At 46.8% G+C, this 72,089-nt stretch overlaps 1 protein-coding gene across 1 annotated transcript; it reads left to right on the top strand.

Moving 5' to 3' along the window:
* Positions 1-55,888: 55,888 nt before the first annotated feature.
* MAGEF1 (MAGE family member F1) lies at positions 55,889-57,554 on the top strand. Its single transcript, XM_063113643.1, has one exon. The coding sequence runs from the start codon at positions 56,110-56,112 to the stop codon at positions 57,061-57,063; it is 954 nt and encodes a 317-aa protein (XP_062969713.1). The 5' UTR covers positions 55,889-56,109; the 3' UTR covers positions 57,064-57,554.
* Positions 57,555-72,089: the final 14,535 nt, after the last annotated feature.

Below are 72,089 nucleotides of genomic sequence, written 5' to 3'. Positions count from 1 at the left end.
GAGAGGTGCATAATTGTCCAAACCCCCAACTTATCAACACTTTTGTGGCAGAGGTGGTCGACTCCCACCCACAACTTGCCTGGTGTATGTGGGCAGTCTGCTTCAGTTGGAAGTAGTTTGGGAACTGTAGTAATCAAATAGGAGCCAATTACCAGACTGTGACTTGGAGTGAATCACTTAGCTTCTTTGAACCTTAGTGTCCTCATCTCATGGGACTATTGGGAGAGAATAAACTAGGAAATGCAAGTGCAATGTTCAAGTAAAATGCAAACTCTTAGACAAAGGAATGTTAATTATTGATTGCTTATGCATAGCCTGGGAAGCATGTCAACCCACACCCCTTGAGAAGTCATCCTTAGGCTCCTTGTCTAGAAGCTGGAATGACACCCCCTCCCCTTTTTCTTTTTTTTAACTTCCACTGTACCCTAAGCTTACCTCTATAATAGCACTAATCAATCTGTACTGCAATTGACACTTTGCATATCAATCCCCTACAGTCAACTGACCTCTTCTTGGGAGTAAGAGATGTTCATTCATTTAATGAGAGTAAATCTTCCCTTCCTGGCCTACAGCAGGGGGCTCAGTACATATTTGATAAATGAATGGACTGAGGTGCTGGGGAGCTGAGGCTGGAGATGTCACATATGGCCACCAGGGGGCAATCAAGCCCTTCCTAAGCAGGTCGACTTGAGTCATTGCAGAAGCCCCTATCAGAGGAAGAGAGGGCTCTGCAAGATTTACTTACTCTCTGGTGGGTGAACCCCGGGGCCTAGGCCTGAGCTGCAAATTCTCTTTTTGTGTCTGGCACCAGCTCTGCGCAAAGGCAGGACCATGTACCATGGTGCCCTGAGTCCCCACATCTGCCTGAGTGCCCAAGATGACCCTGGAGGAAAGAACCAAGTTGTATTAGTGGGGAGTCCTGGTAAGGTCTGCTGATGGGGTCTTAGGGCCAGTGTACATGTTGTATGCACGTGTACATATGAATTCATGAATGCGCGTTGAATGCACATGTTTATTAGAGCTCTTGGACCCTTCCATGGAGATCTGGCCATTTGCCTACCCTCATAAGCAGAAGGGTGGAAAAGTGCCAGGTAACACTGAGGCCTGGCTGCAGGACTAGTTGACTCACCTACTGACCTGCTGTGTGACTTGGGCAAGCAGCTTCCCCTCTCTGGGCCTCTGTGTCCTATTCAGTAAAACGAGGGCATTGGGTTAGTTGGCTAACGGCCTTCCTAGCTCTGACATTGATTCTTTGTGTCTCCGAGGTATGGACTGATTCAACTTCAAAGGCTCTGTGTAATCTTGGGGATTCTCAGAATAGACTGGAACCTGGATCCTTAGGAGGATTGGATGCTACTTCTAGCTTCCTACCTGGGCAAAACCCAGCCCCACTTGGGTTGTCACCAGCCAGATGCTGCCCTGGGCTCAGAGAGGAAGGCTGTCACACAGCAGTGGGAACGCTGTCACCTGTCTTTCTGTCTGTGGATGTTTCTTAGGTACAGCCTCTGCAGCAGTTCTCTCCTTGCCCTATGCTTCCGCTTTCCTTTTATTCTCAAACTACCAAGGGTCTCTTCTGGCAATTGATGTTTCTGTCAGCTGGGAAGGTAAGAACCTGTAACAGATCCTCTGGTTTGGAACACTGGGAACAAGCAGAGCCTGGAGCCTCGGTCTTCTGGGGCCTCTGGGGACCCCACCCAGTCCCCTCCTTTCACCTCCAGGCAGGACAGGCCAGACAGATGAAAATCTACCCAAGCACAAGCTGATGTTAAAATTTAAGAGAGATGTTTTTTTATAATTTTCCCCTTGAAATAAACCCAGACTTAAAGAACAACAGAAACACTCAAAATGTGTTTTTAGTGGAACCCAGATGGAGGGCTGGAAGCCCAGCGGACTGTCTCCATAGAGGGTTCTTGTCTCTGGAATTCTATTCTCTCCTCCCCATCCCCCTCAGGCAAATCCCCTCCCAACCTCTGGGCTTGGGCTGTCTGGCCTGGGGTGGTCTCCCTCAAGCCATCTCCTTGACCTTGTTTCCAGGTAGGCAGAGTGCCCCCGACCCCCACCCTCTGGACACAAAGCTGAGTCTGGCATCTAACGAGATCTGTGGTTTCAGAGATTTGGGGGAGGGGAGTGGAGACCAGGACCAACTCAATCCAAACACCTGGATCTGCCAAAATACAACAAAGAGAGAGTGAATTAAGACATCTGAAAAAAATACTCCAAGGAATTCTGCTCACCCACATGGCCCACTGCTTCTTATTAAGTAGTTACAGTTTTCCATATTAACATATGCAAATACAGCCCTGTGAGGGGGGCAAGGGAGGGACTTCAGATACAAAGGCAAGTCCTAACAACCCCTTTCCCTTCTTCCCCAATTTGGTCAAAGGAGTTTCCTGTGGAATGAAGAACTCTCACGAGCTCCATTTTGGATTCTACTAAAACAGCAAAGGTCTTGAGAGTTGTAGCCTGGGATGTTCTTTCCCTGGGGGGAAATGGATGAAAGGAGCTTCAGGGAAAAATTAGGGAAACAGATCTATAGAGGCTGCTTCTTTTATTATGTGGTGCTGGTCATTTCTCAACAAACATTCCTGGGTGCATACCATATGCCAGGGGCTGAACTGGGGACTGAAGACACAGAGGTTACTGAGACATAGGGACTAGCCTCAGATTGCTCATGGTCTACTGGAGGAGAAGGAAATCAGAGATTATAACTAAATAGCTGACGGAATATACTGAGTTTGGTCATGGATGAGTTGCCTCTGGGACCTCCGGGTGAAGATATTGGATGTAGGGGGTCTGACACTCAAGAACGAAGTTTGGGCAAGAAATATAGATTTGGGAGCTATCAGTGTAGCTGCAGTAGACAAGTCGCTGGAGAGAAGAGTGGAGGACTGTGAGCCATGTCACAGGGGTGTTGGGGGGGGTCCTATTAAAGGAATGAAGGAAGAAAAAGAGAAACCATAAAGCAGACAGATGGACCGAGGTCAGAAAAGAGCAGGGAATGAGGGGAGAACAGTATCAGGGAAGGAGGGAGGTGCAAGAAGAAAGGAGGAGTCAATAGGGTCCAACATCACTCACAAGGCCTCAAACAAGTTTCCCGGAAGCTTCATCAGGAGACCACCCTTTGCCAGAGGGGCTTCAGTGGTGTAGCAGAGAAGGAAGCTGACCAAGGAGGTGCGAGGAGAGGGAGAGGGGTGAGGAAGCAGAGCTGCCTTCAAGAAGCCAAGCAGACGGCAGAGCCAGAGGGGGGTGTAGGAGCCACAGAAGAGATGGGAGGACGTGCGTGTGCCACCTCATCAGGGCATGGCGCAGAGCCTAGGGCATGGCAAGCCTTCGGGAGAGGGGCGTTTTTCCTCCCTCCCCATGCTCCTTCCAGAGGAGTCAAAGGCTAAAGAATGGTATGCCTCTTTTGGTTATTCAGTAGATATTCAGTAGCTATTTATTGAGCCAAACTCAAATACCAGGTGCTGAGAATACAGTAGAAGATGTGCCAGACTCAACACCAGGTGCTGAGGATACGTAGAGATCAAGAAGCGTGGTCCTGCCTTCCTCTGTGGGAAGGACTTCCATTCCACCCCCTTCTGAACGGTTGACCATGGCCACAGGATGCTCATGGCATGGCTCTCATGGGGGCAGAATCTAGGCAGAAGCGGGAAAGTGTGTGGCACTTACCTGTGTCCCCTAGGGGTCCCCTGGTCCCTGACTCCTGGTCTGGTATCTCAGGAGGGTGCATTTCTAGGAGGGACTTAGGATTTAGGGAGGGTGACAAGTTGCATTTTCAGAGGCAACTCTTAAAGAAGAAAAAGCTTTCCTGTCAGAATGACTCTGAAATGATAGCAGAATGTTAAGCAGCTTAAGAGAGTTGAGGATTTTTTTTTTTTTTTTTTTTTTTTTAGTAGTAGAGGGCAGAAGTGTCATCTGCACTCCCCAAATCATTCCGAGCTTATTTTTCTATCTCACTCCCCCTTACACTGAGGTGATCCTGCCTGCAGCCCTTCCTCCTGGCTGCCTTGCTCTCTCTCATTGGCCCTGTTGTGCCTTTTCCCCATTTGATGTCTACCCTCTGTGGGGTGGTCAGAGGTGAGCAGCAGCAGGGAGAGATGCCACAGGGACAGGGCAGGGTGGTCTGGTTCCCAGCTCCTGGCTCCCTCCCTCCTTAGCACATAGCGAGCCCTCCATATGGATCTGTCACCTGAAGAAGGAAGGAGGCAGGCTAGAGTTGCATTTTTCTCTCCCTTCAAGGCCTGTGCAAGGAGCCTCATTGCTGCTACAAAAAGGGAAGGGAGACCCGGAGAGTGAACCAGCAGAGGGCCCTGCCGAGGCACTGCGGGGGCCGAAGGCCGCTGGCTCCTGCCTGAGCTTCGCCTTCCACTTTCTGCCATGACACTTGGACGGAGCAAAGCTGTGTGCTGTCCCTGGGGGCCCTCAGCCCTGAGCCCTGTTCCATATGCATCGAGGAGTGGGGCCAAGAGTGGAAGGAAGTGCCCAGACAGAGGGGGACAGAATATTGAAATTCCACCGGCAATTCCATGAGAAGGAGTTTACGGTTCCTAACTGACCGTAAACCCTTTTTCCTGACAGGTCTTGGAATACATCACTCCGGCCTCTCCCTGAGCAGCTGACACATTGCAGTAACGCTTCTCCAGAAGTCAAGGTCTGCTGCTTCCAGCCGGGACGCGAAGGCAAGCCGGGAGCGACTGGAATGGCTCCTGTCCCCTCCGACTTCAGAGGCCGAGGGCTGGCGGCTGGCGCTGATGGGGCCCGTTGCAAGGGCTGTCAAGTGTAGCACTACGATTTCCAGCCCCAGCCGGAGAATGTGGTTGACTGTCTGCCTCTGAGTGGAATTCTATTAACCTAGTGGGAGAAACTCATTTTCTCTCCACTGAAAGCTCTGAGTGGCATGTTGCAAATGTCTTTTGTTAATAAAAATGAAAAAATGGAGTCATTATTACTGCATAATTGCAGTTCATTTGCTAGGCCAACTCTTTCAAAGCCTGGTGGCTGAAGGTGGGACAGGGGAGATAATAAAAGGGACCTCAAAATGAGCCACTTGGGAACCACCTGTGTAGGAGGCACCTCGGGAGTGACTCTTGAACAGCACAGGGCCCTACGAGAATCAGAGCAAGCGTGGGCAGGGAAACCTCTCTCAGAGGTAGCAGACTGCACCACAGCCCTGGCGCCAGCTCTAGGAATCAGGTGACCTTAAGCAAGGCCCTACCCTCCTGTAGGCTCTGTTTCTTTTTCTTTTCTTTTTTTTTTTTCTCCAGGAAATCAGAGCTCATATTCCTGCCCTGCTTGGCTCACAAGTTTGTTCTGAGAATCAACTGACATCAATCATGGATTCTTTCCTTCACTCATTCAACAATCATTTACCCAGGTTTGTTATGGGCCAGACATTGTGCTAGGTAATGAGATGCAAAAAGGAATAAAATTCAAACCTTGCCTTCAAGAAGCTCACAGTCTAGTAGGGGGCACACAGAAAAATAGATGGGAATAACACCACAATGTGGAAGGGGGGACCCTAGATACCCACCCTGCTTTGGAAAGCCAGAGGAAGGCATATACCCCACTCATCTGGTAGAGGTTATCAGACAGGGTCTCAGCATGGTGATGCCTAAGCTGACTTGCAAAGGTGAGAGGGAAAATGGGAAACATACCACACCATTTTCCAAATGTGGATATGATCATCATGTGTGTGACCTTGAGGGTGGACCTTGATGCTCCAAGTCTGAATAAAAGTATTGCTGTGTGCATTTTATGACCATGACTGTCCAGCGAGGCTGTAGAAGAAGGAGAGGATTGTGTTCAAGCGGACTTTGGCCAGGCTGCTTGGCCCCATGTGGAGGACAGCATCCCATCTGCCTCCTTAAGTCATATACGCTACCCCTAGTCTGCTGTGGATAAAGCCTGTTCCTCAGATCAGAACCTCAATGTGATCTTTCGGGCTGGTCAGAAAAGAGACCAAGATGGAAGATTGATGAGTTTTAAGATGACAGGAATTAAGACGGTGGCCCCACAGGAACACAGACAGGAGCTAAACCAAGCATTTACAAATGGCTTCAGCCCTTTAAGGAAAAGCAGAGTTAAGGTTAAAAAAAGACATCCATACTTTGGAAACATGCCCTCCTTATACTGTTGAAGTTTTCTGTAATTCTTTTCTTTTTGGCCTCCCTTAATATTAGGTAAGGTTACTTTTTAAGATGCCAACATATCTCAGCTCCAGAGGACTTGGACTAGAACTTTCAAGGAGTGATTGATCTTAAGCTCTTGGGAGCCAGCACGGGGTGACAACAATTAGAGGGAGAAAGCCCTCTTCCTATCCAGAGCAATATGGTGCTCAGGAGGCCCAAGTTCAGGCCACACTGTCAGCCACCCATCCCAGCGGGAGTTTCTCCTTTAAGTTTTCTTTTGGGTCAAAACTTTGAAGTGTTTCTGTGTTTCTGTGTGTTTCTTTTCATGGAGAAGACATTTCACTTATAATAACTGTAGGAAAATAGAACCAAGACCGATATAAGGAAACTCCCTCCTCCAAGATGAGGAAGAAGTTCCAGGAAAATGGGCCGGGACCTTCTTAACCTGTTCTATGGGTGCTGGCCCCTGTTTATTGGTCTGTCTGCCAGCACTGCCAGGGACTCACACAAGATGGGGTCTGTTTCCTGCTGAACTAGGGAGAAATGTTTATCCCTCACCTCTGGGCCTCTAATGAATTCTGATTCAAGCCACATAGGCCTAGGAATCGATAGTTTTAATCATTTCAAAAACTAGCCCCACTCTGGGTAAAATTACAATGCGCAAGAAGCTCAATGGAGCTTAAAGGCCACAACCTCATTATCATTTCATTAGACTCACATTTCAGCGAGATGGAAAGAAATGTTCTCACACACCGCCCCTCCCAGGGCTCCGTCTCCTCTTGGCCCGGAGAAACAACTCAGACGACAGCGATGGCTCACAGCAGCTGCCGCCCGCCAGGAGAGCCGCCGGCCGCTCCCATCACGCAGTCTGCCCAGGAGGAAGCGCGGTCGCTGGAGACCCCGGCGCAAATCAGCGCCAATGCCTCCCAAATCAAGTTTGCGGTCCTGGGAAGTTTAGTAAAAACAACCCTGCTGTCAGTTTGGCTTCTCACAGCTGGAGGGGTCAAGTCATCAACACAGTATAAACCCAGGCCAGCAGAACCTTGTCCTGCCCAGGGCCCCAGACGCCCTCTGGGAAGCCAAGGGTTTGAAAATGTCTTAAACTTTTCCAGTTTGTTTATTTTCCAATGTTTAATGATATTGTCCATGCAAGGAGCAGAACCCCGGCTCCTGCTAACAATTAAAGAGGTTTTCTAATTTAGGAGAAAATGTGATTTTAAAAAAAGAACGAGAACTTGCACAGGAAGTAAAGCAATTCACGTTGAGAATATGCATGCAGAAAAGCCTTGAGTTGAGAAGACCCTGATTGCATGGTGAACATACGGAAGGAAAACTGTTCAGTGGGGCTAGCCCAGCGAGGGGGCAATTTCAGAGAAGGCTGGCCAATGTCTGCTGGTATATCTCTCTCCACTTCCCTTTCCTTCCTCCCAGTGCCAATAGGTGCCTCCACATATCTCCAAATCTATCAGACCCATCTGAATCCCAGCACTAACAAATGATTCAGGCTGAAGTTGAGATTCCTCCTCCCTGTCCTCATTTAAATTTCCCTAGGCAATTCCAATGTGCAGCCAAGGTCGAGAACCACTGCCTTAGAGGAAGGAAAAAAGGAAGGGATGAAGTAAGGAAGTCATGGTGGTAGGGAGGGCAAGGCCAGAACTGGGAGCTCTTTCCCTGTGATAGAGGGAACTGAAGCAAGCTGGACTTGGTGCCGCATGCCGCACCCCGGGACACACACCAAGAAAACCCAATGATTCTTCTGCCAAACCTGCCAGTGACTTGTGCTGCTGTTGTCAGTATCTCTTTCAACTGAGTCAACGTATAGGGAGAGTCAAGAAGACAAGTGCAAGAGGACTCGTCACTGGTGACTTTCCAGGTCAGACCTGGTGGCATCTGAGATGCCTGAAGGGAGGAGACCTCATCGGTGGCAGTAGCAGTGGCGGACACAGACAGAATCCTCCGATTGACAGGACATCAAGAGAGCATCTGATCTAGCCGTGTGTAAATTTCCAAACTACCCAGGACAGCTGGCCATCTGCTCCAAGAATAGATGTGACCAGGGACTGGCCTATGTTAGCTAGGTGCACAAAGAGTTCATTCATTCATTCATTCACTCACATCTGAGCATGTCAGAGCTGTGTGAAAGAAACCTTGGAATATCATATGCAGCTCGGTGGTTCCCAAGCTTTGTTTTTAGCTGAGGAATGCTGGGTTTAAGTGAAACCGTATGGAGGCATAAACAAATACAAGGGGAGCTGCTCTAGCTAAAGTAGGGGAGGAGGTCCTGGGCCCGGCCCACTCACCTCCCTTCCCCTAAGGGGACTTCACCAGATTCTCCTGTTTCAAGGAGAAACAAGATTTGGAAACCTCTCATTTTATAAGTGAGGACACCGAGGCACAGAGCAGGGTGGTTGGTACCTTGCCCAGAATCATACAAATTTCACATAAATTTTACTCGCTAGGCATGGGGGAATACAGAGCAGACTGGGACACCATCCGTGCAGTAGGGAGAAGCTCACAGCGTAGATCAATACCACCATCTTGCTACAGAACCCAACGTCCAGTTTAATCAGGAGACCTGCCTGTCTCAGCTTTGCTTACTGAAGAGAGTTCTTCCTGGATTCTTCCTCAGCCCATGGCATTCAGGGGAAACTGCAGCCTGGTTGTTAGGGCCCACCAGGTCCACCATGCCACTGGGATGCTCTGGCGCACCACACTGTAGCATCCACTCTGGTGTCCTGAGTGTTTACCTGGCTGTTAAATAGTTTGAATATCACATCTAGATCCCGCCATCCAAGTTTCTAAAGTGTGACCAGAAACCAGACAGTAACAGAAAATATCAGCAACTAGAGAATACATACCTACCTTCTCACAGATATCTTTTGACATCCAGATCTCCCCGAGATCTTCCAGAAAAAGAGACCGTTCTTTTCACAGGATCTTTCTAAGTGTTGACCAAAATTAAGACTGTTGAGGCAGAAATAATTTTGTAAAGTTTATCGGGAACCAAATGAGGATAGACCTGGGAAACACCATCTGACAGAGTCAGAGAAGTGCTCCAAAGTTTATTACAAATAACAAAGGCTTTATAGACAGAAAAGGCTGAAAAAAGCAAAAACAAAGAACAAAAAGTGGATTTGGTCATTTCAAAGTTACTTTCCCGGTAAGGTGGGGACAGGGAGACAGAATAGAAAAATAACTGATTAGTTAACATCATGTTACTTCAGGCTATCTATTTTGTGTGAGGATTAAAGCAGAGGGAACTTCATTATCATATCTATTGAAGATTTAAAATGGCCTGTTCAGGAAATTGGCTGTTATCTTTTTTCTCCTGACTTCTGGGAAGGTCAGACCACCTAAGTGACGTGAAACTTAGCAAGGGTGACTCCGTTTTGATTTGTAGTCTGGTCTTTTGGGGCCCAGTGTGCAGGAACTTAGTCCAAAACAGTGGTCTCCGACAATTTTTATTTAACGTGGTCATGGTCTTCCATTCCATACCGGACAACGCATCTTGGACTCAGGGTGACCATACTGACTTCTGAGATGGCTCCTGTTGGCTTTGGAGCCAGGCAGGCCGAGTTCACTCTCCAACCCTTCCACTTGCCAGCAGTGCTCTGATACACAGTGTATTTGTAGTGGATGCTGTACCTTGCCAGGAACTGCCCTCGGCTAAAGGGAGTCATCTTGCCCAAATTATGCTCCCTTCCCAGGGGGTACAAGGACCCAGGCTCATCACCTCAATGGGGGAATATCTTTGAAGGGCCATAGAAGCTTCAGCACACCCCATGGGAGATGCCAAGGCCTCATGGCAGCCTCATCACGGCCAATGTCTCCTTTCACCCTATCCTGTTTTGTGGCTCCATGACAGGGGTTGCTACCTGTGAGCCCTTACCAGTTAACCTGCACACAGGTCTTCCTCTCTGAGTCTGCCTCCTGAGAACCTGACCCTCAACACAGTACTCATCCACAAAGTGGGGGCAATAACTTCCTCTCAGAGCAGTTGTGAGGATTAAGTGAGCACGTTATTCACGTGGAATTTCCTCTCTAACAGTGCAATCTTTGTAGCTTTACAAACATCCAGAGCTTTACACCATCACCATGACACACAGAATTGCTTTTGTAGAGACCTGTACGCCAGGTGCTGTGAGACATCTCAGCAGGGAGAGATCATTTCCCGGTGGTGGAACCAAGGAGGGCTTCATGAAGGAGGTCAAGGTTGTCACAGGCTTTGAAGGATGGATAGAAATCCAGCAGGCAGAGAGGGTGGGAGTGACTTTCCAGGCCCAGGGAACTGTGCAGTTGGGAAAACATGAAGCATGTCTAGGCAAGTGTTCATCTGGTTGAAGACAGGTTTTCACGGAGGAAAAGGAGGAGGAGCCAAGTGGGGAAGGTAGTTTGGGACCAGATTGGGTGGGGCCTTGAATGCCAAGCTGAGGCTGGAAGTAATGGGGTTCCACTGACCGTTTCTGAGAGCGGGTAGGAGAGCTTTAGGAAGATCAGTCAAGGGGAGGATGGAATGGGAAAGATACTGAGGTCTGGAAATGGTGAGGAGGCTGTGGCAACAGACAGGGCTGGAGGGGACCCCATGCCTGGCTGGGGGGTTGGTGGACCGGGAGGACAGGAGTCCCAGGATAGGAGCACTGACCTCTTTTTCACACCACCACTGCTAGTAAAACCATCAGGGGCAACTGTGCAAATACCCTCAGCTCCTGATCTGAGCATGGGTGACAAGTGAGCTCGTTCCCCAACAATTGTTTGGGGAAGTGAAAGAGGAAACTGACCTCGAAATAAGGGTGCCTGACTCACTGTCTCTGAGGGACCTTGTGCAGGAAAATTCTCTGAGCCTGCTGCCAGCCACCTCCTCTGTCCACACCTTACCTCACAAGAATGTAGACATCAAGAGGGAGTTCCACACATGAAACATCTAGAGACTTCAAGAAACACGACAGACCCAGCCCTACTTCCCGACTCCCTTGCTTTAAGGCCTAGGGCAAATCACTTATAACTTTCTGGACCTCAGTTTTCTCATCTATAAAATGGTAATAATAACCATCACCACCCATCTGTGGGACTTTTATGAGATCAAATAGCCTAATAAACTTGAAAATGCTTAAAGCTCTTTGGAAGCGGATGTTACAGACATGCAAGGTGTAATTGTTGATGCTTTATAATTGGGTATTGCAATTGCCACCACCACTGTACACTTGCTTATCTCTTTTCTCAGAAGGAGTCAATCGCTGTTCATGGTGTCTTTCTTTTATGAATAACTCCCAGATGCCTCCTCTGTTTAGATGTGGACCTATGCCAGAAGGTTCCACAGATAGTGCCTACCTGAAACGGACCTTGAGTCAGATCCTACAAAAGCCAGGAGGAGCACCTGACTGAGAGTTCCTTGGGGTGGCAGCAAAGGGAGGTGATTCAACATGGCTCAGTGGTAAAGGTGCTGGTGTCTCAGGCAGGGAAAGGCAGGTGACTCAAGGTGGGACTTTCTGGGCACAGGGGAACTGTGATCACTCATCCAATTCCTCCAACTCCTAGGCCACATCAACCCAGCTCCTGCCCCCTCCCCATCCCTGTCACAAATCTAACAGTGCAGCTAATGTGACTCATCAACCATGCAACTTGGAAAAGTCACTAAGCTTTTCTTATTTTCCTCATCTGTAAAATGAGTCTAATAATATCTGAGCTGCCTGCCTTACAGGGCTGGTGTGAGCAGGAGGACCCCATGGGCTAAGGATGTGAGAAGGTATTGTTCCAAGGTAAAGGGTTGTTTGAGGGAATGTTTTAAGATGCTTCCTGCCTGGGGGTGGTGGTGGTAGTGGCTGGAGGCTGCTCTCCAGTGGCTGTGAGAGAAGACGTAGGGAGATCCCAGGAAGCCAGACCTGAAGTTCCAAGGCTGGGTAGAAAGTGTCTCTTGAAAATGGGTTTGGTGTATCTCTTAGTGTTCTGATACAAAGTTCTTCCCCACAACCCCTCAAAAAAACCAACCAGGAGACGAGGACAATGTGTGAGAGTCACCCCCTCCAGCAGCCCACAGCTTGGCTGTTGTACTCTTCCCAAGTGTCTCTGGACTTTCCGGACAGAGGCACGGGGACCACCCTGGGACAGTTACACATATCCACCAAGACAACCAGAGGAGCATGGCTGGGAGAAGACAGACTCCCCCTAATTAGGGAGAAGTCAGAGCTAAGCTACCAAAAGGCTGCAAGTTCCCTTCCCAGGGGAGCCTGACCTGAATAGAGAAAGACAGGAGGCCACAGATGGGAACCACTCAGACGGGGACTGTGCCCAGTTCCCCAGGGCAGCAGGCATGAGGCAGGAACAAGCACAAGATAATGGGTAGGGCCGTGCTCACCATCTGTCCTGGATGCCCTGCTCACAGTGAGGTGGGAGAGGAAACAGGTCAGGGTTATCCGGAGGAAGTAGCCTGGGAACGACCCACATGGTCATGACCCTTTGGAGCTTCCCTCAGAGACCACAACTCTCTCATGGGGCTGGGACAGTGTTGATGGATTGGTGAACCCTGAAGCAAAGACAAGTTCTCCACATGCATGAAGGAGGTTTAGGGATCAGGGGCTGCTTGCTCTTTCCCTGCCCCCCACTTTTAAGTGTTCCCCAGCCTCCAATGATTTCTAATTCATCAGCCTGGGGTTTAAATCTTTCCTTTAACTTAGCCCCTCCTATCCCTCCAACCAGAACCCAATCACACTCCCAAACTCAAGGCTGGCAGGGGGATTTATGTCGGCCTCTACATGTTGGGGGCCCTCCACAGCCATACCTTCCCTCCTTGGTGTAGTGACTACAAGCACAGACTCTGGAACTGGCCTGTCTGAGTTCAAACCCCAGGTTGACCACTTGGGCTGGTTATTTAATGTTTCTGGGCCTGTACTTCCCCATGTGTATTTGTGGATGATAGTAGGACCCAGCCCATAGCCTTGTTTTAAGAATTAAATATATTAACAAAGTGCGTAGCACAGTGTTTGCCACGCAATCACCATATCTGTGTTGGCTCTTTTTGAAAATTCCACTCCCTGCCAAGACTGGGCTGAAGATCTGTTTCTGAGAGGCTTTCCTCAATGCTCTCTCTCTGCTGCCTTCCTCCACAATTGCGTTGTCATGTTGGGTTTCCCGTGCCTCCTGCTCACACAGAAGCTTAGGTAAGCTCACAGAACCAGAGGAAGAGTTCATCCTTCCTGAGGACCCTCAGTCCTCTCCACCTGCCTGGTCTTGCGATCCTTCTCTACAAAGTCGCGTTCCTCTCATGTTTCAACACTCTGCTCAGAATCCACATTCTTCATGAAACACGGTGCAGTGGGAGAAGCAAAAGCTCTGGGATCAGGCAGTCCTGTGTTTGAATCCCAGCTTAACCTATCCCAGCTGTGTGAACTTTGGCAAGTCACTTAACCTCTCCTAGTCTCAATTTTCTTACCTGTAAAATGAGGTAAGTTTCCCTCCCTTGCAGGATGAAGGTGAGGGTACAATGGAGCAAAAACCCCAGATGCCTGGGGCAGTGTTGGGGAAAATGCTTGCACCCAGTAGGTGCTCAATAAAGGTTTCTCTTCCCTCCTCTCAACCTTGCTCTGATTGCACAGTCTCTTCTCTGCACTCTGGCCTTTAATCTTTTACAGCCACAATTAGCTTACTCTATATATGTTCTCAGATATTTGTCATGCATTGGTTCTTCTTTCATTCATCCAGCATTTATTGGGCACTTACTATTTGTCTGCTGTGCTAGGCCCTGGGGATGACTGAGACAGAATCCTTGCCCTGAGGAACTCATGGAAAATTGAGAGGATCAAATATATGTGCAGATAATGTTAGAGACTTGTGGTAAGTGTCATAGTGGTGGTGTGTAAACAAGGTGCTTCAGATCACAGTATATGGAGTGACAAACACCACATTTGGCAACCAAGGGCCATCAGTTCAATTCAGCGAGCACTGATTGAGCCCCTGCTGTGTGCCAGGCACTGTACTAGGCACCGGGGATTCAGGATGAGGAAAACAGTGCCTCCATCCTCAAGGAGTGTAGGGTCCAGGGGGGAAGACAGACAAGAGGATGTAAGGATTACACCATGTGGACAATGCCCCTGTGCCCAGGTGCTATTGTGCAAGAGGGGGACAGTTAAGTATGAAGGGTAAGAAAGACTCCCTGGAGGAGGTAGCATTTGAAGCTTGAAAGACAAGTAGGAATTAGCTAACCAAAGGAGGCACAGAAGGTCTCTCCAGGAGGAGGGAGATAGCCTGTGCAAAGTCTGGGAAGAGTAAGGCTGGGTGTAGGGCTCAGGGAACTACAAATAGTTCTCTATTGTTGGATGCATGCACAGGAAGCTAAGAGCCTCCAGCAAGCTCTTCTTTACTTCTCTTTATCCTCCCAATACTTTCCTGGGTCAGACCCCTCAGCTCCAGCTCCTAGAGGTCCCCCTTTCCCAGAGGCTTCAGCCCCTCTGATGGCGAAAACTTTTGCTAGCTTGGGAGCTATGCAGCCAAGCTCTTCCTGAGGGACAGGGAGGCTGTGGAAGGAAAATGCAGAGAGGAGACCCTGTGTGAGTGCTTAGCCTTGGCAGGAAAAAGGAAAAGCCTCCTTTCCCCATGCCAGAACACTGACCAATATCCAGAGTTAGCCTTGGATACTAGAGGTAACAGCTGCTAGGCATCATCAGGAAAGAACCTGCTTCCTTAGCTAAAACTTCCCTACCCCCCAGCTCCTGCCAAATCAGTTCTCACTAATTCAGTCAAAGTGAAGTTCCCCTCTCCTTCCTAGAGTTCTTCTGTACAGCCAGTAGGCCACAAAACTCTCAGTACACCCCGCATTTGCTGAGGGACATGTGTGTGCAGTCACACACTCATGTACACGAACAAGCATACCCCTATCTACACTCTAGTTCACAGTACCCACACTCACACACACACTCACACTACTTGCCCACATATTTGTTTAGAGACACACACACTCAGCTGCCAGAAAGGTCCAGGCTACCTCTGCTCCATAAGTTCCCTTTGGGGAGAAGCAGCCCCTTGGAAGGTTCTGGGCCTCCAGCCCAGGGATGACAAGAGAACCCCGTATCTCTCACTGAGAGGCTACCAAAGGGTTAAGAGAGAACATTTCCAGGGAGTTTGCCTCTTAATCAACACAGTTAATTCTTTTCCTTTTACAAACATAAATTCTTGGCAGTCAGTAACCAAGAAAGAAAGGAGTAAGAAAAAAACCTTAACCCAACGTTAGTCAAATCTTTGCCTCTTCCTATTTTTTTTTTTTTTCAAGTTAAGACCCAGGGGAATTCAAAGCAATGAGAGAAATCCCAGCCCAGATGGAATGTTTTTGCTAATATACGTCTGCAAGTTATTTAAATGTATGTTTAAGAGTGTGTGTGTGAGAGAGAAAGAGGGAGGGAGGATGAGAGCGAGCAAGCGTGGCTGAGTGCGGCGGGTGCGCGCGTGTGACTCGACCACACGGCAGGGTGGAGGAGCCACCAGGATCTCTGCTTGAACCCCAGCTGTCCTCCAGCCCGAGTTCTCCTCTTTAGACCTGAAGCAGGACAAGGTCATTAACCTGGACTGTCCTGGTCCTTCAACCTAGGGTCGCCTGGGACAATAGCCCCTGTCCCTCAGCCCCAGGATGGCCTCGGTGACACATTCTGCTAATGATAACCCTTCTACCATACACGTTTCTTGCCCTTCTTTCCCGCTTAGCCAGAAGGTTTGCGGCTGGAGTTTCCAGGCCTTGAGGAGAGGGATAGTGAGAGGACAAAGCCCCACCCCACAGAGCCACTCCCCATCCTCCACCCCCAGGAATGGCTCTGCCTGGATTTGAAATCCCGGCTTAGACTCTTTTCCTGGTCTCTTGCTATCTCTTCTCAGAGCTCCCTCAAGATCTTCAGACCCTGTAGTATTCCCTCTCACCCCCACAGAATCCCCCCTAGATGACAGGCCTGACCCTCACCCATGGACTCTACCTCAGCAAGGCTCCCCACTCTCCACCCCTAGAAGTACCCCCAGCCAAGCTCAGTGTGCAGAGGCCTTGCGGACAACCCCTCAGCTCCCCACCTGCCCTTAACTCCCTCTCATCTGCTCCTTCTGAGCTGATTTTAATTCTTTTAATCTTTCCTCTGAAATCACTCCTCTGGCCTCTTAATCAGCTGTGTGGGTTCCAACTTCCTGATTTCCAGGGGGAGATTAAGCAGCTTTCTCCATCCAAGCACTTTGGATGTCTAGGCCACCCCCTGGGCTGGCTGGACCCCTCTCTGACAAGGGGGCTGTTCTCAGTCTTCTGAGCCTTGGCCCACCCTGAGTCCCGGCCCTTCCACATGGAACTTCCCATGCCCCTACCCTGCCCTGGCCCCCCAGAGTCCAGCCCTCCCACCATCCCCCTTCACACAAGGCCTCTCAGTGTCTCCAGCCAGGCCCAGAGCCTGGAGTCCACATTTCCGCTCTCCCCAGCTCCTGGGAAAGACGTTGGGGTGGGTTGGGGGCAGGGCAGTGCTCAGGGTCGGGGATCTGCAGAGAGAACCCAGTTGTTCGCTCTCCACCCCTGCGCCTGCTTCTCCTCTGGCTTCTCTGCTCCTTCCACTCACTCTTGCCCTCAGAGGCCTTTTTCTGAGTGTGTGGCCATCCACAGTCTCCCCTGACTGACGAGGGGACAAGACTTAAAGCTTTCAGCACCCTGAGAGTCTGTCATCCACTCTGCTCATCTTCTGCTGCCACCTCAGGACCTGCTGCTCAGCTCGCCCTGGCTTGAGTTAGAGCAGAATGGGGTCAGGGTTTGGGGACAGAGTGGGAGGGGTATTGAGGAGGGGGACAGAGAGAGCTTCCAAGGGAAAATAGAAATTAGTTTTGGATTACGTGTCATTGGAGCTTGCTGTCTGCATATGTAGTGAGGGGATAGTGGTACCTTAGATCTGACTTTCAACATGGAAGAAGTAGCTGCTTAGAAAGGAATCTCTGAGGCAGAAAAAGGGAAAGAACACATTTTGTGGGAAGTGTCCTGAAATGCCACTTTGTCAGGCCTACAGCTTGCCTCTGAAATGGGCGGTGTCTGGGACACCAGCTTCCCAAGGTCTAACATGCCAAAAGGACTCTTGGGTCTGTCTTGGACTGAGGGCTTCAGGGGATCCTATGAATCTCCTGACATCGTGAGTAGAATATTGTGGGTATGGGCATTATTTCAGGGAAAACCTCCATGGACTTAATCATGTTCTCAAAAGGGTCTTTCTCTGGCTGGCTGGTTAGCTCAGTTGGTTAGAGCACAGCCTTATAATACCAAAATCACAGGTTCAGATTCCCAAACCAGCCAGCCACCAAACAAACAAACAAACAAACAAAAACAATCATAGGGTCATTTACACTAAGAAGTTAAAAACCACTAGACTAGAGCTTAACATGAAGGTGACCCTTGAGGCTGGTCAGAGTGATCCAAAGGACTGGGCCAGAGTGGAGCCAGATGACCTTGGGCTGAAACAGATGGACTGGGTCAGGCTCAGGCAGTAAAGGGAGTGTGAGGAGTGGACCCTCACTCTAGATGTGTGTGTGTGTGCATGTGTGTGTGTGTGTATGTGTGTGAAAGCGGGGTACTAGAGATGACCTGGGTCCCTGGAGATGACCTGGGTCCCTGGAGACCACGTCTTAAAGCAGATCCCTGCCAGGTAGAATCCTGGTGCTCACATGACCCACCCTCTCTGGGCCTGACCTGTTTGTTGGCTCCATCTGCTGGAATACTGGCAGGTACTGGTGGGTGAGATAGCAAAAGGTGACCCAAGTTGAGCCCTGGGTCTTCTTCGGGCATCAATGAAAAAAACTGCACAGAAAGGTCTGGGCCTATAACTTTTGCGATGTGTACAAAGGTCATCTGTCTCAGAGTAAAAATAGCACCCACTCTTCAAGGGGCTGTGTGCCCAGCACTGATGTGGGCAGCTCAGGGGCATCACAGAACCAAAGGAAGGAAGGTCATCTATGTTGAGGAGGGCAATTTGGAGGAAAGCAGAGTTGCTTAGTGAAAAGCCCATTAGCCCACCTCTGTGCTCAGCTTTCTGGGTCACACTTCCCTCTCTCAGGAAAGGGTGAAGTTAGGCTGGCGGGGGGTGGGTGGTCTCAGAGCTCCTTCAGTGCTGCCACCTCTGGTTTTAAGAAGAGCCCCCTCCTGTCCCCTCCCTGGATCTCTGGTGTGGGGGAAGTGCAGATTACCCAAAAGCCACAGGGAGCTTTCCCAGCCCTCTCCCCTTTACCCTCCAAGACCACCCAGCCAGGGCCTACCCTGGGTTCCCTCCTCCCAGAAAGTCAATTTCCCTACAAAAGAGGCTGTAGGAGAGGGTTTCCGCCTTCTCTTTGGCTTGTTTGCTTGCTTGCTTTCATGCTCAAATTGAGCGCATTCAGAGCACTAACTTGTGCTCTGTGTTCCTGTAGGATGGAGAGTGGGGAGCCTGGCTCAGACAGGAGCATCCTGGCACTGAGGGCGTTGGTGCTCAAACTGACCATGGGGGGCGGTAGGAGTGGGTGGGGGATGCACAGTCCTCTGAGCCCTCCGAGGCAGAGGCCAGTCTCCTCTGTTCAGGGACGGACACGCTGCACTACTGGATAACCCCTCAAGCTTGCTTTCTAGAGCCTGATGGCCCTAGAATGTTTCCTTCTACCCAACTCGTGCCTGAGTGGTTTATATATGTGTGTGTGTGTCTATAGATATGTGTGTGTATAAATATAGATAGACGGATATAAATCAAGGGTTTGCGAAGTGGGCGGCGTTGCTGCCTGCCTGACACCAGCATTGCTGGTGCTTGCAAGAGGGCAGCTTGGGTGTCTCTCCCTACAGATCTCACCCGCCCGTCACTTCCGCAGGTGACTCTTTACCAACTCCCCAGCATCAAGCTGTCATCTTCACCAACTCCTCCCTCACTTTTCCTCCCCACAGCCAGGCTGTTGCTATATCCTCACTTCTTCCTCCGCAGCAACTCTGAAATCTGTTCCTTTCTTGGTCTCCACCCCCTCCATCAGCATCCCCCTCCTTGTGTCGCCATCTCTCTTTCCGTGTCTCCTTGTCTCTTGATCTGTTTCTCTTTGCATTTCCCTCTCTCAGACTCAGCTTTGTCCATTTCCCTGACCCGTTCGTGTGTACTTGTTTTCTATATAGACTGGTCTCCAGGTTCCCCCTGAATCCCTGTCTTCCTCTCTCACTCTGCCTCTCTCTCTGTTTTGTGTCTGTCTGTCTCTCTATCTCTCCATTCATCTCTGTGTCTCTCTTGACAAGTAAAACAGCCAGGAAGTCTCCTTGGGGAAGGAGCGTCTCTAACCTCCTTGTTTTTTCTAACCTCACTGTCAAGTGTGCCTCTCACCTGCCTGGGCTCTGAGCAGACAGGCAGGAGGCAGCACAGGGAGGAGAAGGGCCCCACGACTCCACCTCTCCAGCCTGTGAGAACCCGTGGGCCTTGGGAAGAACAGCTGGGCCGAGGGACTAGTGATACAGCCCTGCCGTGACTAAAACAAGTGGCAGGCCTAGCTCATTTGCATGTCAGGGCTCTTTTACATAAATCTGCATGTCAAGTTGGAGGCTCTGGAGTCAGGTAATGCAAAATGATGCAAAGTAAATTAATCAGTGTGCCCTGCTGCAGGTGTAAGCCAGCCCTATTTTCCAACTGACAGAGCAAATGCAAATGAGCTAGTGTCCTTATAGGGTGGGAGTGGGGGTGGAGTGAGGGCAGGGTGCTGGCCTGGAGTGGGCAGGTGGCTTCAGACTGTGGCTGGCCCAAAAGGCAGCTTGCTACCCAGCCCTGAGAGAGAGGATGGGCCCTGATGGCTGAAGAGGGCTATAAAGACTGCCAGACCAGAAAGTGGGGATTTAGAGCTCATTTCATCCAGTGGGGAAATAGGTGCAGGGAATAGGGGAGGAACTTTTCCACGGTTGACCAGCTGTCTATGGTAGGGTCCAGATCAGAAGCCTGTACCTTGGCTGTCAACAAAGTAACCTCCTTACTCCTTAATGCTTTCTTTTTTTTTTTTTTTTTTTTTTTTTGTCGTTTTTTCGTGACCGGCACTCAGCCAGTGAGTGCACTGGTCAGTCCCATATAGGATCCGAACCCGCGGCGGGAGCGTCACTGCACTGCCAGCGCAGCACTCTACCAAGTGCGCCACAGGCTCGGCCCACTCCTTAATGCTTTCTAGAAGTGGGTGGATTTCACCATTCCATCTGAGGGTCTCCAGTGACTTTGGGGGATCAGGGATGAGAATCTGTCCTTCTCCACTTCAGTCTCCAGGGAGCACTGCTCCTACTTTAACCGCCTTGGGGTGCTCTCTAGCCCTTCCCAACCCAGACTGGGGGCCCTGCTTCTCTTTTAGGAAAGGGCAGGCTGTAAAGAAGGTAGTGGATTTTCCAGCCTCTAGAAAGTATGACTTCTTGCCCCTCACCTTGGATTGAGAAATGGTTCTTGAAGCCCCAAGGCTTCCAAGAGGCCCCTCGACATGAGAGGATGATGGGGAGCGGGTCACCAGAGCCTGCCCCAGACCCAGCTCCATTTCTCCTCTGCTGCGGGAAGCTGACCAGTGGGCCTCTGTCCTGTTCCTACAGAGCACAGACTGGCATTTGTGCAGTGATGGCCATCTCAGGAGGCTGGGGCAGCCGTGGTGAACAACAGGAGCTTTGGGATGAGCCACTTCTCTGCCCGGGTCCTGCTACCACTTACCAGCAGTGTGACCCCAGGCAAGGCACCTGACCTCTCTGAGCCTAGTTTTCTCATCTGTAAAATATAGGTATTAAGAGTTGCTACCTCACAGGGCTCTTACAAGGCTTAAATGAGACAAAGCATGGACCCCAGACTGCACCTGGCACAAAATAAGCAACTATAAATGGTAGCCTTTATTATTATTTCTGCAAATGGAGGTATCACAGCCAGACCAGCCTAGCTCAAAGGACAGGGGTGGGAAGCAGAAGTAGTCCTACTTGGAGTCTTTCTCCCCATCACCTTCTTCTCCCCACCCGACCCCCCCATCTATTCTTCACACTTGCACCAGAGGGTACGGTCTAGAACACAAATATTGCCATGCCACTTCCTTGCTTTAACTCCTTCCTGGTTCCCTACTGTGCTGAGGATAAAGCCTGAACTCCTTGATATGGCCTTACAAGGCTTTGGGGGATCTGGCTTCCTCGTATCTCTCGAGCCTCATTTCTTATCCTCCGTAACCTAAGCTTTGGTTCCTCAGATCGGCATGATCATGCTTATCTCCAGGCCTCTGCATGGGTGCTTCCTGACCCCAGCTGCTCATCTCCTCTTCTCAGCACAGAAGCTGCTTCCTCTTGCATTGTAAGGATCAAAAGAGGAGGGCTTCAGGAGCTCCGCATCCCAGGAAATTTTGCATGAAAAGTCAGAGTAGTAGGGACCTCTAAGATAATTTGTCCAAACTCTCTTTTGGCAGAGGAGAAAACCAGGTTCCCAGAGAGGGGGCTTACCTCCAGGTTCCACCTACCCCCTCTCCACACTAGCACAAGAGGAAACCAATCAGTGACCCCCTCCTTGGCACCAAGGGCCTCTCATTCAGAGTACACCTCTCCCAGGGAAGGACATGGGGACCCAAAGGAATTAATTCTAAGCCCCAGGAAGGGACTCTCAGGGATGTATGTATTTTTGGGCAAGGGCTATCTTACGCCTCCCCTCAGCTATCCCCATTGGGGTCACTATCTCTTCTTCCCTTTTTTAAAGATACTGGTCTGCCTCATCTGCCAAGCAGGCATCACCTGTAACTGGAGGACTGGGGGGCAAAGTAGGAGGACTTCCTGGAGAGCTACTGATTAAAGGACAGCCAAGTGAGACCCAGTCGGGGCTGCCACAGGCCTGTGGGAAACACACAGGATCTGGAATCAGAAGATGAGTTCAAGTCACACTTCCTAGCTAAGTGAATGGCCAAGACACTTAAGCCCTCTGAACCGCGATCTCCTCAAGCGTAAAATGGGGGTAAAAATAGCTCTCTCCTCACCAGTTGCACATGTCTTGTGAGGTGATAGATGTGAAAGTGCCTCCTAAACAGTTCAGCATCAAACACGTCTTCTTTATAAGACGGACAGGCCCAGGGAGTTTCAGATCTGGAACCAGGCTCCAATGCCCAAAGTCAACTGCTAACGCACCCCTCTGCCCTTGCTCATTCTGTGCCTAATCTGTTATGGACTAAAAGGTGTTGAGCTTATAAATATTTGTTCCTTATGGCCAGGCTTTCATGAGTTTTATCAGCCTGGCTGATAAGATAATCCTGCCCTGTTGGGTGAGCTCTGGCACCTGGTGTTCTGCATTGCAGGTGACCTCTCAGACCTAACTTTTTAGTACCTAGCAAGTCAATATGTAGGCTCTCAATTTACAGGCTGGAGGAGGGAGGGTGTCTGAGGGGGCCTCCGAAATTAATTCTCTTTGTTTCTGGATCTGATATCTAGAACTGGCTGGAAACTCCAAGTTAACACCTTTCATGCCAGATGGTGACTGGGTCTCCACAGGTTCCACTGAGCTCAGAACCAAAGCGGTTTTGAAAAGACTTAAAGTGAGCACCCTTCTCCTTTAATTAGGCACAAAATCTTCATATCTATTTCAGCCTTTGAAAAGTGAAACCCAGGAAGGCAGGTTCCCCAAGCAGAGAGGAGAGGTGTGCGGAATTAATATTCCATCTCAGTTTTTCCTGCGTAATTTAATAAGTTGACTAAGCTTATCAGGGAGACTAGGGCTGCATTTAGCCACTGGGTGAGCTGGCTCACGCAGCTGCCTCACTTTTCCAGTCAACAAAGCTCACATTAGAGTGGTTGACCGGTCAGGAGGGCACGAGGCAGGCGAGGTAAGCCAGGGTGAAGGTGAAAAGCTGCCCCATCTCACCTTGCTTGGTTACCCGTTACCATTTAGCAACACATTTGTCCTCCCGCAGACATTCTAGCCAGATCCTCCGGGTTCCCTGTGCAACCTGAATTGCACCTGCCCTTTTGGGCTCTGAGTTTGGGGCACCAAATTGGCTCCACTGCCTTCCACCTCTCCCAGCCTCAGGCTTCTCCTAGAACTATGACTGCCTCATCCCTGTACCTCCAAGAAAAAAGGCAACTGCCTGTACTAGCTGAGTCCCAAACCCAGCAGACTCTCCCTCTTACCCCCTTTCTACCCCTCCTCTGCCAACCAGAGGCCAGTCCCAGGGCTGCTTCTCTCTGAAGCTGCAGGGCTCTCAAGGAATCAGTTTCACAGAAATAGAATTCTCATAGAAAACTTGAGATCCCTGCAAGGGAACCCTTGGATCCTGGTGTGAGAAGTGCTATACTGGGTGTTTGCCTCTTTTTGAACATCTGCTGAGCTTCTGACTCTCTCCATAAGAAATACTTGGTGGGGGCAGGGAGAGTAAAGACCAAAATAGAACTTTTTCCTATAATAATAGAATTCAAGAGCTAGAAGCTATTTCAGAGATCAATTAATCCATCCCACCCCCCTTTTACAGAGGGATAGACTGAGGTTCAAGGAGGAAAAATGATCTGTCTAATGAATTCTAGTAACTGAGGCAGGGCCAGAGGGGCTTTGGCTCAGGACATGAAAAAAACATGAAGAAAAGAAAAGAAACAAAAAAAGAAAAAGAAAAAGAAAAAGTCTTCTGCTTCAGGAGGAGCTGGCCTACACGCTTGGGCCACAGAGGAAGTGGTATGTCCTAGTCCTCTGGAGCGTGCCCCTGGTCTAGGATTCCCTCTGTGGTCTTGTTACAGTGTCCATCCCTTTAAACACCTAAGTGTCTCCTTCAGTGTGCTCCTGCTAGCCCTGTTAGTGGGGGTGGTGTAGATCACTATAGGCAGGGGCTCTGGAGTCAGACAGACCTGAGTTCAAATATTGACTCCACTCTATAGTGTATGTGAGACTCAGCCAAGTTATTAAACCTTCTTTGTGCCTCAGTGTCATCATTTGTAGAATGGGGATAATAGTAACCATCTCACAGAGCCGATAAATGAGATAATATATGCAATATGCCTTACATATTATACCAGAACATAAGCTCCACGAAGGCAGGGACTTTGTTTCATTTCCTGCTATGTCCTCAGAGTCTAGAACATGCAGTACCCAGAGTAGCAGTCAATAAATATTTACAGAATGGATGAACGCATCATATGGTTCTTATTATTTTCCTTAATGGTTTTTATTATTACGAGTATTATTGCCCCAAGCATTTTCTTGCATGACTTCATTCACCTTTCTTTTCTTATCTCGGACTCCTTTCTGCCATGGCCAATTCGCTCCTATTTACTACTTGCATCAGGGCGTGTATGTATTTTTATAGACACACACACTCACACCTGCATATCCTCATGCTGCTCTGGTCCAGGCTCTCCATGTGTCTCTTCTCACCTGCAGGGGGAGAGGGAGAACCACGAGGCTGAATCCAAACCTTTGCCTTCCTGCCCAGCCCCCATTCCATTCAGTGTTCAAATTGCTGCTCCCTTTCATATATTTTGAAATCCTGGCCACCTTCCTCTAACATACTTTGTGCTGCCTAATAAGGCAGGGGTGGTAAAGAAAAAAAAAAGTCCCATTGCTATTCTTTCCTTTCCAAGGAAGGCTGTCCACTTATTTTTGTTTTGTCTGATTCAAAACTGACTGATGCAATTCCCTTCTACTCTGACAAATGGGGACCCTCAGCAAAGAAGGAAACAGAGCCAAAGTGAAAAGAGAAGGGGTCAGCAGCTTTCTGGAGATTTATGAAGTTCCCATTCATGCACAGGCAGCTGGACAGTTCTCTTCTATGTTCAGGCCTAGAGTTTCAGGAAAACACAAAGACTCTGAGATGTGCTTCCATTTAAGTCATTTAGGTGGAGCTGATGTTTTCATCTGTTATCTTCCCATTTCCCTCTTCCCGAGTTGAGAGCAGAGAGCATTGAGTGGAAATTTCTGCTTTCTTCTACCTTTGGGGTCAGGAACATTGGGGCAAAATAGAAAGAGATAATCCTTCAGTTCTTCTCAAATCCCGTTCTCACCCTTTTTCTCCCACCCCTGGATTTAGGGTTTTAATTCACTTTGAATTAGTAATAATATGGAGGGGGAAATGTGTAGGAAATTGATAGACTAGATTGCAATACCATATAAATAACTCAACCCCACAAATTAACACAGGCCCATAAACCTAGGCCTGAAAGAATCAGACCACAGGCAAATAAGAACTTGCTTAATAATAGAAAATTATAATAATTAAAAATAAGGCCTATGGCCTTTAACACTCACCTGTGGTCTGCCACAGACTGGATTGGTATGATCTAAAAATAAATTGTGAAGTGAAATATTCAATGAGGCAAACTTTAGAGGTTTGCTGTGTGTTCCCTTAATGAACATGACCAAATAACAGATTCTATTTACTTTCATTTTCTTTTTAATGACTTCACTGAACAAGGGTCTCAATTTACTGAATTAATTGAAATGTTGGCTCTGTACAGATAAGTAGTTTCCATCCTTTTGAGGCTGGCCTTCTTCTGCTTCTCCAAGCTCAGATCTTACTGGGCAGACTGCCTGATGCTGAGCAAGTGTCCAGCACCCCCGAGCCAAGCAGGCAAGCCAAGTGAGGTGGTCACCTCGTGCGGCTCCAATGGGCTGAAGCAGGTGGCAGGAGTGTCTCCTAATGACTACAGGCCCTGGAGTGGAACCTACCATGTACCTACCAAGGCAAGGGTGGTGGTGTGCCTTAGGTTCCACAAACGGATATAGCAGGCTCCACTGCTGTAGGAAGAGTCTGAGGTGGCATCCAGGCTAGAGTGTGGAGCTGGGGACATTTTCCCTGCCTGGCCTTTAACCCCTAGAGGCAAGCTTCTGCCTGTGGCCACAGCAACCATGTAAAAAACACTTGCTGCTCATCAGTTCAGAGCCTACTGCTCTGTTCTGCCCAGACATGGAGTCCCACTTGGTCCCAGGCCCTGTCCCACTTCATTCTTCCTGGCTTGTCCTACCTGGACTTGGCAATGGTTCCATTTCTGATTCATGACTGCCTTGGAGATCCCATCGTCCCAGCCATAGAGAATTAACCGCCCTCCACAGGTGCCAAGATCTACCTCAGTCCCTGCAGCTGCATTCAGTCTAGTGGTCTGGGACATCACAGAGTCTCCGACTCCTAGACCGGGGGGTAGGGGTTGGAACTAGAGAATGAAAAGAGTGGGTCAAAATGGACAAGGAGGAGAACAGGTTGGATGAGTATTAGAAAGACAGTTAAAAATATACTCCCTGTGGTGCATGGTATGAGTGGGCTGGGTTCTTTACAGGGCCAATGTAGAAAGACTGTGACATTAAACTGATTTCCAATACCCTTGGGGATAAATGGAGATCCCCTGCTGTGAACCCCAATCACATGGCCTCAGCCTGATTCTTTTGGCTTTCAGGTGTGAGTTCTAAGAAATAACAGAAGGGAAAGGTTGTTCAGACTGAGAAAAATGTATTCAAATACCAAGCAGTATGCTAACCTGCTTTTTTTATTTGCTCTGTCTTTGCTCCAGGAATGTCTTCTTTTTTACTTCTGGGGGTCTTCAATGCTTACAACGATCTTGCTTTTTCTGGTCTGGGAGTCCTGTTTGTCTCCTCCCAATGGGCTTTGCTTCTATTTTATGACATCCTCCATTTCACACGCTCAATGCTTGTCAGCAGAAGGCACACAGGAAACAATCACATCTATGAACTTAGCACTATCAGTATTTGCCTTCCTGCCTCATCATGGGTCACAGGCTCTGACGCAGGTGTGATGCTGTACCTGGTCTTTACCTGGTTACCACTTGCACCCTGGAAGGTGCACAGTGCTTTGTTACTTATATCCATCCAGACAGAATACTTCCCTTTGAAGTCACTCTAGCTTCACCTCATCTTCCTCCACGAACCCAATCTCGGAAAATTTCTTTTTTTTTTTTTTTTTTTAAAAGATGACCGGTAAGGGGATCTTAACCCTTGACTTGGTGTTGTCAGCACCACGCTCAGCCAGTGAGCGAACCGGCCATCCGTATATGGGATCCGAACCCGGGGCCTTGGTGTTATCAGCACCGCACTCTCCCGAGTGAGCCACGGGCCGGCCCGGAAAATTTCTTATTCAGCTTTGAAACAATTGATGGCAATCTGAATGTGAACACAGATGGCATATTTATCAATATTTCAGATGAGACAAAATCAAGTAGGAAATTATTAAATTTATAGGGTAAAAGTAGGGTAAAAGAATAAGATTCCAAGTCAAACTTGATAGGTTCAAACAAGGAACTGAATTTAACAAGATGAAACTTACTAGCAGTAAATGTGAAGTCCTGCCATTGGGCTCAAAATAACCCCCCCCCCCCAAAACAAAACAAAACAAAACAAAAAGCAGCTGTACTATTTCAGATTTCAGAAGGTGCAGCTAAAAGAGCTACACATTGATTGCAACCTCGGTGTGAGCCAAGAGTGTCATGTGACTCTCAAAAATCCTAAGGCAAGTTTAGGCTGCATCATTGGAAATGTAGAGTACAAAAGAGGAAGGTGAATGAAGGAGGGAATGATCCTGTTCTCAGCATTGCTGGGCCACACCTGTCGTGCTGTGTTACATTCTTCTATCTCTTTAAGATGAATATTGACAGATTATGGTGCATCAGAGGGGTGGAAACAGGAAGACGGAGAATCTGGAAATTATAGCAAATGAAGACCATTAAAGAACAAGTAAATTTAACCCCAAAGAGAGAGAAAGATTTAAGTGGGAACATAAAAGTTGTTTTTAAGTACTTTAAGGGCTGTCCTGTACAAAAGAGATAAAGCTTCTCCCCACCCCCACCCCCAACTTTAGAGGTCAAAGTAGGTCCATGAGATTAAGATAAAGGAACCTAAAGTCTAGCTTGAGAAGGAAAAGAACTTTCTTTTCTAACAGTGAGAGCTGTCCAAAGCTGCTGGATTAGGTAATGAATTCCCTGTCACTGGAGATATTCAGGCAAAAACTGGAGGATCACATATCAGGGATGCTGCATAGAGAATTCTTGTATTCCTCAGAGGATTAGATCAGATGACCTTTAAGGACCCTTTCAACTCAGAGATTCTGGAGACCTCCATTATAATTTATTATACTACCCCCTACCCAAGAATATCTAATTCCCTTTAGTAAAGTAATAAAGCTGCTGAATTCTGGCAATATTTTTCAATTCTTTTCAGACGCAGTTTTAAAGTTTCAGATAAAGAGCACAGACTCCGCAGACAACTACCTGGGTTCAAACCCTGGCTCTGTTACTTATCAGCTGTGTGACCTTGGACAAGTCACTTAACCTCTCTGGGCCTCCTTTTACTCACCTATAAAATAAGGATAAGTATAGTGCCCACCTCAAAGAGATGTTATGAGGGTTAAATAAATTAGTGTTTGAAAAGCAAACAGAAGGCACATGGTAAGGGTTACAGATAAGTTTGTTACATAAAAAATAATGTAAATGGCTGAAACCAAAACAGGAATGGTCATAAATGGTTTAACAAATGGTTCAAGAAGGTTCTCCTTTATCAACTCATCATTGGCAGCTCTGGATGTAAAATAGCCAAGAGCCCAGAGGTAGCAAAAAAATAAATAAATAAAATAAAGAATGCAAAAATCACACAGGCTCCCTAAGCTCTCAGGAGGGAAGAAAAAGCTTCCTGCTGTTGGCGTACAGTAACCTCTGAATAGGCCTGTGTGTTTAATGACACTAGATTATCCCTACCTCCCCCATCCCTCTTCTCTCTTTTTGGGGTTGCTAGGAGGCCAGGGGTGTGCTGCATTGTAATAAGGCAGCGTTGGGGGGAGGGCGGAGGCCAGAGCATGTTAGATATACAGGGCCTGTCTGCGGGAGCTTAATATCCTCTTACTGAAATAACTATTGTCCCAGCTTCTCGACAAATACCAACCATCATTAATAAAAGGACTAATAAAAGCATTTATTGCACTCAGGCAATGGTTTCACTTTTTCTAGCTCCAGGGCCTTGGTAGAGGCAGCTGTTGAGGGTGAGGGCTAGAAAAGCTGAGACTCCCACTGCATCCAAGAGCTCAGCCCATGCCCCAAGCCCATCATCCTTCCCAAGACCCAAAGGCCACAATCAGTGAGGACGCTCATCAAAGAAGAGGCTGGGAAGCCACAACCGTGGAGATTAGAGCATGAAGATAATGTATCATTTAGGTATCAGACTCCTGGGTCATTGTTAATACTGAATATGGCTTAAAAGAAGTTTTCTTATCGTGACTCTCTTTCAAGAAGCTTAAAGCACATCATCTTGCAAGATTTTTATCCCCATTTTGCAGAGGGGATAAATGAAGGCACAGAGGGATTTAGGGCCTTGCCAGAACTGACTAGAATCCCATATTCCTTGCTCTCAAATCCAGCACGATTTTGATATAAAAAGAAAAGGGTGAGGCTATATCTATCTCTGTTCAGCCCCTGATGGAGGATTCGTGAACACTGTGATCATCATCGTTGTTTCTCTAAATTATTATTGTTGTTATTATAATAACTAGTGGGTAGAGTTGAGTGGGTGGTGAATGCCAGATAATTACCAAGACCCCCAAATTAAAGTGTTGAGTCTTTACTTTTCCACGGCTGCTTAAAGATGAAAATGAAAGCTGGCCTCCAGGGAACTCTGGGAAGAGCCCTAATCTTAAGATAGACTGAGCCCAGGAGGGGAAGGCAATAGAGAAAGACCAGGCCCAAAAGGCCTAGGAAGCCAGACTTGGAGACGCTGGGCTCCTGGATGGCAGGTGGCCTCACTGCATAGGAGGCTGAGAGAGCATAGTCCAACCAACCTGGTTCAGATCCTGGCTCTGCCACTCCTTTGTTGTGTGTCCTTGAAAGTTGCCTAACCTCTCCGAAGTTCAGATTCCTCATCCATAAAAGGGGAATAATAATCGTACCTACCCCCAGGGCTGTTGTAAGTAAGGGTTAGAAGAGAGGCCGTGAGAACTCAAGAAACGTGAATTCTTTCCCCCACGAGCCTAGAGCTTTGCCAGTGAGGCCCACAAATTGTGGGGCTGCAGGACTCTCTTGACATCAGGGTGACATTAGGAGGCAGAGACCTTTTCTCAGGACCACCTGGGTTCAGTGGAAAATAACTTTGGCCTCAGTTCCCCCCCTATTTAAGGCAGTGCAACAAAATCTCTGCCCTTCGCCCCTCCCTGCCCCTGAGGGCTGTCAGATGGATGAAGGAGATACAGCCCTGCAAGGAAAGGTGGGAGTTAATAACAGCACCCCAGATCTCTATTATTATTGTCATTATTCTGGCTCTGTCCAGTAAGCAGCAGGGACCCAGGTGACTCACTGTCTGCATGCTGCAGCCCAAAGTCAGCCTGTTGGGACTTGCCTGCCTGCCAGAATTCCTCCACCTACAAAGCCTTCATCTCTTTCCCACTCCTGATGGCAGACCAAGGCTTTCCACTGCAGGGTGGAAAAGGAGTGTGAGGGGGGCACTTGGGACCAGAGGGGCTGGGACCCCTGGTGTCAGCAGCTACAGAGTGAGCCTAGGGCATAGGGGTGGTGGGAGCTGGGGTCCTTGGAGGTTGTGAGGTTCACTCCTGGAGAGACCACCTGATTCCTTCAGGGTAGCCCTGGGGATGGCAGGGATCAGGGAGGGAGGGGTTCAACAGAGAGGATTCAGGCCTGGGTCTGTCCTCATGGGTGGGGTGGGGTGGGGTGATGGTATGAGAGGCAAGCCCCTTAACTCCTCCAGGGGAACTGCTCTGAGTGGCAGAGGCCTGGCATGAGGAGCCCCCTGGAATCTGGGTGGCATCAGAGAATGGTTCTTAAACTCTATAACCCAAATGCCTGGGTCCTAAAATGCAAACAACTGCTGGGGATTGGGAAAGGGAACTGGTGCTTCTGACAGCCACCAAGCCCCCCCACAAACCATGCAAACACTCTATAAATGTGATTCGAACAATTGTGACTCACCCGCACACACCCCTGCAGTTTCGTGGTGAGGACACAGCTAATCATAGCTGGTGTTTGGGGAGGAAGAGGAATTTTGCCACAATCTCCATGACAGACTGTCTCCCTCCTTCTTCAGGATGGCAAAGTGGGTATGACTGGCCAGGGGTTTGGCAAGGAGGAGTTTCTGCCTCCCTGAGGATTGGCCCTGCCTGGGGGAAGAGCACACCCCAAGAAGGGCCATTAAGGCCAGGATTGGTTCCCCAGTTTCAGATCAGAGGTTTCACCAGGAAGCATTGCTCAGATTTGTCTGTGATGATGTTTGCTTTTGTTTTGTTTTGTTTTGTTTTGATTAGAGCTGTAAGTGACCAATTACAGGACATCTAGTTGTTTCCCAAACTCTGTACATGAGGAAATTGAGGGTTAGTGAGGCTGAAATGACTTATCTAAAAATCGCAGAGGCAGGGTCTCAGAAGCAGAGCCACAGATTCAGTGCTGTTTCTGGGGACTCTTCAATATCCATTTTGATTCCCTGAGAAATGAAAACAACAGACAACAATAATAATAACAGCTACCATCCATTGACTGCATAATAATATGCCAGTCACTAGATTAGGTGGCTTAAGTACATTACCTTAGGCTGGGAGGACAGACGAGGGGCTCAAACATCAGAAAGGTGGGTCATTTAGATCAACTCTACATTTCCTTCCAGGTGTGAGGTACGATGATTCTGTGGCACATGTTCTCAAATTCATGGCCATTCAGGCTGCATTTGGCTTTATCAACTGATCCAGTGCTTTTGAAGTGCTGGGATCTCCACTGGACCCTGGGAATCCAGAGATAAAATAGGACAGGATCCTTGACAGTACACAAGGATCAATGATTTATTAGAGTTACAGACAAAGGGTCAGGAATACAGAAAAATGTGTCCTGAGGACATGGAGAAGGCTTCCAGATACAGTGATGTTTAAGCAGGGTTTTGAACAGTGAGTAGGAGTTTGCCAGGTAGGGCTGAGGATGGGAGAGATGAAATACACAGAGAGAAAACAGCATGTGGTGTGGTAGAGTGAAAGTGCTCTGTGCATTCAGAAACAACAAAGAGTTTGAGACAGAGAGTGGAGGGATGAAGGGGACAGAGGTGAGCTGAGACTAGCCTGAGGAAGGCCTTAACATCAGGCTAAGGAGGGCACCACTCAAGAGTTTCAAGCACACATCTGCTTTGGAAAGATTCCGAGATTCTCATTCTTAGCTTATGTCTATATGTGCTACCTCTTTTTTGGCCCATGTCTCTACCCCACTCCTTATTGGCCTGAGCACCTGTGATTGTGTTTGTCCACCTGGAATGCTAATTAGGCCCTCTGGTAAGGCTGACATTAACTGCCTGCTATGGTCACAAACTCTAGCTCTTTGCCTCTGCAGAAGAACTTTCTCAGTGCTCCTCTGGTGTTCCTCTCATTTACTGGCTATTGGTGGAGTCCTTACACCATGGCATTCTGCTCAGGCAGGCTCCATCACATGGCCCACTCAGCGGAGCTGGATTATGGAACTACTACAAAACCTTCCCTGTCCCCCTTCTGGTCCCATCTCCCGGCCCACCCCAAACCAAGTTCTGCCCCCATCAGGACTGCATTCCTCCTCCTCCACTCCACCCCAGTCCAACTTGCACCCCAGGGTGTTTTCAATCTTCCTTTTAGAACAATATGGCTTCACCTGCTTTCTTCCTGGCTGGCTTTTCAGCCCATCCTGCTTTGGGTGCCTGGAATATAGTGACGTTCTTAATTCTTCCAAAGTTGAGCAAAGGAGACCTTCTCTCCATGTATATTTTCATTTTTAATCTCAGATAATCCTCCAAAAGAGGCTTCCTGACGGAGAGAACAGAAGATGCATCTTGGAGCCTGACAGGCTTGAACCCTGGCTGTGTGACTTTTGACAAATCACTTCACTTCTCTGAGCTCCAGTTTCCTCATCTGTAAAATGGGGGCATGAGCCTTCAATGTGAAGGGATTAAAAGAGATAACACGCAGGATGCCGATCAAGGAAGAGCTGAGATCAACTGAGAGACCTAAGCAGGAAGGGACACATTCCTGTGCTTCCTCTTAGAACGGGTACCTTTAGCTTCCAACTAAAAAAACATAAACAAACCAAAGCATGTTAAATTAGGGCTTCGCGCTGTTGTAAGTGACTCAGTAGTGAAATGGGAAGGAGCCCACCCTCCAAAAGGCTACCGAGGCCTCTGCTGAGGGGAGGAAGATGTGTCCTTCCTCTTCCAAAGGCAGACAGGTGGCTCTCAGGCGACCTTTGCCAGGCTGGTAAGCCCCACAGTTTCATTGTTCCACCCGGGCTGCAGAGCTGGTTGGTGGAGTTGGCTTAGAGAAGGATATTTTGTATGTGGCTTTTGGAATGACTAATGAATGAGCTGTCTCCACTGCAGGAGAATTATGCCACTTAAGCAAAACCCAGCCAGGCTGGTCGGCTCTGAGATAGCTAATAGGAAATGCCTGTCAGAGCACTGACGCTTCAAAGCCAAATATATTCTCACTGTGTTCTCTGTTAGCTAAGTTTATTTTATGCAAAATATAACTCAGCTGAAAATATGTAGATGGCAGAGATCTCGCTGCTCCCTCTGTTAGAAATGGTGACAGTGGGGAGGAGCACAGCTCCCAGTTAACCCCATTGGTCCTACTGGGCTGAGGAATAGCCAGGCTCTCTCCTTGGCTGAAGAGCACAGAGCTCTACTCAGTAGAAAGTCTGGGCCCCTGATGGGCCCACAGCAACTACAGTCCTCAAAATAGAGGCAAGTGCCCTCCCCCAAGCTTCCAGACAAGGGGAGCAGAAGGGGTGTGGGCACTGCTGAGCACTAATAGCTCAGTCTGCCATTTTGCCCAGTGTTGCCAGGGCCAACAAGGGCACATGGGCACAATTGAATTGTTGCTCTCTTTAGAGGTCTTACCCACCAATATCCACCCCCATAGGTGAGGCACAAAATCCTTCAACCAGGAAGCAACCAAGAAAAGTCAGTGACCCCTATAATCTCTGACTGAGCAGTAACCAAGTGGATGCTAAAGCTATATAATCCGTGGGAAGAGCACTGGATGGGGAGTCAGGGGAACTGGGTTCAAATCCTGCTCTGCCTCTTCTCCCTGTGTGGCCTTGCAGGAAAGGTCTTTAGACCTTGGCTTCACCATCTATAAATGGAGAGCGTGGGCCAGGCAATTCCTAGGGTCACATTTACCCTGACGCTGTATATTGCACATGATAAAATGAGGCAGGGATGTGGTAATAGGACCCACTTCTCAATTCCCTGACTGTCTCCATCTCAAGGATTGCCATGGGTTGCCATGAGGAGCTGGGTATAAACATAGGATCATCCTTAAAGAGATACTTGAGATTTCTCAGTACCTGAAGTGGGAAAGATCCCCTGAGGCCACACCAGGGACACAAGTGTGTGGAGATCCCTTGCTGAGGAGGAGCAAAGAGAGAGAGACTCCTGCAGCCTTTGACTTGGAAATGACCTACTCCCACAAGGCCACAGCCATCACGCAGCTTGGTGGTAGCTCGTTCCCTCTTCCAAACCCCTCCCCACATAAAGGGTCTGGCCTTCTTTGGGGAAGGCATTTAGGTTTACTCGTGTGGGACAGAAGTGAAAGCTGGTCCTAAGCAGCCTTGGGCCTGGAGACTAGGAAGCATGCAGCCCTAAGCACACCAGGCAGAGGGAGGATGCAGATATGAATCAGACGCAGCTCCGCTCGCAAAGCACTCCCTGTTTTGTTGCAAGATGTACACATACAGAGGAAACAAAGAATGACGTAAGGTAAATCTCCTGACACTGACACTATGCTTTTTAGGCACATTAGAAGTTCAGAAAGGTAAAGCCTTTGCACAAGTTGCTGAGATGACCCTTGGTCCTCATCTGTAAAATGGGGATTATACTTACCTACCCTAGAAGACCAGAGACAAGGTATATAGAATGTCCAACACACCATCTGGCATATTTTTGTCATTCAATAAAAGGAAGCTATTATTTTGCCATGGCTTAGAGGAGAGCTTCTCAACAGCATGGGTTCTAGGCGAGCAGGAATCTGTTCCATCCCTTTCGCCCTTGGGGCCAGCCTGGGATATCTGGACCCTCTCATTGGCTCTTCTCAGGCTGCCAGAAGTCCCTCCATTTACCCCAGTGTGTCACACAAACAGTATCCTTTCCACTGTATGCAAAGAACATTGGGAAGCCCTGGCTTACGACGCCTTTGGCGAGCTGGGGAGCAAGAAGGGGTGGTCTGCTGTGGTAGTAGGAATCAAGGAAAACAGCAAACAACAGGTACAAAGGGTGAGTGACAGTGGGTCCTGGGAGCCAGAGGCAGCTGGGAGGTCTCAGAGCACTACACAATGTCTTACACATATTATTAGTTGAGTGATTGATTCTTCTTTAAGTGGAGCAGGATCCAAGTTCAGAGATGCTGAGGAAAAAGCTGAATAATGTCCCATCAAGTGGGGTGAGACTGCGCAAGGGTCATAAAACAGGGCTTGGGGCTTGTGGGGACATGCTAAGGCTTGGGAGCATGTGCTACTCAGGAGTCAAAGGAAGACAAGGGGCAAGAGTCAATTTAGACAGACTCAGGCAGGCATCAAATGGCAGAATAAGGCAGAATGTAGGCATCCAGCAGGTGGGCAAGGAGCCAGGGGTCAGCCAGAAGCAAAAGTTGCAGTACCAAGAAGGCACTGAGCCAGGCTCGCCACAAACAGAGACTGGCCCCAGAAGTGGGTCACCATGTGGTAGAGGTTGTCACTGGTGGATAGAAGAGGAGAGCTACATAAGGCCCAAGAAGCCAGGCAGAGGAGATGAAACTCACTTAGACCACCATAGAAAGCCATATAGGGATTAGAGCAGGTATCTTAGACTGTCCAGCTTGGGAGGATGTTGGTGGTAAGAATCACACGGGAACCTCTATATGCACATGGGGACCTCCACAGACATGCGAGGGCAGGGTTGGGGAGTGGAGGAAGCTAGGCCAAGCACAGCAACAGAGGGGCAGGTGAATGTGCTCAGTTCAGGCGGAGCTGGAAGGTGGTCCATCAGGCAGGTGCAGTAGAGCAGCAGGAGTCCAGTGGCAGGAAGGCAGCAACAACCTGGTTCTGAGTGGCTGGACTCCAGAGGACTGCCAGAGTCCAGCCCCTCTCCAACAGCCTTGGCAAGAGTAGTAAAGAGCCTGAGTTTTGGGCTCAGACAAGCTTGACTTGAATCCTAGCTCCCCCACCTTAGTAGCTTCACAGGGATGAAGATTAAATACGGTCATTTGTGAAGCTTCTGGCATATATACACTCACAAAATCATACTCATGGTACCAATTCTAATTATAATGATTAGCCCCTGAGATTTTCAGGACCCCCCAAAATAAGAAGGCTTCAGAGGTCTGATGGGTAGAATATGGCAGAAGCCCAGCCTGTGTGAGGAGGGAAAATCACAAAGATTCCCACTACAAATAAGCTGCTCTAATCCTTCTTCTACCACTGCCTGTGGTCTTTCAGCAAGTGACTTAATCTCTTCAAGCCTCAGTTTCCTCACCTGTAAAATGGAGATAATAATCTCTAAGGGCTTGGGGCTTGTGGGGACATGCTAAGGCTTGGGAGCATGTGCTACTCAGGAGTCAAAGGAAGACAAGGGGCAAGAGTCAGTTTAGACAGACTCAGGCAGGCATCAAATGGCAGAATAAGGCAGATGGTAATCACTAAGGATCTGCCTCTTGGAGTTGTTGTAACAATTGAATGAGATAATGTAGGTGAAGAACCCAATGCACTAAGTACTTAGTAAATAGCTACTCTACAGACTGGGTTGACAGGTGAGGGAGAATGGAAACCAGGGGGCAGAGGAGGGTCCTGGGCTTACCCACTGCACTCCAGATCTTACATTTATCGCAGCAGAAATACTTTCTCCTTGTGGAAGCAGAAGCAGCAGCAGCCAGAGATATGGGGGATGCCACAGGAATGTACCCTGCAAACGCACTTACATACTGTGCTAGGATTCCATCTGTCTGGACAGGATTGGATCAGGGACCAGGGGAGCCGTACCTGACAGTGGAGGACAGCAGTGGTTTCAGCTGGGAGGGGCCCAAGAAGAGAAGGAATAAGTGAGAGAGGGAGGAAAGAGGTATCTTCATTGACTCAGTAAGTAAATAAGTAATTACTTACTGTGCACTCTCTGTTGGCTAAGCCTTGTAGACATCATGGTGAGCAAGACAGCTGTGGTTTCTGCACCCCCAAAACTGAGCCTGGTGGGGAGCAGTGAAAGGGAAGCTTTGGGAAGATCATTCAGATGCCATGTTCTGGCTGGAATGGAACGGAGAGGAAATGAGGTGGGGACTATGCGGAGCAGGAGTGTGTGCGGGATCCACGAGAGGATGGAAGTGGGAGCAGTGGCTGAGGATGCAGCTGTGTCATGGAAGAGCACTGCATGTGCACCAGACAAGCCCAGCTCCATCCCAGCTATTTGGCTCTGAGCAAAAGGTCTTCAGTTCCCTCCTCTGTGAGGATGAGACTAACAGTGCCTTCCTCACAGGGTTGTTGGTGACTATTAAATTAGGTAATACATAGAAATCTGGGCTCTCTACAAGTGTTCAGCACATGGGGGCTGCTGTTAATAAGAATATTAATCACAAGGAGGATCTAGAAGATACTCGCAAGGAATAAATGAGGAAATATTTTTATGGACACCTGGGCAACTTTAACATGATTGAGTATCCTTTGTGGGTCTGACAGAGAGGGTTTGGATTGGAGCAGAGTGGGGAGCCCAGCTCTAGCTGAAGGAGGATTCCCAAGCCACCTCAAGCAAGGGTACGCAGATCAATTTAGGAAAAAAGCACTTGAGGTCAGTGTCCGGGTTAAATGTTTCCACCTTTATTTTCTTCAACATTCCCCTAGAACAGAGCCAGAGTCAGTACCGGGCTTGCCTGAGCCCTTGATCCAGGTCAAACTCTGGGAGAAGAATTCTGGACCAGAAGTGCAGTGTGGAACAAAATGGCTGCTCAGAGAACATCTTTCCTTCTGCAGACAGAAAAACACCTCAACAAATATGTGACCTTTTTAGCAAGGGGCTGACAAGATGAGGCCCCAGATAGGAATAAAGGAGATACTCCCACCAATTCTTTTGCCAGAAAAAGACTTCTTGGAGAAGTCTTTCAGCCAAAATTCTCAGGGAGAAATCCCAGAAGACTGCCCATCAGATGAGAAAATGTAGGCAAAATGTAATGTATAAAACGATGAACCAGAGAATCATCTAACAAGCCTGCACCCAACTATGTCTTAATGAGGCAAACTCCAAAGAAGCTTTCCCTTTAATCTGGCATTTGAAATGAAATGCTGCTAAGAGGCCCCCACCTCACCCACCCCACCCTTCTGTGTTGCCATGACTACCCAAGTTCTTAGAACATGAAAGAACTACCTCAGCATTTCTCTCTAAAACAAAAGAAAATTATTCCAGGTTTCTAGGCAGAGAACTCTAAAGAGTGGGACCTGTTACCGGATAGCAGGTTCCTTAGAGTCGCTAGTGATGAAATCTGAGCCTAAGGGGACCAGGTCTTCAGCAAAGCCAGGGGAAGGAAACTGGGGTTGACAGGATCTCAGCTCTCGCCCCAGCTTGCAAAGCCCACACTGCCGTCACTACTGGCTCCCTCTACTCAGCTGGACCTCATTTGCCCCTGCAATGAAGCACGTTAAAAGAAAACACATCCCCTGTCCATATGGGAAGGGGCAGTGGTTCTGAGGGAGCAGGTCCCAGCATGGTAGATCCCAGGGTGACAGCGAAAGGTGGCTTCTCCTGCTCTCCAGTCTGGTTTGCTCTTGGAACAGCCAACATGTGGCATGACTAGGAAGACCCTCCAAGGGGGGTCTTGAAAGCTTGAGGTCCTGCTAATGAGAGCCAATCTAAGTCTTCTCCCAAATCCAGAAAGCAAAGCCGAGAGGCAACAGCTGCATAGCCAGGATGCTCCCTTGACACTCCCTCCCCTGCCTAAGCTGCAAGCCAAAAACCAGGGTGCTGCCCTTGACACCGCCCTCTCCTTCATCCTCCACATCCAACCCTTCATCATATTTTGAGACTGCTTCCTAAACATTTCTGAAATCCATCCACTTCCTTCTTTCTCTGATGCCTGTGTCTTGGTTCGGGCCTCACCATCTCTATTCTAAAATGTTGCCTCCAGACCATCTGGAGCTTGGGTGGTCATTTTAAAACACAAATGTGATCATGTCACCTCCTACCTAAAATCCTTCAGTGGCTCCTACTGCCTTTGGGATAAATTTTCAAATTCCTTAGAAAGGCATGCAAGGCCTTTCATGATGGACACCTCTCCACTCCAGGCAGAAAGGAAGCTTATACTCTCCCAACTTATACTCTTCTTCCCCATCTCTGGGCCTTCACAAACAGTTCTCTTCTTCTTGGGAATGTCTTCCCTAATGCATCTTGCTGGATATCTTCTGCTAGTCCCTCCAGATCGACTCTCTACCCTGCTCTGTGCCCAGAGCCTGCCCTGGAGAGATCACATCAACAAGCTCCAGTGCCCTCTGGCTTCTGGTTGGGTTTGGCCAATGGGGACCACCAAGAGACTGGAGAACAGAAGAGAATAAGGTAACATCAGGATGATTCCTAGAAGGAAGATCACTCCCTCTATCATGGTGAGCTGCACTACAAATTCTTCCTCCTTCCAGGGTACAGAACCTCACCTGACCACCACCACCACTTATTCTGGCCTGGGGTGGTAACATCTCTATTGCCACTAGCCCTGGGTTTCTGTACTGTCTCATGTTGTGTCCCCATCCCCTGTCCAAACCCTTGCAAACATCTCCTTTGTACATAAACCATCCTCAAACCATCCTAACTTGTGTGCCATTTGTTCCCTGTTGGGACCCTGACTAATACATTCATCCTTTGTCTTTGCCAAGTCATAGCCATTCCTTGGGAGTAAGCTCAGCATCACCTCCTCCAGGAAGGCTTCCCTATTCTCCCAAGTCTGGCTTAGCTACTCCTCCCCTTGGGCTCCCAGAGCCTCTACATGTTCCTCTGTCACAGAGCTTTCCACACTATTGCAAAAGCCAATCACCTGCACTAAATCTGAGTCCCGGAAGGGTGGGGACCATGTGTTGTTGCTCATCCCTACACCCCAATATCTGGCACAAAGCAAGTCCTCAGAAAACGTGCTGAGTGAAGGAAAGAAGAAGCCATAGCTCAGAGTGACACCCTGACCAAGACCCTTAGGAATCCCTGTGCAGCATGCTTTTGTGATCATCTACTGTAGGAGCTGGCATCCCCTGGGCCAGGGCACAGGGAGTCTGTTAGATCACGGGCCAAAGGGCTGGAAGAAAGGCTGTTATTTATAGAACACCCCCACCTCCAGGGCCTGGGGCTCATGTCAGTGAGCCTGGGGAAAGAGCCAGAGATATGCTGGTTCCTGTTTTAATAGCTGTGCTTCCTGGGAAAAAGGAGTGGCCAGCCTCCTTCAGTCTGGGACAGATGATGGAAGTGTCCCTCCTTGAGCTGAGAGCCCTGTCAACCCAGGCATTAACCCCTGAGAAACCCATATCTGTTTGCTGAAATAAATAACTAAAAGTCCAGGAGCTATTCCAAAGGACCTAGCATTACTCTCTCCTGTACACTACTAAATCATTCATCTATTCACTCATTCATTCATTCAATAGTTTATTGGGATTCTACTCTATGCAAAACACTTCTCTTTGATTTTACTCTATTGAAATTCTATCCAAAAAGGAAAAGTCATTTTTTTCCCCTTCCAGTCTGTCTTTGATAGGCTCTGTAAGAAGACTGGCAGGGCCAGAGGGTGGGCTTCCAGGTAGAAAGGCCCTGGGGCACCTGAACAAATCATGGGAGATGGGGCACACATGGCAAGTGGAAGCCAGAATAGTGAACTGGTGTAGCAAGAGGGCTCTGGAGTCAGGCTCTCCCCTTTTCTAGATATGTGACCTTGGGCAAGTTACCTCATGTCTGTGTGACTCAGTTCCCTCCTATGCAAAATGGTAGTCATAACAGAACCTAGCTCATAGAGTTGTTGTAAAAATTAGATAAAACAAAATATCCTCCAGGAGGTTGCCTAGAGCAGTGCATCCCAACCCTATTAGATCCTATCAGCTCCCTCTTTATATCAAATATTTTGTAAGACCACCTTTACTCTTCCAAAATGAAATTTATATATAACATGCTTATACATGTATTTTTTTAAAATCAATATACTGCCCTAACCATAAGATAAAGAACTAAAAGGAAAATAATTTAGAATAAAATAATATGCATTGTAATCTATAAATGCTTGAGCACAACTATATTAGAAGAGATAGTAAAGTAGTCAGATGATTGCACCTACTTATAATGAATAAGTGTGAACCAAAGAAAAGTAAAACAATATTCACTGAAACATTATGGGTATTTTTTCATGTTTGATGTTCTAAAACAGGACTAAATAAGTACTATATATGCATATAGAGGTGTAGAAATCACTATTCATCTACAAATGCAGATGAACACAGGTGTGTTGTTTTGGCAACTCAAGTACCATGAGCATTTTGCTGTTTGCATTGTGGTTTTCTGAAATGGTAAGCAACTTCTGGGAAAGAAAAAATGCAGTATTCTCTCCATTTATGTAATGGTAGCACTCATTAAAAATTCAGTGTATTTTAAAACTGCAATAAGTACTTTGTGTTTATATACAAAATGGAATTCAGTTCTAGGTTCAGACTAGTATTTAGAGGTTTTCTACCTACATGAACATCTAGTGTGGCATTCAAATATCTCATGAAGTGCAGGACAAGTCATTGTACAAGATTGCCCCTTCTACGGCAGGAAGTCTGGCTCCCCTCTACCTCCACCGGAGTAGTACCCCAACCAATGTTAACAAACATAAATACACCACGTTTCTAAAATGCCTCTAGGGGGCAGCAGTGCCTCCATTGAAAATCAGTGGGCCAGAGTCTATGGGGTTATCCAACAGGGAGCATACTAAAGAATGCAAGACGATAACCATTTAGCCTCCAGGCATGAAGACCAGACAGTCAGTTTCAGGGCACTGTAACAGCACATCACACTCGGACCCCACCGTTTTGTTGATTCTGCATATTTTGTTTGTTTGGGGCCATACGATGATAAGGTTATTCCTGATGGATAGGGAGGGGCTCATGTCTGTGAAAAGGGTGAAGAAATCAGCACAGAGCTACGTCATGGAGACTTCCAAGTAAAGAAAAAGGCTCTGCAAACTGATAGACCCCTGTGTTTTACATCCCTAGACAATTATTGGGAACTCTTTGAAAAGAATAGCATCAGCACTCTTTGCAAATAACCCTTCATTTGCCCACTTATGGCTCTGTCATGAATCAACACCACAGAGTATTTCACAATGTTGTGACATTCTGCTTCTCAACTGATGCATCTAAAGAAAAACCAACATCTTCTGTGGGTATGAACCTCACTTCTAGCAAGACCAGTCCAAGCATTGAGGTCTTACATTCAAAACCTTACTTGAATCTGAGGTCTTACTTCCCACAAAAAAAGGAGCAATCAATTCTAATCATCCCAGAAGCAGCAGACCCTCAGACAGGGAACTGGAATTCAGAGGGTGGCATCAGACAGAAGGGGAGCTCTAGTCTCCTGCTCAGCTTCACTTTTTTTTAGTGGGTCCATCTGAACTTTCAAGAGGGCAGCTGTCCTGGCTTTTGCTCTAAGGCAGGGGCTGCTGCAATGGCAATGACCACCCAGAGGCAGCCCCCACCCTGGATAGGGTGGGCCCTGAACCCTTGTGATCAAGTCATGTCTTATAAACAATATTTCATGGGGTCTTGTTACTCTCTCTATTTCTCTCTTGTTCTCCCCAGCCTGTGGTAAAGGCTGGTCTGAAGGCTCCAGCCTAGTCTCAGCTGTCATGCATGTGTTGGAGAGTGGAGATGATGAGGGAGAAATCTCAAGGGAAAATCCCAGTCACCCCTCTCCACACAGAGATTCTCCCTTCATTGCTAAGCTTGGAACAGTTGGCTTTAATTCATTAGGAAAGGCGGTAACTTTTTTTTTTTTTTTGAAAGATGACGGGTAAGGGGATCTTAACCCTTGACTTGGTGTTGTCAGTACCACACTCTCCCAAGTGAGCTAACTGGCCATCCCTATGTATAGGGATCCAAACCCACGGCCTTGTTGTTATCAGAACCACACTCTCCCAATTGAGCCACGGGCCGGCCCCTGGAAAGGGGGTAACTTTTTCCCCACCAGGTCTGGTGAAACCAGGGAGGCTCTAATCTTAGATGAACTAGGCAAGACACCTGGAAGGAATCTCAAGTCCATGGGCTAAGCCCCTAGCCAGCCAGGTTATCAAAACTTGAAAATAAGCTGAAGGCTGATCTTGCAAGGAGACTTGATATTGGTACCCATCCTGGGCTGTACAGAGCAAATATTGTATCTATTTGGCCAGGAGACAAAGTGGGTCTATTGTAGTTGGTGGAGGTGAGCCTACTTTTGGGAGAGAGTGGCTCCATCCGTGGATAGAAGGGATCCAGTGACGTTGGAACCAAGTGGGCTTGACATGTGTCACATATGTTTTGGGGGGGACAAGGAATGGTCTAAGAGGAAAAGAGAACAAATACACAAATAAAATAGAAATAAAAACTAAAAGTATTTTCTCAAGGTTTGTTTCTAATCATCTGCCCTCCTCAGGAGTCAAAGTCATCGTGGTCCCAGGAAGTCCCTAGAATCAGAAGGAACTGCACAGGGGAGGGAACTGGGATGGCTCTGCCTTTTGAAGAGAAACTGACATTATTTCCAAATATCCAGAGGAATGTACCCTTACAGAGACCAGAGTGTTGGAGCTGCTCTCTTTAGCAAGCACTGTGCAGCGTAGACATCCCTGGCACCTCCACCATCTGGCCTTCTGCTCCGCAGAACCACCTTCCCAACTTGGGGCACACTTCGGAAGAGAACCAGAGGGGAAGACTCTTAGCAGTGAATATAGATCTCACAAAGCCAGCGCACTCAACCAATGGTCTCAGCCCTGCACGCACATTAGAATCACCCACGGAGTTTTTAAACACACCCATGCCTGGGCCCCACTGCCAGAAGTTCTGATTTAATTGGTCTGGGGTAGGACCCAGGCCTGGATATGCTTTAAAAGTTCCCCAGGTGATTCCAATGTGCAGGCAGAGTGAGAACCACTACATGATACAATAGGAGAGACCCTTGGGCTCTCACTCAGATCGCAGTTACTATTAATTTATATTGGTATATTTTATTGTTAATTTTGAACAATCCAGTTGTTTGGTTTTTTAGGTGGTATAAAATTAAAAGCAGCACATTTAGAAGGGGAGAGAAAGGCTGTTAATGAAAAGATACTAAAAGCAGCAAGACATAACACATGAAAGTCTGATCACAAGGGTAAACATTGAAAACATATAAAAAGCAAACACAATACTCAACCTATCCCCACTCCAGCATATCCTACTTACAGCAAGGGCCTGAGGGGAACTCAATGGGAAGGAGGGAGCGCAAGGCTTGCAGTGCGAAGGGCAAGTGATGTATATTGACTATCCACGGGACATGTGAAGCCTGTGTTGCCAGTTGCTACAGACATTACCTCATTTAAGTCTCATCACAGTCCTATGAGATAGGTATTATTTGCCCATTTTACAGATGAAGAAACCAAGATTCAAGGAGGATCACTGGCTTTCTCAAAGTTGCACCAGCAGTGAGCTGCAAAGCTGGAATTTGAACATCAAATGTCCGTTGGTTTGACTCAAAAGCTCACATATATCCCAAAGTGCCTGCTTAACATAATATTTCTAATGATGAATGAAAGTCTAGAGCTGGATTATCCTCAGTATCCAGCTGTTCAAGATGTTCACTTTAGGAATAATTACACACACGCACACACAAGTATGTGCTTTTTGACCATGATGAAAGAACTGGATATTCATTCAGGAAATAAATAAATAAATAATACAAGTTATTTCACACCATTCATCAAAATGAATACCAGATGGATAAAGATGGAAATGAAACCATAAAGGTACTAGAAGAAAATATAAGTGAATATTTCATAATCTTAGGATGGGGAGGGACTTTCCAAACATGTCAACAAAAGCAGAAACCATAGAGGAAAAGATTGATAGATTTGCCTACATAAAAAATCAAAAACTTCTGTACATCAAAAACCACCATAAATTGAAAAAATATCCAACCTCGCTAGTATTCAAAGAAAGGCAAATTAAAACAGCAATGAGAAACTTTTTTTCGGCTGATCAGATTGGCAGTGATTAAAAAAGAATGATAACACTGAGAGTTTGCATGGGTGAGGGGAAATCAGCACTCACACACTGCTGGAGAGAGTGTAAGTTGGTACAACCTTTCTGGAAGGCATTTTGGCAATATTTATGAAAAAAATATATAAGGCACATAACTTTGACCCAGTAATTCCATGTATAAAAATTTATCCAACGGACAGAATTGATCCACTATACACACATGCACATGTAAAATGTGTGCAAGGATTTTATTCACCAAGGCACTTTTTGGAATACTGAAAAATTGGAAGCAACCTAAATATTTAACAAAAATGAATTAGCCAAATAAATTATGCTATGTACATAAAAAGCAATACTATACAGTTATTAAAAATAATACTGTATAGACAGACCAATGGAACAGAATAGGAAGACTAGAAACAGACCCAGATATATATGAGAATTTGGGCCATGATAAATATCAAATCAGTGAGGCAAAGGCATATTTTTAAATAAATGGTGTTTAGCTAAATAGAAAAAGACAGAAGCTGGACCAATATTTCACACAATGCACCAGGATAAACTTCTATTTGATCAAAGACATACAGGTAGAAAATAAAACCATAAAATTACAAAAAGAATAATAGAACTTCTTTATAATCTTGGGGCACTGAAGACCTTTCTAAACAATTCAAAATCCAGAAGTCACAAAATAAAAGATTGGCAAATACATCTACATAAAAATCTTAAAACTCCTGCATGGCAAAAACACCGTAAGTAGAAAAAAAAGAAGAATAACTGGAAAAAATTACAACTCATTTCACAAGAGGTCAATCATGCTATTACATAATTTGTTCTTACAAATCCTATAAATCAAGGAGACCAATAAACCAATAGAAAAGGTAGCCATTTTCAGAAAAAAAAAAATACAAATGGCCTTTAAGCATATGAAAGAATATTCAACCTCACTTATAATAAAAGGAGTACAAACTATAGTTGCAATTATAACCCATTTTTCACCTACCAGATTGCACAGATCCAAAATATACTCAATTGTGGAAACTGAAAGAAAATAAGCACCCTCATTCACTGCTGATAGGGGTACAAAATGGTAAATCCTTATGAAGGGCAATTTGGTATTTTCTTTTAATGTTACTAATATATTTAACCGCAGTTTCTGTAGTGTAGTGGTTATCACGTTCGCCTCACTAATATATTTATTCCTTGATTCATCAGTCCCACTCAGAATTTTTCCTGCAAATATATTTGCACACATACAGAAATTACATATGTATATATCATAGCATTGTTTATAATAGAAAAAGATTGGAAATAATCCAAATGTCCAACGGAATTGGTTATATATTATGGTCTATCCATACCATGAAATATCAGGAAGCTCGCCATGCACAGATATCAAAAAGTCTTCACTATATACTTTAAGTTTGGGGTTTTTTTAAAAAGCAAGGTGCCAGAGGGGAGGGAGAAATGAATAGGTGAGCACAGGGATTTTTAGGGCAATGAAAATACTCCATATGATACTATAATAGTGGGTGTGTGTCATTATACTCATGCAGAGGATGTACTACACCAAGAATAAACTCTAATGTAAACTATGGACTTTGGGTGACAATGATGTCAATGTAGGTTCATCAATTGTTGTAACACATGTACCACTCTGATACAGGGATGCTGATATGGGAGAGGCAATGCATGAGTGGGGGCAGGGGTATATGGGCTATCTCTGTACCTTCCTCTCAATTTTGCTGTGAACCTAAAACTGCTCTAAAAAACTAGTCAAAAAAAACCCCACTAAGCTGGCACATCCAAAAAAAAGCAACGTGCTTAATAATGTATATAATGTGTTAACTTCTGTGTAAGAAAGGGTGAGGAATATATATGCGCATTTGCTTGTGTTTTCAAAAAGGATCACTGTACTTAGGAATTGCAGTGACTTGAGGGGAGGGGAAATCAGAGAACCAGGTAAATGGGGACATGGGTGGGGACAAGAATTCTCAATGTATGCTTTTTTCATTGTTTTGATTTTTGAAGTATGTGCAAAAACTGTCCACTTTTTAAATAAAATTAATTTAATACATAATGGTGTAGATTCACTTGTGTTGACACAGAAAGACTTTCAAAGTGGATTTAGTCCATAAGATAGGTCACAGAAATATATACTGAATAATCCCAATTTTTTTTTTTTTTTAAAAGATGACCGGTAAGGGGATCTTAACCCTTGACTTGGTGTTGTCAGCACCACGCTCACCCAGTGAGCAAACCGGCCATCCCTATATGGGATCCGAACCCGTGGCCTTAGTGTTATCAGCACCACACTCTCCTGAGTGAGCCACAGGCCGGCCCTCCCAATTTTGTTTTTTAAAATAACATATTTATATGGTCCTTCCTACTTATATATATCTGGAAATAGGAAAGTCTAGAAAGATATACTATAAAATATTAATAGTGGTTATCTCTAATTGGTAGAATTTAGGGTTATTTCATTTTAATTATTTTTCTTTTTATCTGTATTTTCTAATTTTTGTAAAATGATCCTTTTATATTTCTATAATTACAAAATAAAGGGAAAAAAACTTACCTCAGACAAGCCTCAAGGAAAAATAATAATCTAAGAAAAACATTTGCAACATGACAAAAAATTTAATAACATTAATATTTAAAGAACTGTTGCAAAAAATAAGAAAAAGAAGAATGCTCCAGGAAAAACCTAAATAGACAGAAATAGGATAAATAAATATTTGTAAACTTATACAATGTATTATTATTGAATACTATTTAATGACAAAGATAGTCATTACGTATTAAAGAAAAGCAAGTTAGCAAATAGCGTTGTTTTAATAAAAATGTATCTATGCCAGACTTACAGACTTTATCTGACATACGTATTTACGTATGGATATAAACATAAGCACAGAATAAAATCTGAGAGGATAGGCACTGAAAGCTATATAGATATGATTTCTGGATGGGAAGATTATAGGTGTTTAATTTTTTTCTTGTCTTAACATCTTTTTCTGCAATGAAATGTTTACTTGTATAATATAAACTAAAATATTATTTATAATATTGTCTTGTGAAAAATTTAGCTACAAGTAAATTAATCACATTGTATCGAATTATGAAAAATTTAAAACAAACTAAATGTATAATAGGCATCAAAGGTGACATGGGGTCTATGGGATAATTTCAATCACAAATAATTACCTTACAGAAAAATATTTGTTAGTATGAAAGATTCACAGTGTTGGAGAAATATATATTATGCATATACAAAGCAGTGTATACAAGATGACTCCATTTTTAAAGAATAAAAATGTATATGCTCAGAAAAATTGGGGGACGATATCCACCAAAGTATTTGTTCACTGTGGTTACCCCTGGGTGGTGGAATTATGGGTGGTTTTTGGTTTTTATTTTTTATTTTTCATGGTCAGAATTTTCTCAGTTCTCCACAATAAACAATCCCTTCTAAATTAAGAAAAAATGAAGCACTAAGGAATTTTTTAATGCTTTAAAAAAAGATGTCTCAAGAAACAAATTCTAAACTATCTGAAAATTGACCCATCCAAAAGGGGCTATGTGAGTAAGGAATTCTGGCTAAGTTGGCTAGCTCTACCTACTGATGACAAGGAAAAGGAAAGCATGGTCTTGGTCCTCAACTGAGATGCCTAGCCCCTCTTTCCTTCCCTAAGTCTCTCTTGACATCAAGGTGTTGGCCACCATGCTGGGTACAATGAAACTGCCCACCGGTGTATGAAGGCTGGATGCTGCAACAAAGTAGGGCTCTCCAAGCATCACTGGTCCAGCAACTTGCCTTCCAACAGGTAAGTTAATACACCTGTGGGGCCAGAAAGTGGTTGGAGGGCAGCAGGTTGGTGAAGTGGCCAGGGCACAAAGGTCCTCTGTAAGGACCCATTCCTGGCTCAGGCCCTCCCTTGGCTGCTTCTGCTACAGCCTCCTCTGCCATCCTAGTCTTATCATTGAGCCCATTAAAAGGAAAGAGCAGCTACAAGGTAGGGTCTCTCTCAGGTAGCCCCCTCAAAGAGGCGGGCTCTGAGGTCCAGGCAGTCCGAAGGTCCTTTACGTTCCTCAGAGTTTATTGCAACAGTCTCTTAACTGGCCTCTGGCCCTCAGTCCCTGCCCTGTCTAACCCATTTTCTAAGCCCGTGCCACCCTTCTTGAAACACAGCTAATTATTTTATTCCTAAAAACACAACATTTAAGCCAAAATCATTACTTCTCAAACTTTACCCCTGAAGTACACCAACAGCAGACAAGAGAAAAACCATAAGTTCCCCCAGGGGATTGTATGGCCTGAAGCTCCTGCCAGCCCACCCAAACTCTCTTTGAAGCCTTCTGTTTTCTCTTAAAAATTCATGAGAATTTTGCATTCTATTCCATGATATATCTGAATTTCTTTTAATATGAAGATGTTTAAAATTATTCACCTCAAGAAAAACTGATACTCCTAAAAGAAATAGTGTTTATCCGGTGGCTTAAAGTATCCACCTTGGAGAAATACCTCTAGGATAAACTCCAAACTCCTGACATGCCAGGCTTTTCACAATTTGGTCCTCACCTTTCTGGCTTTCCCCTACTCCTCTGCACACATTCCTGTCTCTGGGCCACCTGGACTCTTGTCATTTCCTGATATGCCAGCTTCTTCCCACCCCTATATTTTTGCTTCCTGAGGGACCACACTCTCTACCTGCTGGCAACCCACCATTCCTAAAAGTCCTCGGGGGACCAAACACCACTTTCCACATTAAACCTTCTCTGGTGACCCCTGACAGATTCGATGTGAGAAGTGGCATGGTGCCCTGAAAACAGTCTGTGCTTTGCTTTGGAATGGGACGGCTTGTGTTCAAACCCTGACTCCAACTATTGACAGTTACAAGTTATCTAACATCTCTTAGATCTCATTTGCAAAATCAGGAATAGTTATGCTTCTCTCAAAGGGCTGTTACAGGGATTAAATAAGATTCAAGCAACTGTGTAATGACCAGCACATGCTCTCTTCCACTCCTCCCAACTCCTATAGCACTTTATTTACACCACTCATAGAAAGAGCACATGTTTACATAGTCACTCCTTTTATAATGGCTTATTCCCCACATATAGATCAGTGGTTCCTAATGTCCCAAAAAAGCTTCTTGTATTACCCTGATGGTCCCATGGATTGAAAGATTTTGGTTATAAAATCAAACACATTTATGAAATAAAAGCCTTCTTTCCTAAGTTCTTGATCCTATTAAGCTTTTCAATATTCCCAGCTTTTCCTCTCATACTTAACTCTACGGACTTGGAGTTGGGAGCCACCCACTGAGACCATAAACACCTTGAGACTACAGCTTCATCTTCACGCTTTCCACAGCACCTTACTCAGTGCCTTACACTTAGAACACACCTAGTAACTGCTTGTGGCATAAACAAAAAGTTTCACACACATGACAGGGGAAAAAGCCCTCTCCCAATGAGTCGGTTGGTGTGCAGAAAGGGGTCATTGTTATGGGAGGCAGAGCTGGAGGCAAGTCCTCCAACCACCCGAAGCGGCATCCCCAATTACACCAGCTGGCCTCCAACTTCTGTGTGTGAGCCGATTAAAAAGCACCCTCTCTTCAGTGTCTGGAAACTCCTGCAAGGAAAGTTTGCTGCCCAAAGTTGGCTTTTGACTAGAGTCTTAATAAGAGGACTCAGCAGGCTGTGGTTAGAGAGACAATGTCACTTAGAGGGGCAGCTTGAAGCGGCAGTTAGGAGAAGAATTATTTTAATGAATACATTTCCTTTCAATTGTATGGGAATATCAAGATCCCATTAGAATGGGGAAGCAATTAGAACTAATAAAGATGAATGCACAGTGCTCAGTGCGTGTGGAATAACAAGCAGCCGACAAAGGGACTCCAGAGAGCCTGCTCTAATCCAAGAGCCCGGCGGCCAGCAGAGGGGAAACGGCTCTGTTCAGCTGCTCAAAGCCCCTATGTCCCGCACATTCCGATCACGGCCAGCAAATGGCGTGAGTTGGGTCTCGGAGATGGGGGTTGGGGGCCCCCCGCCCTGGCCCTGGCCCGGCCTCTTGGGGATTGAGATGGGCTGTCGGCAGCCCCTTGGCAACAGCCATTCAGATCAGCGTTCTGGCTCCTGGCCAGCCTCTCACTTGCCCCTCGCACTGGGCCTCATTGTGTCCAGGTGGCAAATGCCTTCTCACCAACTCTCCTTCAAGGTTTAGAGGGGAGTAGGACAGTGCTGGAGAGAAAAGGGGGTGAATGAGTAGGGGGCCCCCTGCCCCCTGCATCTCTCCCCACCCGCTCTGGCCAGGGTCTGCTCCTCCTCCGGGTTTGGTGTTATGTTACAGACACTGCTGGTGAGTCACAGGCAGCCAAACACAGAAGTACTGTTGCTTACACAATTACTCTTCAAACAGTAACAAACAATTTTCATTACCCAAGTCAGATCGAATCAACCGCCTGGCCATCCTACCTCAGTCCCAGCCACACAAACAGGACGCAAAGCTTTGCACTCTGTCCACTCTGCTCTGACAAAACTGGGCTTCATTTTGCCCCAGCCTAGGGATATGGGACAAAGCACTTCCTCTGATCTCTTTTTTGAGTGAGATCAGCTGCACGGCTGTCAAGACCGTCAGGAGAAATAGAGAAGAAACAAGCACCTATACAGTTTGGGGCCCCCTCAGATCTGGGGTGAGATGTTACTCAGCACCTGTGTGAAGAAAGCATTCAAGAGTTTGGAGGTCTCTATGGCCAAGTCTAAAAGGAATCCAACAAGATAACCCTGGCTCCCTACCAAAGTACTCACTGGCCTCAGATGGAGTGTCAGTACTTGACATTTCTTTATTTAATCTTTTTTGGCCAGACGGTTTTTTCAACCAAGAATGTGTAAGCTCATTCCGAAATGTCTGTAAGAGAGGCCAGTCACACTCATTACCGGGCTTTTTCTACCACTTCTCTTTTAAAAAATCTGTAACATTTTGTATTTGTTTCTTAACAGTAGAGCACTTTAAAAGCATTTTTACATTTATAATCTTATTTGAACTTTAAAATAACCCTTTAGGGATTGCAAAGCAAGGGTTGTCAGACCTAAAGATGAGGAAACGGTGGCTGAGAGAGGTTCAGTGTCCTGTGAAAGATCACAGAATAAGTAATGACCTGGTTCAGTGCTTTGTCCTAGGATAACTTTTCCACCCCTCCACAGTGCTAGACATTCCAGGATAGTTCAGCCTGCAGTTCTGCTTCTCCATTGTCTAACTCCCTTATCCCTTCCACATACTAAACTGTGCTAAGCACTGGGGGCTTTCAAAGACTCTAGGCCACAAGAGATCCTCCCTCAAAAAGGTTTCAATCTAATAGTCATCAAAGTATTTGTTTTGCCACCCCCCCGACCAAAGAAACATACCTTTCCTCCCTTTTAACAGCTTAGGTAAAAACTGTTTCAAATCTGCCTGTCCAGTACACGATAGGCACAACCAAAATGAGAAAAGTAATTGTTTAGGTCCCTTCCAGTATAATATTGTAGCATCTAGGAACTGGCAAGTGGTAAAGCAAAGTCCATTCACCTTTGATACTCCTCATCACCTTCCATACCTAAAGGCCTGGTAATTTAATTTTTTTAAATTATTTTTATAATTTTTGAGGTATAACTTATATACTGTGAAATACATATATATTAAGTGTATAGTTTGATAAGTTTTGACAAATCTATACCTACACCCAAATCAATATACAGAACATTTCTATCACCACAGAAACTTCCTGGATACCACTTTCCTGTTAACCCCACCCCAAGCCTCCACTGTTCTAATCCCTGTCACCAGATGAGTTTAACCTGCCTTGAACATCAGATAATGGAATCATATTGTATGCATAATCTTTTGTATCTTTCTTCTTTCACTCAACCTATCTGCCAGACTCATCCATGTTGTACTAGTAGTTTGTTCTTTCTTATGAGTAGTATTATGTTATTCATTCAGTTTTAAAAATCCAGCCCTATTACTATTAATTTATCCCTCTTCTTTCCATTCATTACATCTGCTGCATGATCCGTTACATGCATATTATCTCCTGCATATCTCCTTGGCAATGCTAGCAGTGAAAAATATATAGAAGTGGACTATTTTATCTCTAACACTGCCCTTCTAGTCGGGGTGACTTTAATCAATTTCAGGAGAAACAGATAACCAGGCAGTCCAGCATAGTGGTCATGGGTACATTTCCTGCCTGGCACTTAACAGATGGGTGGTTTGGGGCAGGTGGTTTAACCTCTCTGTGACTGTTTTCCCATTTGCAAAATGAGGATAATAACACCTTCCTAACAGGGATTTGTGAGGACTAAATTATATTGTACATAAAATGTTTGGCACAATGGAAACTAATAATAGCCTCAAGCTAGACTATAATAAACATCTTCCTGCTTCATTCACACACTTTCAGTTTTTGTAAGTCATATAATATAAATGAGTATATATTTTTGAACGTTTTCAAAAGGAAGATTTCATGTTTACATCTAGAAAAGTCTGTCAGATATTTACTTAAAATAACTGTTATTTCCCAAGGAATAAAAGCAAAGCCTTCCCTCCTTTGTTCATTGACAATTTATACTGAGTGCCAAGTATGAGAGGCTCTTTAAAAAAGTTAAAGATGGGCCGAGCCCGTGGCGCACTTGGTAGAGTGCTGCGCTGGCAGCGCGGCGACGCTCCCGCCGCGGGTTCGGATCCTATATAGGACTGACCGGTGCACTCACTGGCTGAGTGCCGGTCACGAAAAAACGACAAAAAAAAAAAAAAAAAAAAAAAAAAAAAGTTAAAGATACAGCCCTAGCTTTTAGGATGTTTGGTTTGGGAAGGGCAATAAGCACAAAAATAATTATAATACAAAACAAAGTATGGTAATTAATAATAATACTTAACACCTATTAATGTAGTGGTTAAGTGCATGGTCTCTGGAATCATACTATGTGGGTTCAAATCCCAGCTGTGTGATGTTGGACAACTTACTTAACCTCTTTGTGTGTTACCTCACCTGTAAAATGAAGATAATACCACTTACCTAGTAGGGCTACAGCATTAGCACATTAAAAATATGCAATAATTAATAGCTAACATTTATTAAATACTCAGTATGTGCCAAGCACTGTGTTAAATGCTTATAAATAAAGTGCATTACTTCACATAATCTCCATAACACTATTACTACCATTATACCCATTCTACTGATAAGGCAACTGCAGGGCAGGGAGTTTAGGTAACTTGCCCAAGATTACACATCTGATAAATAGCAAATGTCATAGGGAAGACACAATCACCTATAAAATAGGCATGATGATAATAGCACTTACCTTAATGAGAATCAAACAAATTAATATTTGAAAGGTGCTTAGAACAGAGCCTAGCACATAATAAGGCCTATATATGTGGCTGTTAAATACAAATTGTTATGCTGATTCAGAGGTGACAGGAAATAACTGCCATGCTTGGTGATCAAGGAAGGCTTTGGAAAGTTGATGTCTAAGCTGGGCCCTGACTAATGGATGAGATTTTGAAAGATGGAGGTGATGGAGAGAGCATTTCAGACAGAAAAAGAGGGAAGGAAGGAAGGGAAAAAAGAAGGAGAAAAGGAAACAAAGAAAATAAGAAGGAAAGAAAGAAGAAAAGACAGAAGGAATTAAGGAAAGAAAGAGAAAGAAGGAAAGAAGGGAAGGAAGAAACAAGAAAGAAAAAGGCAAGAAGTGGGAGAAAGCTGAGAGTGTAAAAAGAAACAAGAAAACAGAAGTAGTTCAGTTTGACTAGGGCAAAAAAATCTCCCTTTTCCTCCATCCAGTCACTGTCACTGCCAGCTATACTTCCTCAACATATCTCATTTTCCTCTCACCCCTGTAGAATCTGCTATCCTAACCCCTCATCATAATCATGTATTGAACAATAATTATTGAGTGCCTCTATGTACTCTAGGCACTGTGGACACACCCCAGAGAACAGGACAGGTCCCAGTTCCTATTTTACACCATAATGATCCTCCAAACTGGATTCCCATCCTTTGGCTGGTACCACTCCAATCTATCCTCCAAATGCCACCGGAGAGACTATAAAGACACAGATCTGGTCCAGACACTCCCTTGCCTAAATCTCCCTGTACTACGAGGGTACTTCAAAAAGTTCATGGAAAGATTTGTATATTCTTTTAATCCTACTTTTCCATGAAGTACCTTTGTATTTTCCCATTATGTCCAAATAAATTTCAATCTCCTTAGCATCCTGTTCAAGGTCCTTCACTAACTGGCCTGCACAGCCGTATCTCCCTGCCTTCACCTCCACATACTCTGCACTTGAGCCACAGTAAATCACTCAAAATTCCAGATACACACACTTAGCAACAAGCACTTGATGAAAATACGTGGATAGAACTCCATCCCTATTTTATCCCTCGTGTCTTAGATGTGAAAGCCCTAGTTACATTGTTCCCCCACTCTCAAGCTTTCCGAGCCTAAAAAGCAGCACAGGGTACACACTTTCCCATAGCCCCTTCTACCTACAGAAGCCCGCTCAAATCCCAACACAGAGGGATGCGGAAGAGGCGGGGCTTCGCACAGCACCGGCGCCGCCATCTTGGCTGAGGTGGCCGGAAGTGGCTGGGGCACAGGCGCGGACTGCGGCTGCGCGGCTGCGACACCGCAGATTTTGGGCGCCGGCTGTGTTGTGGTTGCAGTTCTGACTCTCATGCGGTGCAGCCCAGCAGCCACAAAGTCCCCTCTGCCATCGCACCTAGTCCTCCCGCCGCCCCAGCCGCTGTCCAACCTCTCCGCCTGGGTTTGCGCAGCGGCTCGCACACCCCTCGGCCCGTGTACGTGCTTTGCACCTGTCTGCCTGAAAACATGTTGCAGAAACCCCAGAGCGGGGGTCTCCCAGTCCCTCAGGCCGAGAGGGAGAAGGATGGTGGCCATGAAGGTGAGACCCAGGCCCTGACGGTCTCGCAGGAGGAGGCTCTGAGGCCCCTCCTGCAGGAGAGCGCCAAGGAGGACCTTGGCGCTGTGAGGGAGGAGGGGGCTGCGGCGTCCGCCCCCACCCGGAAAGGTGCGAGGGCCTCGGCAGCCAAAGCCTTGGTACGGCGCAGGGCCTCCCGCCGTCTGAATCGGACGGTGGCCGAGATGGTGCAGTTCCTCCTGGTGAAAGACAAGAAGAAGTGTCCTATCACACGCTTCGAGATGGTGAAATACGTTATCGGAGACCTGAAGGATTTGTTCCCAGAGATCATCGCAGGGGCCGCAGAGCATCTGCGGGATGTCTTTGGTTTCGAGCTGAAACAGCTTGACTGCAAGCACCACACTTACATCCTCATCAACAAGCTAAAACCTCTTGAGGAGGAGGAGGAGGAAGATCTGGGAGATGGCCCCAGACTGGGTCTCTTAATGATGATTTTGGGCCTTATCTACATGAAAGGTAATAGCGCCAGGGAGGCCCAGGTATGGGAGATGCTGCGTCGGTTGGGGGTGCATCCCTCAAAGTATCACTTCCTCTTTGGGTACCCGAAGAGGCTTATTATGGAAGATTTTGTGCAGCTGCGATACCTCAATTACAGGCGAGTGCCTTCCACCAATCCACCAGAATATGAATTCTCCTGGGGTCCCCGAAGCAACCTGGAAATCAGCAAGATGAAAGTCCTGGGGTTCGTGGCCAAGCTTCATAAGAAAGAACCCCAGCACTGGCCAGCGCAGTACCGTGAGGCCCTGGCGGATGAGGCCGATAGGGCCAGAGCTGAGGCCACTATGAGGGCTAGGACCAGGGGCAGGGCCAGGGCCAGTGCTAGAGCCAGCCTCCGCCGCTGGTGAGGGATGGTGGAAAGGTGGCCAGCGCGACCCCGTGGGTATGGAAGCTACTGTCTTGAGTCTTATGTAGTACAGCTAGGGTCGTTATTTCTGTAGAAATTGTGTAACTTTAGGATTTAGGTTTTGTATCTTGTTACGTTTTGTTACATTTAATATACTGTTAAATTGCTGTTTATAAATTATATTGCTCTACTTTTTTCTGTAGGATTTTGTTATAGGTGTGACTGGTTTTGTAAATGGATTGAAAAATTTTGCATTTTATTCTGTGATCTTGAACAGGTTATGCAGGACTGTAAATGTTTTGAAGGAACTCAGCAGTATGGTGATCTGGTAGCAGGAAAAAAATAGCTAATTGGTGTCTAGCCTCCCAACACTTTTTGTCTATTAAAAGAAAAAAAAAAAAAAACTGACTGACATGTACCTGTGTTTCTTAGTTATTATATCTAGAGAAAAACTGCAATAAATTAGAAGTATATCCTGGTACACGTAATAAATTAAGCATTTGTCGAGCTTCTTGTTTTTTTGTGATGCGCTGTATTGGGCATTTGGGGATAAAACACAGAACAACATGAAAGCCCTACTTCTTTCAGAATTGAAGAATAAGTAAATAAGACAAGTTACAGTGCACCTAACCCTTTATAGCTGGGGTGATTGAGTGAGGTTTGCTTGAGATTGCCTTTAGTCAGACTTTGGGGGAGGGGGAAAAGATGGGGCAGGTGGAGGGAAGGGGAAGGAATAGAGGAAGATCGAGGTGGGGAAGCTGGGAGTTGGGGATGGTATTAAAAATTCCTTAAGGTCACAAGTGCTCCTTAATAACATGGGAAGAAAACTTAATAGACATGGTAGATCTGGAAAATACCTTACATTTCCCAATGCTCTTGTTCTAGGGTAATTTGTTACAGTGCACAGTGATGGTGACTTAGCATTTTGTCCCTCTCCATCTCCCTTCTCTCAACCTCTCTACAGGTTCCCTCCTCTACCAAAGCCCTCAGAGACCAAGCAGTATAACAAACAAAAATACTGAGTGTCTGCGACCTCACTATGTGCCAACAACTTTGCTGGGTACCAAAGTTATTAGAATGGGAAGACTGGCTTTGCCCTCAAGGAGCAGTGAGGGTGATAATTTCTCACATTTTTATTTTCTCACAGTGGCTGAGAGGTCAGCAGTGTATGCACCTGAGGGTCAGATTACTTGGTAATTTGCCTAATGTCACTTTGTCAAAGACAGTACCAAGACTTGAACCCAAGTCTCTTGCCCCCCATCCAGTGTATTTCATTCTAGCACATTGTTCCCCATTCTTGGCCTTCTATATGTTGAGTGTAATTTTACTTATTACAACTCCAAGAAACAAGTGAGGCATGTGTAATATCTCTAGTTGCCCCTGCAGTCCTTATGGGAGTGAGGTAGAGTAGAAATACTCCCCATTTTACCAATGACAGATAGCTTTGCTCAAGGTCAAACATGTAGTACATGGCAAAGACAGGATTAACAGTACCATTTATTAAACATTACTATAGGCAAAAGCATTTTTTCTCTACTTTTCACAATCATGTTGCAATGTAAATATTCCTAAATACCTCAGTTTTACAAATACTAATAATAGTAATACTTGCCATGTATTTAATATCTAATATGAGCCAGCTTTTTTATGCTATACATATGTTTTAATGATTTTTCTAACAGTCTTACTGATAGATCGTACCTGTTCCATTTTTCACTAAGGAAACAGACTCAGAGAAGCTGTAAAGGTCTCACAAATAGCCGATGACAGAATAAGGATGGTAGCTGAAGTCTGAGTCAAAAGTCTGCACTTTTCACTATTTTACATTTCCTTCTTGGGAGTCCTTCCAGACTTGGGTCATCTGTCTCCTGACTCATCTTCTTTCTTCAGACACCCCTGTCTCTCTGGAGATACAAACAAGGGTTCTATAGCCAGGATAATTAAGATGCTGGCTTGCAAAAGGGTAAAAATGAGGCTAAAACAAAATTGGGGAATTATCTGTGAATACTGATTCCAGCTCTACCTACTCTGTCCCCAGTCTTCTCAGAGGGCTAACTACATGTAGAATGTGTGTTTTTGCTCAACCTTAGCCTATTTTGCCCTTATAGGCTACGTGTCTGCAGTCTTTACTCTGCCCTCTCCACTAAGCCTAGAATTAGTCTTTTATGCCATGAAACAGTCAAATAACATTTGTGAACCTGCAAATATTCCCAGTGTTGTTTCCAGATGGTACAAAGGGCTGGCAGAACTCGTACCCTGGCCTTAGGATAAAAGACCTCACAGATGCCATCATCAACTTTTCAGAAGTACTGAGAGTGTGGCCTCTGGGCCCATGTGTGGAGCAGACATTGGCCATGGTAAGGGCAAGAGATGAATTCTCCTGTTGCTTATGATCATTCACACGAGGGAAAAGGAAGGCCTGGACCCACCTGTCTCCTTCTCCTTCAGACACAAACATAGAACTAGATCTTCCTGGGTAAAACACTGTGTGTGTTTGAGGTAGGGAGGATTTGGTTGAGGATGATGGCAGATGGATTACTCAAAATCATACTTATTTATGACTAGAAAGCAAAGCCAGTGAAGGAAATTCCCTTGAAAGCTGTGAATCATGTCTTGGACAATGGGAAGGTCTCAGTTCAGTCACAGACTGCAGGATCTTGACACTTACCAGAGTTGGGACTTTTGACCCATTGCAACTTGGAGAACGGGTGTTTGGACACAGACTGAGAATGATTATAGTCTCATCATCCAGCAGGCATATAGTGCTCCGGAGGTGGCAGCTCATTTGCAGTCCCTGCAAATCAGGCTTCCATTCACAGGCTCAATCACAGTTTCCACTTGAGGTAATTATGCTTCATGCCTTGGTTGTGGTGGCAATTGATACTTGGTCAAATTATTTCTCAAATTGTGCAGCCCAGCCGAGATGGCAACAATTACTTCCCAGCGAAACATAGTGTACTGACTAGGGAAGTTAGGTATTCTGAAAATTGTCCTAATCAAGGCCTTTTAAAAGTCATGACTGTGACCTTGAACAAGGAACTTCAATCTGAGGACTGAAGACCTAGAAAAGAGTTTAGTGGATGATTAGAGTAGAGGTCAGGTACAGTCCACACCCTACACCCCATCCTACCAGCTGATTGCAGACTCTGTCAGTGCCAAAGCCAGTCATGACATTAACAGTAGCAGCCAGTATTTATTAAGCCTTATGTGCCAGACATGGTGCTGAGTGTGATAACCACACACTGTCTCATGCATCTGCACAACAACCCTGTGAGGCAGGTTCCACATTTGCCAACATTGAGATACCATAGGAAACCACAAGGAAAAAATAACTTCTGTTCTTTCAATGCACAAATTCAATGACTCGGCCAAGCTCATGATATAACTAGTGAGTAGCAGATCCAGAACTTGAACCTCCAGGTTTTTGTTGGTATTTCACCCTGCTGGACCCCAGAGGATACGTAGGGAGCAATCAACCTCCCTCCCATTGGAAACATGGGGCTGAGGGGGAAGGAAGGAAACCTCTGGCACTGCTCTTTATGTCATAACCTAGATCCTCCAGGCTGGAGGGTAGAGACTGTGAGGAGGGAAGGAGACAGTTGGCTTCTCTGGCTTTAGGGACCCTCACTGGGAGAGGAGCCCATTTTCGAGGGATGATACCTCTGAGACATCTCCCAGACCTGCAGCAGTCTCCCTGTGGTCCTTGTGGTGAAGGAATCAGTGCATGGGAAACAGCAGCTCCAGTCTAAGAAAGCCTGCGGGTATCGAGCACTGTGAAGGACAGCCACACACCCAAACCATAAAGATCGAGGACTAGGCCTCCCGAAATGGAAAGCTCCTGGCCCCTGGAGCAGACGATCTGCATTCCAATCCCACTCTCTGCCACATGATAGCAATGTGGCTTCAGCTGAGTTACCTAACGTCTCTGAGCTTTGGTTTTAGTTTTAAAATAGAGATAATGTCACCTACCTCAAAACCCTGTGAAGACTGAATGAGGGAATTGTTAACACACCTACCACATTATCTGGTCCATGGTAACTATTGTTATTATAAAACGTATTCACTCATTCAATGAATATTTATTGAGCATCTTCTACAAGCCAGGCATATATATATATATATATAGGTGGCGAGATTACAGCAGAAAACAAAATAGACAAAAATCCTTGCCCTTATAGAGCTTATATACTAGTATAAGGAGATAATAAAGTATAACATATAGCATATGGGTGATGATATATGTTGTAAGGAAAAATGGAGCATGAAAGGGGGAAAGAGTTCTGGGAGGATGTACAATTTTAAACAGCTTGGTCAGGGAAAGCCTCACTGAGAAGTGACATTTGAGTCACAAAGGAAGTTGATAAGCAGGGGGCCCAGAAACTGCCTGGGGGAGCTGGGGTGGGGGTGCTGGCAAAGGATATGGCAAGGATGAAGGCCCAGGTTGGGAGCAGGCCAGACATGTTCTGAGAAATAGCTCCAGCAAGCAGAGGTAGTGGAGGGGAAAGGGGTCAGTAGAAGGAGATGCACTCCTTATCTTGAAGGAGCTGGCAGATCTGGCAGAGCTGGCACATGTAACAAGAATGAACACAGATCTGCACCAACTGCAAGTCCAGTGCTGACCCTGAGAGTTCCTATAGGGGTGCCTTAGGCAGTGCAGAGCCTTCCCCTGAGCCCTGAAGGGGAAGGAAAAGAAAAGATTCTTTATTTATGGCTTTTGTTTTTCTAATTACAAATGCTTATAGTGGAAAAATTGGAGGGTTTCATAAAAATTTAAAGAAGAAAATGAATTCTCTACAATACCAGCACCCGGAGGCAACCCTGGTTGAAAGTGTGGTATGGTTTTCTATCTATCTCTAGTGTATCTTGTTTCACTTGCCTAGGGTACAAACAATTTGTTGCTACTTTAACAGTGAGTTATAATGACACTGAGCCCCACCCCATGTGATATTTCCCTGAAATATTTCTGAGAGTTCTCAATGGGGCATTTCACATGGTGTCACAAACCCACCTGTCCACTGCAGTCATGAGTAGGGATCACAGAGGCCCATGAAAGGACCCTGTGCTGGGGATGCTCCTTGCCAGGGCCCTTCCAACCTCCTCAGGAAGGCTGCTTGTCTCTGCTTTCTATCTCTTGCAGCAACTTCAGCTGAAAATAGCCACCTCCATGGGGACCAGTCCAGGTTCCTTCCCTCCACAATTTCTCTCCTCAAACCTCAGGGAAAAAGAAGAAAAGAAAAGGCAACTATCCACATTGCGGAACAGTTAACATCTGTATTCAGGCTGATAGTAACTAAACAGTTCTAGGTTTGTGCTGATTTTCCCAAAACAAAGCAAAAGTCTGCCCCAGGGGTGAATTAAATCCTCTACCGCTAGCAAACTGCTAGCAACTAGAGCTTCTTCCCCCGACTTTTCTCACCTCCTCATCCTGTTTTCAAAACCATAGGGTGCACCTCAGCCAGGGTTGTTCTTTTTTTTTTTTTTTTTTTTTTTTAAGATGACCGGTAAGGGGATCTTAACCCTTGACTTGGTGTTGTCAGCACCACACTCAGCCAGTGAGCGAACCGGCCATCCGTATATGGGATCCGAACCCGGGGCCTTGGTGTTATCAGCACCGCACTCTACCGAGTGAGCCACGGGCCGGCCCCAGGGTTGTTCTTTAATGTTAAAGATGGCTAGGATTTGGGTAAAAAGGTAGAAATGGGGGAAAGATTCCAGGCGGGAGAAACGACTCCATCCAGCGTCCTGAGAACAAGGACGGGACTGGTCAGGCTGGAGCCCAGTGTCTGTGGACGAGAGGCGAGGGCGCCAGGGGTGGAGAACCGTGAACACGTGGTGGTGCTTGAGGAAGATGGGCTGGCTGGCTGTGAAAGCGGGAGTTTGGAGGCAGGGAGGCCAAGCTGGAGACCTTGGCAGTAGTCCAGCTAGGAGTCGATGACAGCCTGACCAGGACAGTGGTGGCAGCAGGAATGGGGGTGGGAGAGGAGTGGTTGGGGGAATAGCTTGAAATGATTTGATAACTGGTTGACTGTGGAAAATGAAACAGAGGGAGACATGAGGTATGACCCGGCATTCTCCAGCTGAAGTTCTGGAGTCATTCATCAGAATAGCTGGATGCCCTGGGAGAGCTAGTTTTGGGGCAAGAAGGTAGATATGGCTCCAAGCACACTGAGCCTCAGTTGCTCAGTTGGACATCCAATAAACACTTAGAAACGGGGCAGAGGAGGGACACTGAGTCTAAGGGTGGATGCTCCAAGTTATCCTCTTAGAAGACATAGCCAAAACCATGGACTTTCTCTATGGGAGAGAGTCTAGAGGGAGGAGAGTGGGAACTGGACCCATCTCCCATCTGGCTCTGTGGGAGAAAGCAAGGATCTCAGGCACCACAAGCAGTTCACCCAAAAATGCAGTCCTGCTCCCACAGTTGCCTGTTGGGACTGGCCCTGGGTCCACCTACATCCACTTTTATATGACCTGGGGGATAAGGAGAAGGTCTCAGAAGGGAGTAGCATGGTCAGGGCTTCATAGAACTAGGAAAAGAGAAACCACAAGTTGTTGTGGGTGGGTGTCAACAAGAGGGTGGCCAAGTATTTTTTTTTTTTTTAATGCATTAAAAACATAACTGCAAACAACAGACTCACACTGCAGCTGGGAGGACTCACGACAGACCTAGACAAAGGCTTAAACGGGCCAACTCATAGGATTCCAGACTCAGAAGCCTTTCTCTCCCCTCTTTATTAGTGGACCTCCTTGCTTGGAATGGAACTTTCCAGGTAACACTATCACCTGTAGTCAGACCTGAGATATCTCCACAGCACAAGATATATCCTGAGGGAAGGAGTTTCTCGCTGGGGAAACTCCACATGTTCAGACCTCTCAGACACACAGGGCACCTCTCCCAGACACAAACACATGCTTGGTATATACATGCAGAAATATCTCCTCCAAAATAGGAAACATGAAGAAAAAATATCATTTGGCATGTACCATATACCAGGTACTTTACTTGGGGTTTTCCAAGTATTTTCACATTTAGATTCACAACAGTTGTGAGAGAAAGAGGTTATTTTCCCATTTTACAGAAAATTCAAATTCAGAAAGTATTTTGCGTGGAAAATGGAAAATGGTTCTTAACCCAGTTCTGCCTGTGCACTCAAGTGTTATAATTCTCCATTCTTCACATGCATGTGCACAGTGAACTCATACATACGAGCACATATCCATTCCCTCCAGACAAAAGTCCCCATAGAATAAAAGCTCCTCAAGTGCAGGGATCTTCATTTTGTTCAAAGATGTAGCACAAGCACCTAGAACAGTGCCATGTGCATAGTACACACTCAGTAAACATCTTGTTGTTAAATGAATTGAATGAATACACATACACAATGCTCGCCTGTGTAGATATACATCTACACACACACACACACACACACAAACATACACATGCTCATGCTCGTGCTCACACTTCACACTTCACAAACACTTATATACATATCAAACCCACTGCCAGAAAGGAGACCCCAGGTGGAGAGGACCCCGCTCTCAGAGCTCCCCAGCTAGCCTGCTCCTAGAGGGTAACCACATCATCAGTACACTGCTAGTTTCCTTCCTGGAGTAGGCCACCAGCCCTCTCTCCAGCCTTAGCACAGCCCACCTCCTTTTTTTCTTAGCTCAGTCAAACCAAAGAATTTTTCTAAGAGAGAAAGCAGAGAAAAATCAAGAGACTACAAACTCTTGAGTATATGGTGAACACATGGTGGTGCTTGAGGAAGATGGGCTGGCTGGCTGTGAAGAGGGGAGTGGATGAGCAAATGAGTTTATAGAGCCCAATTCTTATCCTAAGCTGTCCCCTGGAGTCTGGCTGTAGCCTGGCTGGGCCAGGGATGGTGGATGGTCCACATATCTCAGGCCCTGGCTTGGATGCTCCACCAGCAGCTCAGATGCCCAGTCTGAGGGAGGAGGGGGTTGGCATAGCTGCTCAGTCTGGGCAATTTTCTCTTCCTCCAGATCCTGCTTCTGCTCTCAGGGTGTAGACCCTTCTGCCATTCTGGCCTAGAGCTAACTGCAATTTTACACCCTCCTTGCCATCTGCTGTGCCCTAGGCTTGTAAACCAGCCTGGTCCAACCCAAACCACTCGGTTGGACTGTGCCAATCCCCTGCTTAAAACCCCAACAATCTTCATACCTTCCTTGAGCCCAAAGGCTCTGCCTGGGGTGGCTCCTGCCCACCTCTCGGCCTCATTCTGTTCCACCCCTTCATCAGGTCCCCAGCTCCATTTGTAAAGCAATTCTGAATGACATACCAGAACCCAGAAATAACCCAGGTCTTCCCAGCTCTGGTTACTTATACCCTGACCACCTCGGCCCCAACTCTCTCTCTCTCTCTCTCAATCTCTCTCTCTCTCTCTCTCTCTCTCTCACACACACACACACACACACACACACACACACACATACATGCCAGCCTATCCCAAGGCTCTCTTCATCCAGACACCTTAAATGACACCAGATCAGATGCTGGACCAGCGTGTCAACATCACCAGGGCCTCTAAATTAAAAGGTATATTCCTAAGCCCACCCAAGACTTGCTGAATCAGAATCTCTGTGGGTGAGGCCCAGACGCCAGCACTTTTAACAAGCTAGGGAGCAATTCTCACACTCCAAAGTCCAAGAAGCACCACCCCAAATCCACTAAATTCCCCCAAATGCACAGATAATAATAACAGCTAAAACATTTATTGAGAACTTACTACATGCCAGGAAGTATTCTCACATATTAACTCATTTAGCCCTTACAACAATGCTGTGAGGGAGGCCTGTCATTATCCCCACTTCACAGTAACTTGCCCAAGTTCACACAGCCAGTCGGTGGGAAAGTCAGGAATGGAACCCAGGCCCTGTGACTTCTGAGCCTGCACATGAGCATCACACTTTCTCTCATACATTAGTGTCACTGACTCCAACATCTACCACACGTGAGACCCCCACTCCCTCCGATCTGCTCACAAAAGAGGAGGCTGAAGGCCAGGGCATTTTCAAGGGCCCCTGCTTTCTCTCTCACACCAAGTCTGGCCTACACGTTTCTAACAGAGAGCCAGCAGCCACAGCCAGCAGGGCCAGGGAGTTGGCGAGATGCAGCTCCAGGACTTTGGCAGCACCCTCAGGCCTCCGAGGCTCAGCCCTGCCTGCCACAGCGAGCCTGCCACAACAGGCCTCAACTGCCTGGGGCCCCAAACCCTGCCTGCTGGCCTCCATTGCCCAGCATGTCCTGGTTCCTTGAGACCTGAGCCCCCTGACAGGGCCCTCCTGGAAGGCTCAGCCAGGGAGCAGATGTGCTTGCAGCTCTCTCCAAAAACTAGTCTTCTTAGGAATCCTGCCATGGGGGAAAGGCAGGGCGTGGGGGAGGGTTTGGAAAAACAACCCAAATACCATAACACAGAAAAGTGATCCAAATAAAAAGCAGCAACTGTGTATCTGGAAGGAATAAACTGAGGAGGAGAGGCGCAGAGTTGTGCAGCGTGGCCGCAAGGCTGTCAGCCTTGGCAACCCGTGGATGGGGGCTGGGCAGCTGCCACCAACTGGCCACAGGGCTGCTCTGGCCAGCAGCTGGGGTGTGGGAAGAGCAGAGTCTGGGCTAACTCAGGGGAACAAGGAATGGATCTCAGCCAGCCGTCTCTCTTCCCAGGGCTCCCAGTGCTGTATTCTGCAGCCCCCAGAAGGCCACAGAGACAAAGCAGAGTCTCGAAGGGGGCAGTGGGGCTCCAGCCATCCCACGATCTATCTGAAGGGTCCTTCTCATGGTTCTCCACCTGAAGTATCTGCTTGGGACCATGGAAAGAGCCAGCATTATGCCCATCCTCACTGGCATTCTGAGCCAGGGTGTGGGGGGCAAGGGCATTCTCAGAATAGAGCTGGGAAGCCCTGACAGTGGAGGGAAAGAGATAGGGAAGATTTATTCTGGGGCCCCAGAATACAGAATCACAACACCCAGGTTCTTGCCCATTCTCTCCTGACAAGCAGTGTGACCTTGGGCAAGTCACTTATTCTTACTGAACCCAAACCGCCTCACTGTCAAGTGGGCACAATTAAGCTTTCTCTGTGCACCTCAGGGTCAAACAAGACTGATAATGACTGTGAAAGCTTTTGTAAGCAGTAGCTGATATCAGCTCCTGCTTCCCTTATAAGCCGTGTACCAGGTGCAGAACCAAGCATTTTCACATATTGGTGCATATATTTCTGTGAGGTAGGTATTATTATTCCCATTTTTATGGATGAGGAAAATAAGGCTTGGGGAAGTTAAGAATTCTAAGAACTGGCAGATGCAGGAATTGAATCAGGTCTGACTCTGAAGCCCATGCCCTCTCTCCTAAGCCACATTGCTAGAGGGCAAAGTAAAGAATTCTTATATTGCAGCCCAGTGGCCAGGGATGGGCAGCAGCAGAGTTAATGAGTCCAGTGAAGAGGCAATGTCCAGATGTCCTGGCAGAGGAAGGGCCTGGGCCGCTGGTGGCAGGTGGCAGGTGGCAGAGACTCTAAGCTTGGTCTAGAGCAGAAGGCTTGGTGGAGTGACGTATGCCCAGACCTGGAGGAACTGAAGTCTCCAGTGTCCTGGGACAGCCCGGGGGTCAGCATGCCAGCCAGGAGCTTGAGGGTGCAAAGGCGCTGTAATCCATCATGAGGGAGATAGCCAGGCAGGGCCTGGGGAGCAAAGCAGGGAGCATGAGAGCTGCAAAGGAGGTCAGCAGAGTGTCAAACTGTTGAGCAAGATAGGTGACAAGCTGGAGTGTGAACAGCTGCCAGAGATAAAAAGGAGCCCAGACAGGCCATCAGATTGGCCCAGGAATAAAATCCACAGCCATTTCTGAGGCTTTCTCTCATATCACCCAACTGCTCCAGAAAGCTGAGGGGGCTTTTCAAGGCCTCACCTTGAGCACAGAACATGAGATGGTGGTATGTCACAGGGTGTAAAGTGGAGGAATGGGGTTTTATGACCCACTTACTAGCTATGTAACCTTGGAGTACACACTTAACTTCTCTGTGCTCAAGAGAGCCAAAGCCTAGATAGGAGCAGAGCAGAGGGTGGTCTCCCTGCAAGTCCCTGTCCCTGTCACCTCCTCCATGAAGCCTGCCTTGCTGGCAAAGTGAGTGAGTGACTCCCTTCCCAGCACCCTGTAGCCCCTGTACATTTCACACGTGCCTTTCTGTCAGGGTGGCCACTTTATTCTAAGGACCAGCATGTGCATGCGTGTGTGTGTGTGTGTGTGTGTGTGTGTGTGTGTGTGTGTGTGTGTGTGTGTGTGTGTTGGCCCCATCAGAACTGTGGGCTTCTTAAAGGCACCTCGTCGTGGTGCCTGACAGAGGGGCTAGTATTTGAGAAATGGAGGAGGAACTAAATGAACAAAATTTCATCAGGGGTCTTTCTAAAGCAGTTAGTGGTCATTCTTGGTCTTAAGGGAGTTGCTGTATTTGGATCATACGTTTTCTTCAAAGAAATCAAAGCTCTTCCTGGCTCCTACTGCTTGAGCTTAGCCATACCAGTCCCCAAATGTTAGAATTCTCTCAACATTTATTCATTCATCCCACAAACATTTGTTGAGCTTATACTACGTGTCAGGCTAGAAAGCAAAAGTTAAGAAGAGATGGACTCTGTCCTCAAAGGTGTAACTGTGAAGTAGCCAGGAATGGGGTACAGATAAGCACATAGATAAATATAATCTATGACCAGCTGGAGGATTCCATAGGAGCCCAGGAAAGAGACACCAAATCCATCCAGGAGGGAGCAAGGAAAGACAGGGTTGCCATGTGTGGCCAAGCAGGTTCTGCACTGCACAAGCCAGGGTGTCCCTGGAGTTGTGCAATGCAGGGGCCCAGCCTTTCCCAGCCAGCAGCATCTGAAGTTCTATTGCTACCTCACTCCAGCCCCTAGACTCAGGCCATCTACCTGGTCCCAGGGGTTCTTTCTCTTCCTCTGGCTCCTCTTCTCTCTGAGAATTTCTTTGTCTAGCCTTCAGAGGTTTCTTTAAGAAAACTCCCCAGAAGTCTCTGCTGTCCCTTTTCTCCCACCAGCTCTATAAAACAAGCCGGCTCCTCTCAGAGATTTACATTTTGGGGAAGTGTGATTCATGGGGAAAGAACTCTTTCCACAGCTTTCTAACCTTTGATGTGACCCCCAAAAACCTATGGCTAATACAGAGTGATCTAAATCTCACAAAGCTCATAAACACAAGAGCTGCACTGCATTGGGCCGTGAAAAAGGCCTCTGGCTAGCCAGCTCCTGCCACCAGCTGGAGGAATGTTCCTCTTTCCCACCCGACACCAACAGCCCTCCCCCACTCTCCTGGCAGCTCCTGCAGGGGCAGCGTCCCAGGGCCCCAGTGGCTGGGAGGACAGGCTTGCCAAGACCTCCCATGGCCCAGCGGTCCGTGGCTGGACCCAGACTCTCTGCCCCTCCAATTCTGGCTAGAAAGGCTTCAGTTGCAGAGCAAGGGGGAAAAAGACCAGAGAAGCGGACATCTAAAATACAGCCTCCTCAATGGAGAGAAGAACAGCTGGGACCAGAAAGATGCTCATGAATTATAGGTAACAAGTCTGTAGAGGTTGTGTCTGCTGTGGACACGGGCAGCTACAGGACTGGCTCAGACTGAGGTTTCTGGAAGTTTTCCTGCAAAGCAAAACAATATAAGTGACATCTATTTTTTTTCCGTGAAAACAATGTTTTTTGGAGACCAATCTATCAGCAACAAATTGAACGAACTAGAAATGATATGTCTGCTCTCAAGCAGGACAAAGAACAAGCAGAGCAAGGTGGTAACTAATGAGATAATATCAACGAAATGCCTTGCACAGTGCCTGGCTTATAGTAGGCGATTAGTAAATGTACACTGTTATTATAATGTTTTATTTTATTATTTGAGCAATCCCTGAGAGAGGAACTGAGCAGAGCAGGGAGAGGGGCTATAAAGTTTCCAGGAACCAGTCTGAGAGCCCGCCTGTGCGCCCAGGGAGGGGCCCGGGGAGACCTCCAGCTAGTGTTTCACGTCAGGAAGTTGGCTGACTGTGCAGAACGACATTTGTGCTCCTACCTCTCACTCTGAAAATAGCACTAATGCACAACTGGGCACAAAGGCAGAGGGACAGGCGGTGGCAAAACTGAACTGATAGCCAGCTTCAGGACACTCAGTCTAGTATTTCCCTTCTTTTGTCTCCACCCTCCTCTCCACTCTCCATAGCAATTTGGAAGTCAAAGGCTCTTGAAAGAAGTTTTTGTCACTGAGTTTGGGTCCCACAGGTAGTGAGGTCCTGGGCCACCACACTCTCCTGAGACAGAGAAATGGAGACTGGGCTGGCTGCCAGGAACCCTCTCCTGATCTTAGCAAACCTGCCCCCATCCTTCCCATTCTAGCAGGTAGGAGACATGGACAAACGACCCAGACTTAAGACGGGAGAGGGAGTTCCTTTCATGTTCCTCTGAGCACTGTGGGGGTGCGTTGTCTTGTTCCCTAGAAAGCCTTTCCAGAGCTCTCTCTTCCCCAGATGGTCAGGGGTGCATCAGAAGGGTGACAGCAGCAGAGAACTTTGTTCTGTTCCCCAAGGGTTGAGGCTGGGTTGTGGGAAGGACTAGGTCATGTCCTGCTGGGGGGGCCCCCTAACAGGCCCCATGTGTGGAGCCAGCTAAGCCTCCATACTCGAAATATCTCTCTTGGCACCGAGTCATCTCCCTGCTCAGCTTGTTAATTTCACACCCAACACCTGGGAAAAATTACCTACCACTCTCCCCAGCCCCGTTTTCCCTCCATTTTAATCAAATGTTCACTTTCTCCACTGAAGGGAAAACCAAAAAGAGCTCCTTTCGTGTGTACAGGGGCTCAATACAAAGGAAGAAGCCTGCAGGACACTTTCTATTGAGCTCCTGCTTGCTAAGTTTACTCGTGTTCCAGTCCCAGAATCTGTTGTCAGGAGACATTGTTTTATCACTTACCTCTGGTCATTCTTACCCTTTTGATCCTCAGTGGCCTCATTTGTGAAATGGAGATAATAATAAGACCCACAAGGTTTTTGTTGGGAGGAGTAAATAAGATGAGGTATGAGAAAGTGCTTTCTAAACTGCAGAGTGCCACATAATGATAACAATTACTCTTTTTTTTTTTTTTTTTTTTGTCGTTTTTTCGTGACCGGCACTCAGCCAGTGAGTGCACTGGTCAGTCCTATATAGGATCCGAACCCGCGGCGGGAGCGTCGCTGCGCTCCCAGCGCAGCACTCTACCAAGTGCGCCACGGGCTCGGCCCAACAATTACTCTTATTATACTGCCTTGAATCTATAAAAGTAGTCACCGTCCCTTGGAAATACCCCAAAGCCTGTGTATGTTTTCAGGGAAATACCACCAGAGCTTTCTACACTGGAGTCCGTCTCCTGACTCTGATCCCACAGTGGGACACTACCAGGGCAGGAAGGCCAGGGGGAGGGCAGCCTTCACCATCATCATCCAATGTCCAGCAAAGACGGTGATTATAACCCTGAGAAAAAGGTTCTCTGCCCAGGAAGAATGCACTTCTGAGGGATTGACTCGCTCCTCCAGGGCCAGGGAGACACAGAGCACGGGGTGGCTAAGTAGTCAGCCTAAAATAACGTGGCTTTCCCAAAACCAGTCCCACAAACTCAGCCATAAAAGCAAAGCACCTAAAGGGGCCAATTTCTAAAGTCAAGTCCAGGGTCCTCCCCTAGCACCAGGAGTGTGGCTCAGGATGGGCCAGGAAGACACAAACATCAATAACAGCTGTTTTTTGTTGATCCTGTGCAAGGTGCTTTATATAATTTTCTCTTATTTGACCCTAATCACAGCTTTGCAAGAAAGGGGTTATTATGCCATGTTTCGGATGAGGCTCTGACTGAATGAAATTTTCCTTAAGTTGCTCATTTAGTAAGTGGCAAAACTGGACAAGATTTGAACCAGGGTCTGACCGGGTCCAAAGCTCATAACCACTCTGCCTGCTGCCTGCCTGGGGACTGGCACAAAATGCAAGGGTAGGCT

This window comes from Cynocephalus volans, chromosome 1 (genome assembly GCF_027409185.1).
Source record: "Cynocephalus volans isolate mCynVol1 chromosome 1, mCynVol1.pri, whole genome shotgun sequence".
NCBI lineage: Eukaryota > Metazoa > Chordata > Mammalia > Dermoptera > Cynocephalidae > Cynocephalus > Cynocephalus volans.
This window is presented reverse-complemented; position numbering and strand designations above follow the sequence as displayed.

What these genes read in the sequence shown, in the direction of transcription:
- MAGEF1 (XM_063113643.1), top strand. Translation starts at nt 56,110, where the DNA reads ATGTTGCAGAAACCCCAGAGCGGGGGTCTCCCAGTCCCTCAGGCCGAG.